Source organism: Glycine soja, chromosome 14 (assembly GCF_004193775.1).
Source record: "Glycine soja cultivar W05 chromosome 14, ASM419377v2, whole genome shotgun sequence".
Classification (NCBI taxonomy): Eukaryota; Viridiplantae; Streptophyta; class Magnoliopsida; order Fabales; family Fabaceae; genus Glycine; species Glycine soja.
The window spans coordinates 34,213,521-34,285,609 of record NC_041015.1 but is presented as its reverse complement, the minus strand read 5'-3'; the positions used below and the strand labels follow the sequence as shown (position 1 = coordinate 34,285,609).

At 35.6% G+C, this 72,089-nt stretch overlaps 3 protein-coding genes across 10 annotated transcripts; 1 reads left to right on the top strand and 2 right to left on the bottom strand.

Moving 5' to 3' along the window:
* Positions 1–2,894: 2,894 nt before the first annotated feature.
* LOC114385004 (ribosome maturation protein SBDS-like) lies at positions 2,895–6,955 on the bottom strand. Of its 6 annotated transcripts, none has more exons than XM_028344916.1 (8): positions 6,844–6,955; positions 6,616–6,739; positions 6,140–6,291; positions 5,263–5,466; positions 5,051–5,180; positions 4,768–4,968; positions 4,474–4,641; positions 2,895–3,626 (listed from the first exon to the last, which is right to left on the bottom strand). In XM_028344916.1, exons 4-8 carry the CDS (start codon positions 5,394–5,396, stop codon positions 3,183–3,185), a joined length of 1,077 nt encoding a protein of 358 aa, XP_028200717.1. In that variant the 5' UTR covers positions 5,397–5,466; positions 6,140–6,291; positions 6,616–6,739; positions 6,844–6,955; the 3' UTR covers positions 2,895–3,182. The 6 variants fall into 6 exon arrangements, with proteins under 6 accessions (XP_028200717.1, XP_028200718.1, XP_028200716.1 ...); XM_028344917.1 differs by having other exon boundaries at positions 6,140–6,254; XM_028344915.1 differs by lacking the exon at positions 6,140–6,291.
* Positions 6,956–32,503: 25,548 nt separating this feature from the next.
* LOC114384732 (small RNA degrading nuclease 5-like) lies at positions 32,504–61,957 on the top strand. 2 transcript variants are annotated; one of them, XM_028344488.1, is made up of 14 exons: positions 32,504–32,655; positions 33,310–33,366; positions 33,443–33,508; positions 35,926–36,059; positions 36,143–36,255; positions 37,284–37,391; positions 37,485–37,555; positions 44,588–44,647; positions 45,818–45,873; positions 59,499–59,559; positions 59,696–59,963; positions 60,137–60,318; positions 60,430–60,725; positions 61,608–61,957. In XM_028344488.1, the coding sequence occupies exons 1-14, from the start codon at positions 32,548–32,550 to the stop codon at positions 61,729–61,731; spliced, it is 1,704 nt and encodes a 567-aa protein (XP_028200289.1). In that variant the 5' UTR covers positions 32,504–32,547; the 3' UTR covers positions 61,732–61,957. The 2 variants fall into 2 exon arrangements, with proteins under 2 accessions (XP_028200289.1, XP_028200290.1); XM_028344489.1 differs by lacking the exons at positions 32,504–32,655; positions 33,310–33,366; positions 33,443–33,508 and adding an exon at positions 35,192–35,210.
* A 690-nt stretch (positions 61,958–62,647) lies between these two features.
* Positions 62,648–66,575, bottom strand: LOC114383238 (scarecrow-like protein 1). Of its 2 annotated transcripts, none has more exons than XM_028342864.1 (3): positions 66,116–66,575; positions 64,835–64,898; positions 62,648–64,744 (listed from the first exon to the last, which is right to left on the bottom strand). In XM_028342864.1, the coding sequence occupies exon 3, from the start codon at positions 64,696–64,698 to the stop codon at positions 62,923–62,925; it is 1,776 nt and encodes a 591-aa protein (XP_028198665.1). In that variant the 5' UTR covers positions 64,699–64,744; positions 64,835–64,898; positions 66,116–66,575; the 3' UTR covers positions 62,648–62,922. The 2 variants fall into 2 exon arrangements, with proteins under 2 accessions (XP_028198665.1, XP_028198666.1); XM_028342865.1 differs by lacking the exon at positions 66,116–66,575 and adding an exon at positions 65,766–66,097.
* Between the last annotated feature and the right edge of the window lie 5,514 nt (positions 66,576–72,089).

The following is a 72,089-nucleotide window of genomic DNA, read 5'->3' as shown; positions in this document are numbered from 1 at the left end:
ATAATAATTTAAATTTCATAAAAAATATAATATTCAGTTTCAAATCATATTTATTTACTGAATAAAAAAATCAAATTTATTTAGAATAAATAAATAAATAATACTAATCTATTAATTTTTTAAATTGTAAAAAAAAGGCCCCCCTACTTCCAATGTGGGTCCACCCTTGACTTAAATAAGAATAAGAATAATAATAATAATAATAATAATAATAATAATAATAATAATAAGATGATGATGAGTTTATAGACTAAAATGAAAAAAATGAGTTAATTTGAGGGATTAAAATGAAATTCAAAAAATTTCAAAGACTTCTTTGAATCTTTTTTAATTTCAAATATTAAAATGATAGCAAGATGCAAATTTAGAGACTAAATTTGCTATTTACGTAGAAACATAAGAACTTTTGGCAACTATGTGGATTAATAACATATTTCTCCTTTAATTATTAAAAAAAAATTAATCATTAGGTGAAAAATTTAACTTATATACATGTAAGAAAAATAAACCAAGTTTTTTTCCACAAAAAAAAAATTAAATCAGGTTCACAAAAGTTAGAAATTGATTCCTTTACAAGGTGTAATTATAAGATGTTGTCGCTGCTAACCTTTTAATGCTTCGGTTTTTTTTTACCTAATTTATAAAATAATATTACGGGAGTAAAAATCTCACTAAATGCAGGTTGCAATTGGCGTTAGTAACACCAAAAATTACAACTTATGATGTGATTAATTTGGCCTTCTATGCTCATTAAAAAAAATGGCTTCTATGAGTTAGATTAGTTTTCTTATACTGTTTGTCTAATTTTGATATTTTGATATAAGGAAAGAAATGTATGAAAACCAAATCAAGCTCACAAGAGGTCGATTTGATTAACGCATTATAAGTTGTAAGTTATCGGTAATATTTCTTAATCTTTTAAGTTTTTTGCTTCTCTAAAATAATATTAAAGAAGCAAAAAATTTTCAAGGTTGGTGGTAATAACATAAGATCCTGTGTAGTGCAGTGGGTAATGTGGGTGGTTTGTAAACTCTGATTCTTTCAATTCAGGGACTAATATAATGTCTTACTAGTTCAGTAACTAAAATTACTATTTACTCATTTCATTTCTACATGTTTCAAAAACTTAATTATTTTTTATTTAGTGACAAATTTTGCTCAACAATAAATTTTACCATTCAAATTTTTAATTTTTATGTATTTTATCACCGCTAACCTATAAAAAAATTAAAAATAAAATAAAATGACGTCCTTTTATTACTAACATGATGACATATACACAAAAAAAAATTGAATAATAAAATTTGCGAAATATTAAAAACTGAATGATAAAATTCATGAAAATAAAACTTAAATGATAAGATTTGCAAAATTATAAAAGTTTCGTGGTATATTTACATTCAAGCCTTTATTTTTCTTACAACTTAAATCATACTCCAATTAAAACTTTGAAACGAAAAGTCAAACTTGCATTAGTGTTCATTACCAAATGGGAACATTATCTGAGACTATAGGAATGAACTTGCAATACTTTTTAGATGGCTTACATGCATAGATATGGGAATGAACTAGGCCAAAAGCTTGCTTTAAAACATAATTACAAAGCACAAGAGTACTATATAGAGATAGAAATGTCCTATAACATACATTAATTTCAAAGACCATTCATAAACTAAACCATCAAATTAACTGGTGCAGGGGAAAGGGAAGCTGTCCCTATATTTAGGTATGTGTCCGGTGGATCAATTCACAAATTGCTTCAGGAATATGGCCCTTTCAAGGAATCTCTTGTGAAATGTTACACCAGACAGATTCTTCATGCTCTAGCTTACTTGCATGCAAGAAATACCGTGCACAGGTCTTAATATGTTACAATGATAATATACATTATTATTTCTAGTTCCAAGTATCTGAGACAAATGTGTCCAATCCTACAGGGATATAAAGGGCTCAAACATACTAGTAGATCCTAATGGTATAATCAAGGTTGCTGATTTTGGCATGGCAAAACATGTTTGTATCTTCTTCCTGAAGCTTCATATTAAATATATTTTCATGAAATCTCACAATTTCAATCACCTATTGGTATCCCTTAATTAACCAGCTATATTACACCTCCAAAATTCAGGTAACATCAAGTACTGTTCATTCTTTCCAACCTCATTGGATGGCACCTGAGGTATTAATTTATTCTGATTCTGAACAATCATTTGCTTCTACAGTGTCAATGATTATCTCCTATATTAGAAGATTTTCATTTGGGTGATTCTGAATACAAGTTGTATTGGCCTTGCTTTTGATGTATGGAACTTGGGGTGTACAATTATTGAAATGGCAACAACAAAGCCACCTTGGAGCAAGTATAAAGGGGTATGTGTATGATAATATGACTTTCATATGCTTGTCTATTTCTTTGTTGAGCCTCATCTCACGTTATGCTTTTCACAGGTTGCTGCAATGTTCAAAATTGCAAACAGCAATGATTACCCACAAATTCCTTCTCATCTTTCAGAGGATGCACAATTTTTTTTGAAACTTTGCTTACAAAGAGACCCTCTTATTCAAGAAGATAGTTGATTATGCATTGATATGTCAATAATGTCCATTAAGCCATGCAAATTTGTAACCATGATGCTTCAAATGGTACTCCATGCTAAGCTCAATTGTGCTGCATACTAATCTACAGATTGAAAACCCTGTTCTAGTTAAAACAACGAAAGTGCAAAAGTATGTGGTGCTTCTATTCCTGAAAATTTTGGAAGTCTCGGATACCATTATTGTTAGACGAACCTAAAAAGCTTTAAGATTAGCCTGTAGGCAATTTCTTAGTGCGCTAAAAATTCAATTCATCACTCATGCCAAATATTAGCAGAGAGCATCAGACCGGTCAACTATGATAAGAAACAGTACAGTAGACAATCTGCTTCATTTCCTTAAACAGCAACCGCTCGATGAAGCAAACCTCCTGCATACAACCATCTTTAGTTGCACTTACTTGGTACATTAAAATACTCAGACAAAGAAAATTGAAATGCATTAGTCTTTGCAATTTGTATTGCACCATACTTAAGGATTTCCATGTGAATAGTTTATACCATAACACAGATTATGCTGACAAAATTGACCCAAGTATACACACAAGACTTCAATAAAGTGATTACACCAACTCACTTATCATCATCTTAAAATGAATAATCCTTCAAATCAGATTTTGAATCACCCAATTCCATGTCTGCCATGCACTCTTCCTCAGTAAGTGGTGGGAGTTGCCTTGTCTTACGCTTGATATTGTGTTTGTGCCATTCACTCTTGTGATGTTCCCTGTACAGCTTAGAGTCATCGAAAGAAACATTACATGTGCTGCACTTGTTTTGCTTTTGTTGTCCCTCGGTAGGCCTACTAGTAGATGAAATTGTTTGCTTTTGAAGTTTCTCATTCAATTGAAGCACAGAATCATAAGGTTCTTTGGGCAAGGCTTCAGGTATATCCTCATAATCATTGTATTGCTCCACTTGGGTATCCCCCTCCACATAAAGAGAGTGTGCAAGAACTTCAAATCTTCCATGCATCTTATTCATAACAAAGTCATGACAATCCTTATATAGACCAGGTTCCAATTCAAAAATCTGCAATCCAAATCCAATCAGAGATTATACTGACATCCCTCAACATATTAGCAGATTCAAGATTAGCCATAAACATATACATATTATATGCAGAAAGGCCAAACCCACACAGTTTTTGGAAAAAAATAATATTTTCAAATGTTAATTGTAAACAGGGATACCTAGCATTTGAAAATGGAGAATCATGGAACAGTCCAAAACTAGAGCTGATTTTTCTTTGGTTAGTACTCTTCTTTGTTTTGCAGATTGAATATGTCTATAACTAACAAGAAATGACAAAGACATGCTAAATATCCATCATAATTAGCTAACAGAAACAACTGAATACAAGTCATGTTATTTGCAGTTTCATCTTACTAATGAACATGGCTCACACTTGAAAACTATAACCACATAAAATGTCAGAGAAAGTTACTGACCAAATCCTATGATTAGATCATCAACACAACTACTTGAAAGTTGACCTTCTTTTGTTAGCTTCTAGAAAGCTTATTTGAGCTTTTAAAGTGGCTTTTGACTTTCTTATAAGCTCTTTTTAGCTTATTTCAACATGCTTTATGCAAAAACTTATAAATTATTTCACTAGGTTTTATAGTCAAATTTATGAATAAGCTATCGTATAATAAATTTCTATTAGAGAAGAGCTTAATTAAGTGGTTTACCCAAACACCCACAGAAGAAATAAATAAGGACCTCTTTAAAACTACCAACCATAGTCATCCTGTGTTTCACTTTAGACATGGTATGGCAAGACTGAGCAATCAGAAAACCAGTACCACTGAATTGAAAATGGAATTGAACCATGAAACTAAACTTGTCTACAACTATAGGAGAAATATTTACTTACAACGGATAACTGAGCAGAAGATCCTTCTTTAGAAATAACAATAGCATTCCATTCATTCAGCTTTCCTAAAAGTTCAGGCACTTGGTCATCAGGAGCAGTAGCACGTATTCTCAACGGACACCGTTTTATAGGGAAGTGCTTCTGAAGTTCTTGAATTAACTCCAGAGCCTGTATTATATATAAATACGAATATAACTTCCATAACTTGTATTGTCATCATAAAAACATCATTGTAACAGTTAAATAAATGAGAAGATTGTAGATGAAATCATTTAGAGAGTGATGGGAAGAGACCTGCTTCTTGGAGGTGCTGTGTGGATCAACAGCAAAATGGATTTCCCGCATGAGGCGTTCAATCATACTGATAGTGTATGGACGCTGAGTCTCGGGATTGTAAGTCTTGTGCATCACGATGGTCGCAATATCCCTGAACTGACTCGATAACAATGATTCCCTCTCTTTCCCAGCTACCTGAAGCTCCCCTTTCTTTAAAATCTACCCCCTCAAACAAACAAACAAAAAATGTTATTGCTGTTGTTATTATTATAAACTTTTTAAGTGAGGCTTCCTTACTCACATCTAAGCAAATCTTGGAGTGGTCATCGGTGCCAAAAGCTGCAATTAAATCCTTGGACTTGGCGAGAACCCCTTTGGAAACATTGGTATAAACAGTGTGGGACTGCAGCACTTCATCCAGGTCCTTTTCCCTGTTGATAGAATTTTAAATGATAATTGGAAATTAGGAGATTGTGCAGTATATATATAACAATAATGAAGAGAGGAGCTTACACGCCAGAACGCCAAGAGAGGACGGTGTTAGGGTAGCAAGCGATTTCGAAGCGCATGCCATGTTTCTTCAGACGCACCACTGCCACATTTGTTAGCCTCTTCTGTCCTATTGGCTGCACTAGCGTCCTAGACATCTCTTCCTTTCTCTTTCACCTCTTTGTTACTTTTTACCTCTTCCTCACACCACACTTGGTTGGGTTGAACCTGAATGAATAAGATAACCATAGTCCACACCATGGACAAGCCATTAAAAAAAAACATCACATGTACACAAAATCAAATAGGGAGAAAGGAGGGATCCAGCTTTACTATTTGTATTGAAATATATACAACTCAATTAAACAATTACAATATTTATGGGTGTCCTTTCAGTCATTGGAACTAATTAAAGCACCAGCAGCATAAAGCATGACCTTCACTAATTTTGCTCGGTTTTCATCCAGCAAGTAAGGAATTGTCTATTTCCTTACTCGTAAGATTTGTCCAAACTAAGGTCATGGCAATCACACAAGTAACTGGTATTCTAACTTTTCATGTATTGACATAACAAAATAAAAGGATAATTCAGCAAAATAATGAAACAATAATATGAAAAATTTAAGAAAATAAAGTCTCATGTACAAGTTGGATTTTTTTAGTGGGTATACATCCTAGTGAAACAAAAAGCCCATAATTTCATTGCATGTGTCACTGTAGTTAACTTTGATGATACATCTCCTACTGGCTTATATTCATGTTCATCTCCTACTATGTTAGAATCTCAATTTGAAATAAATAAATTCATCAAATGATAAATATTAAGGTTATAGAAGCAATACGAACACATGCAATTCTAAAGAATGATAGCATAAGAACATGAAAGATGGGGTTTCCAAACCTGAAGATACAACAAGTAGTGTTAAAATTGAGTTTTTCCTGTTTAGCTGATTGTGGGTACTTTATTTTGTCAACAGTGGAAATTGCAATGTAATTGCAACAGCAAAGTGGTGCGACTTCCTCGAGAAAATAAATCTCAACATGATTAAGAGCCTTAGTTAAAACAATAAACAAAGGGAGGTAAAATTAGCAAACTATATAGATTAATATGTAGGAAAAAGGGAGGCAATGGTACACTATGGTAAGTAGAAGTCCAAACTTTCAATTGAACTTGCCAAGTTGCCAATATAAAATAAAAATTGCACTCTTTAACCAGATCACTAATCAATATAGAATTAATAAGGCTATGTTGAGGAGAGAACAAAAAACGATGTTGAGCAGAGGGGGCACAGATCCAATCAATAAGGATTACCCAAAACAGAACCACAAAAACAAAATAAATAACAAAAAAGACAGATCAGCCTTCAGAGGTCTGACCTTAAAACCTGCTCCGACGGCCCGGTGCTCTAATGCGAGGCGCTGTGGTGGTGAGACGACGACGACATACGGGTGTTCGACGATGCGGTGGAGGGTGGTTGACGACACAAGGTTGTAAAGGTTACTGAATATCCATTATCGTTAAATCATAAAAATAAAAAACTCAACATAAAGCAAGAATTGTGGAGAGAAAAAGGAGATGTAGAATCATAAATTTGTTCAACATACCTCGATAGAAAAATATAATTTTGGGTCATGACAATTGCGGCGCCAAATTTCTCTAGCAGCGTGCCAACAGAGGAAGATGGTTAACGTAAAGGTATGTGACGTGCCTTCAGGGTTTTTGTTTTTAATTTATGTGCTATGGATATTTACGTTATTTCGTATTAAAAAATGCAACAAATGCTCTCTTCTCCTCAAGAAAATAAAAATAGTTAAGGTAAAAAACTTTATTATGTCATAAAGTTTAAAAATCATTTCATATTTATTTTTATAAGAAAATTTATTATGTCATAAAGTTTAAAAAATATTTCATATTTATTTTTTAAGAAACTTTTCGGTATTGTGTTTAAAATCTTTCGATTAAAATAAAATTTAAAAATATAAATGAAAAAATTAAAATTATAAAAGAAATATGAATTGTGAATTTAAATAAATAAGTAAAATATTATTAATTAAAATTTAGCAGAAAAAATAGCATTTTTTCAACAATTGAAAAAAAAATCGGAAATATATTTTAAGAAAAAAAGAAATATTGATGTAAGAAAACTTTTATAATAATGTGGGGTAGGAAATTATAATAGTTAGTTTTAGCTATCTTGTATATCCATGGAATAAGACTTGCAATTATAATTTCAATTTGAAAATTACTATTAAATATTATGTTTGAAATTTTAATATGATTTAGGTTTAGCTTAGTTAGGCAAACAGGATGCATGGGTTGTTGTAAGAAAAATATTTAATATTATGAAAGAAATTTTGTATGAAAAGGCATGAATGATGTGGCAAGTGCCCTTCTTTTCTCCCATGTTTTAATTCCAAAACAAGATCCACAATTTCATTCATGTGTTTCCTTTCCTCTCTTATCCTTCAACGGCAACGAATCATAGTTGTGATCATGCATTTCTATTCCTTGTTAATACATATTGTTTTCCTTCTGTTACCTAAAACTCACGTTGATTATTCTATTTAACAATTAAACCCTTCTTTTAGGATTTCCAAAGTGATAGTTAGTTTTGCAAACTTAACAATTGAAAAGAATTCGCAGTCCAAAATAAACTTTGTTAGAATAGTCAACGTGAACAATGTTTCATCATTTGGTTGGACTTGGACATTTACCATTTATGTCTTTTTGTAACACCTTGCTCTCCATCATTGCTTGTTGCTTTACTTGAATTTGTTCCACAAGGTGCAATCTTGAATCATGATAATAACCAAGTCTATTCTTGCTACTTGGAAGGTATGCATTATTTCCACTAGAAATTTCATAATAAGGAACTTGAGGTCAACAATAGTTAATAACCCAAACCCAACATCTTTAACAATCACAAAAGCAATAAGTGCCATGGCTGAAGTTATTGTTGGTGCCTAGAGCTGTCACAACACCTTTGCATCAAAATGTTATTTTTGAAATCGAATGCCAACAATTGCACAAATAGTTAAGTCACTTCAAACCATAAATACACAAACAATAGTGTTGTATACTTGCAACTTATTGGAACTGGAATTAACAGAGGGCATTGGGTTGCAAAGGAGCTAATCTCAATTGTAGTAGCTTTCACTTCAAAGATGAACTTCTCCCAAGTGATGATGATCTGACAATGGGTTATCGAGGTGCTAAAATTGTGGTTGCAACAACAAATTACAAAGTTGTTCAGAGGTTATGTCGGGAACAAACTAATGACACATTGGGATGGTAGTGGAGGCAATGATGAAAGGTTATAGAGATGATGATATGGTTGAGGTGACTTGCAAATTAAGCAATGGCAGTGAAGATGATAAAAGTGATGAGGTGTGGTGACTATAGTGCAACGTGGAAGGCAATACGACTAACAAGTATGGAGAACCTAAGAATAGCTAGGAATGTGGGAACTTCTAATTCTATTAAGCATTCTTATTTTTAATTTAAAATAAAATAAATTTAAAAACAAATTGCACATGAAAAAACTGGCCAAATTTATGCTTCCTGCATTTCATACAAACAAGTTTCATAAAATATAGCAGCATTGTTGTTGTAAACTCCCTATTACCCATCTTCAATTCTTACAGATTAAAAAAATGTTTTATCTTAACTTGAATCCTTGATTTCATATTTAATTTTTTTTGTTATAAATGCACATTAAAATAATTTTTTACTCTAGTAAATGAGGACTATAATTTCAACACATTAACTAATGGTTTGACTCGTGAAATCATGATTATAATTCAAAAATATTGTTCTACTAGAAGTAGAATTGATTTTACTTGATTTTGAAACATAATTTCTATGTTTGGATTATGCAAAGAATAAGAATGCAAAATTACAATTCCATATTGAATTCTAATTCTTGTTTGATATCTCTAATTTAGGATAGTAACAAACTTGATTGTGTTATATTTAAGTATAGAAATTTGATCAATAAGTGGCAATAGTCAAAAAATTAAAAAAATGGTTGTCGGTGGTGGTGGAGGTGATAATAACAATAATAATGATAATTGTAGCAATGATAATGACAAGCTTTCAAAAATTAAAGAATTGCACTGACCACATGAATAGAAAAATAAAGAGAGGAAGAAAAAAAAGTTGGAAACAAATTAAAGAGAAATAAAGTAGAAAAATGTGATATTTGGATCGGTGTTATAAAAATAAAATTGATGACTGAATTGGTGAGGGTACTAGGTCAATGAGTTAGTGATCGAATAGGTGAATCACTAATTGAATCACATTAACTGGTATTAAATATATGTTTAACTTTATTTTTCTTGTTATAGTTATGAGTGCTTTTTTGCTTAGTGATTGTTTGTGATTACAACATGTAAGAGGTACAAGTACAATGTTGATCCAACAGGTTTGAGATTTTTAATTTTATATTATGTTTGTCATTAGACAATAGAGGTTCCTTGTGCATATGTTGTGTACATGTGCCTAGTTGTGATTTCACTTATTTGTTCTTGGGCCATGTGAATTACAAAACTAGTACCCTGACTTGGTGATGCCATGCTATTTGTCTTTAATGCAAAAATTAAATATACACAATATATTGGATAAACTAATTGAAATTATAAATAGAACATACCTTATTATATTTGTTGAAATATTTCTTTGTATACAATAATCACCTAGTGTAGTGATTTTGGGTCTTTGTGTTGAAGGGTCTAGGGAGAGGCCTCAGGCTCATATCTTGTTTTTCAACCATCACAGAGTACCTATGATTGAAGAATCCCACGAAGATGAACAAAGACAATCCTAATGAGGAAAGTTGTTAAGGAGTTAGTCCTCAGAGATTAGACGACCACACAGAGTGGCACCTAAGGGATGGATCATTAACTTGTTGTTTCTTGGGGGTATGGCGCCAAGTTTATTGTTGTGCTTCCATCGTGTCAACTTGGCAACCCCAATAAATGTGAGCCATAATCGTGTTGGTGAGAACCTTGTCATTGTACCATGACAAGGGGTGTACTCCCAATAGTCATCCAACTTAAATTGTGTATGACCACTGAGTTTTGGAAGTTCTAGTGGCAGCAAGTTAGTAATGTGATAAGTTAAGAATCTGTTAGAAACATGAATAAGATTATGAGTGAGATTGTGAGAGGACCACATTAGAGTCAAATTGGTCACTATAGCACTATTGGGGAAGGTTGAGATGAAAGTGTCCTTTGAATCAGACAAAATTGTTATGACTAAGAATAATGTGATGATGGGAAAGGGATAAAGGAGGTAAGAGTTATTTTGTGACCTTTATAAATGACTTCTCTCAATATACTAAAGTTTATTTGATTAGACATAAAGATGAAGTGTTTAACATGTTTTTGTCTTATAAAGTTGAAGTTGAAAATCTATTAAATAGAAAAATAAAAAGAATTAGATCCGATAAGGGTGGTGAGTACACTTTGCTTAATTACTTATGTGAAAAGGAAGGTATAATCCATGAGGTAACCTCACCATATTCACCTAAGTAAACGGAGTAGCTGAAAGGAAAGATAAAACCCTTAAGGAGATGATGAATGATTTGCTTATAAGTTCCTCTACACCTGATAACCTTTAGGGAGAAGCCCTTTTGACAACTTGCTTTTTATAAAATAGGATCCCACATAGGTAAACAGGAAAATACCTTGAGTTATGGAAATGTTACAAACTAAACCTAAAATATGTGAGAGTGTGGGGGTGCTTGGCCAAAGTAAGGTTGTTTGATCCTAAGAAAAGGAAAATATGACCTAAGACTTCTGATTGTATGTTTCTTGGTTATGCAGAACATAGTACTACCTATAGGTTTCTTGTCCTTAAGAGTAATATGCTTGATTGTAATACCATCATACAAATTAAGAATGCTGATTTCTTTGAGGACATATTAACTTTAAGGTCTAGTGCTACTTCTAGTACCAATACTAATCCCAAGCAACCTGTTGAAACATGTAGTGAACCTATGTGTGATGACTTGAGAAGGAGTAAAAGAAAAAGGGTAGAAAAATCTTTTGGAGATAATATTTATACATATCTTGTTGAGGATGACCCTTTGAGCTTTTTTGAAACAATTAGTTCTTTAGATGCTAACCTTTGGGAATAAGCCATTAAGATTGAAATTGATTCTATCAAGAAGAACAATACATGGATTTTAGTTGACTTATCCAAAGAAGTAAGGCCAATTGGATGTAAGTGGATCTTTAAGAGGAAGTATAACCTTGATGGACCGATAGACAAGTATAAGGCTAGATTGGTAGCTAAAGGGTTTCCCAAAAACCATAAATAAATTACTTTGATACTTTTGTGCTTGTTATCGGGATTTCCTAGATTCGAGTTTTGATTGCTTTAGCTACATCCATAAGTTAGTGATTCATCAGATGGATGTGAAAATAACTTTCCTAAATGGTGATTTAGAGGAAGAGATATATATGACTCAACCTGAAGGATGTCAAGTTCCCAGTCAAGAAAACAAAATGTGTAAACTTTTAAAATCCCTATATGGTTTAAAACAACCACCAAAGCAATGGCATGAAAATTTTAATGAGACTTTGCTTGGTGATGGTTTTTCCTTTAGTGATTTGTGTACACAAAGTTTATGATTGGTGATTGTGTCATTATATACTTGTATGTGGATGACATGTTTATCTTTGGTACATGCATTGATATAGTTTTAAGAACTAAATCTTTCTTGGCATCTACAATTGATATGAAAGGTATGGGTGAAGCAAGTGTAACTTTGGGAATTAAAATCATAAGGAAAAGAGATAGTATACTATTATTCCAAGGCCATTATGTTGAGAAACTTCTTAGGAAGTTTGACTATTATGACTCTAAGTCAATGAGTACCCCTCAATTAAAGAAAAGTACAGGAGAACCAATTGATCAAACTCAATAAGCCCAAATCTTAGGAGCTTACTACATTTAATGAGTTTCTATAGACCTGATATTTCATATGCAATAGGTAGATTGAGTTGATACACTCATAGTCCTAATCAAGACCATTAGGATGCAATTGCAAGACTCCTGAGATATTTGAGAGGTATCATGGATTATGGTGTCGAATATAGTGGATTTCCCATTTTACTAGAAGGGTATAAGGATGCTGATTAGATCTTTGATTTAGATGAGACAAAATTCATTAGTGGTTATGTATTTACACTTGGTGATGGTACGGTTGCATGGAGGTCATCCAAACAAACTATTATCGCTAGACCAACAATGGAGTCAAAGTTTGTTACTCTAGATATGGTTGGTAGTGAGGCTAAGTGGTTAACAAAATTCTTGGATAACATTACTTTGGGAATGAAACCAACACCATCAATGTTTATGCATTATGATTCTCAGCCAGCAATAGCTATGGCTAAAAACAAAACTTACAATGGGAAAAATAGACATATATAATTGAGACATAATGTGGTAAAACAACTACTAAAGAATGAAACTATTTCCATAGATTATGTGAAATCAAAAGGAAACTTAGTAAATCCTCTAACCAAAACACCTAGGGAGAAATATGATATTAGAAACATTGAGGGGAATAGGACTTAAGCTAATTGATAACAAACAATGATGATAACCCAACCTTTGTACTTAGAGATCCTATGAAGAGGGTTCAATAGGGAAAAAAAGTCATTTGTTAGTTCTACTAGCACCAAAATTGATTTAATCAATTTTCATTCTTAGTCTTTTCCTATGGTGTGAGAAAGTGCTAGATGTTGCATTGTTGAGAGGCTAAGCTTTATAGTTAAGTTTTATGTGGTTATGAGAAAGCTTAACAACTTATAAAGCTTTTAATGATTTTCATATTCCTTATGGGTGGTGTATGATTTGCAGTACGCACTTAATGAAATCATTCATATAAGTGTCAAGTATGGTCACTTGTATAAGATCCTGGTGAGATCTCTAGAGCACTCATGAATTCTAGGCACACGCATGGCCTAGTAGGACAACATGATAATGACAAGAATTGTGGGGGTGTATTGTGATTGGTAAACTGCTAGCACATGCCAAGTGTTTCAGGTTCAATAACTTGTTACACCTACTACACTATGTATCATGTCATATCAGTCTAGGCCTAGTTCGATAGCTTTATCCACTAGATTCAATGCATTATATCCATGAGAACCCCAAGAACTTTTTTCTTCTATTCTTAAAATGTTTTATTTAGCCTTTTGTAATATATGGGGGATTGTTGTAGTTTTGGTATTACAAAAGGCAAAGTCCCACATTGCCTAGGATGGCTTTAGCTTGCTTGTTTATATATCAACTTGTGATATGGGCTTTCAAAGTGGCTAACAAGATATGGAAGTCTTGCACACATGAGCTTGCCCCCCCTCCCCCCCCCCCGCACGTGTGATAATAGGTTGTGCAAAGTTTTTATGTTTTCTTTAATTAAACTATTTTGAAATCAAAGCTTATCCAAAAGTCCTTTGTTTTTATGAGACAAATTATGATTTAGCTTGATTATAAAAATCGTGGGATTTTCGATCCTATCATTTTTTTTAAGAAACACACTAGAATGGGGGGGTTGAATAGTTGAAGGCTTTTCTCAAACAGATATCAATAGACGATGGTTTTAGTCCAAGGGTTCAAAATCACTTGGTGTTTAAAAATCAATTCATAGAACTTGGACACAATAATGTAGAAGTAAACTATAGAAATGAACTAATTATATAGAAGCAGTAAAGAAAACACAAAGGTTTTATACTGGTTCACCCCAACTCTTAGGCTATGTCCAGTTCTCCTTCAAAACTTGAAGGGCTCCACTAATCAAAACTTTGATTATAACCTAGTATTCTTTATTCCACTTCTCTCTACAAGAAGTATTCTCTAAGCCACTTTTGGCACTACCCTTAATCTCTCTTTGAGATTAAGAATCAAGTATTTTTTGTCATGAAGCCATTTCTAGCTTTCCCAAACAATAAATGTTTCATAGAATATGTATTCTAATCACTCAAGGATTTTTTAGATAGTAAGTTCAAATACAATGGAAACTTGCTAACTTAGTAGAGCTAGGGTTCACTCAATTCGCTCAAGTTTATTTCGTCCAACTAAGCTAACAGTGTTACAACACTTTGTTTGATTTGACTCAAGATGATTCTCTAGTGATTTAACAACTTCATCATGAACTTCCTCAAGCTTTATATAGACTTCAAAGCTTTGATCCATTGAGAGATCCCAACTAGCTATTATTTAATAACTTGTGCACTTTACATGTTGCATGTTACTGTGCAAAGAAAGTGTTGGGACCACAAACATCTTCTGCATTGTATATTCAGGGAAGTACACCTTGCTAGTGTCTCCTTGTGCTTAGAGATGACTTTTAGTGTATGATTCAAATACAATGCTAATAGCACGAGACAAAAGGAATAAAGAATATCAATACAAGACAATTTAAAAACTTCTTTCTTGTGCGCTATGGCACATATCACTTACTTAACCATGAACATTACTTTTTGGTGATAACTTCTCGATTCTTGAGGATTCAGTAACTGTTCCTTTGCCTTTGGACTATAAGCCAAGTGCTAAAGCACTTGTCTTTTTTTGGACTAGACGTGGAGGTAGTATTGTCTAATGACTGATACTTCAACTATCGTCTAGAGCCTTTCTACTCATGGTTTTTGCCTGTATCTTATAGAGATAGATAAATCTCTAGCTTAAGCATGATAAGTTAACACATAAAATTTATACTTTGTTAACATCAAAACCTTATGGACTTAACTGTTTGATATAGTCCAATGTGACTTGGACACAGCTAGACTTAACAGTTTTCCCATTTTGTTTTAAATATTTTTATTACCATGTCAATTACCTTAATCATGGTTTAATCACCATTTAATTTTCAAATGGTCATATGGTCTCCCTGAGGCCTATATATACTCGTCTTCTAACTGAGTTTTAGACACACCAACATCTCCTCTCTTACTTTTATTTTCTTTTCTATATTTTTGGGTTTGAATTTTCACCCTTGCCAATTCTATAGCCTCAGCATGGCTGAGAAGTTCCTGTTGTATTATAATGAACTTGCATGGGATACTATGAATAACTCTTTTAGGGAAGTGCCAAAACATGCCTCAAGAAGCAATCGTTCAATCGTTCGTGATCTCTAGTGTCATTTCCAACAAATTTACCAACTTAGTAAGCATACATAAACAATACTATTATATAGTGTTAAATATGCTCTTTGTTTTCTACATGGGTTTTGTAATATATATATATATATATATATATATAAACCAATATTATATCTAAACATATCCTTTGTGGGTTCTTTGCATGTGTTTTCATTGTTTGCATCTTCAAATAGGATATTAACGACTTAAACATATAAAGTAGACTTATTTTCAAATAAATTTCCAATCTCATATCTATTTCTTAAAATAATTTTACTTTTATACTATATATAAATTTTTTTTTTCCAGAATGCTTCTTTCATCTAAATCTGGTTGAATCTTAGCTTTATAAATTAATGGTATAGGTTTAGAGGTTAAATCGGTTATGATTAGAAAAATAAGATAAATAAAACAAATAAAGCACTTATATACATGGTTGACTACATGACATTCAAATAAACATGAGAATACTTTACATAGGCTTATATTTTAACTATAAAGATTACATAATGGCTTAGAAAAAATGAATCACGAAACAAATAAAGCAACTTGTGGTTACTAAATATCAAGACTTCCTTAGAAATATAAAACCTAGTGATCCATGAGAATCATATCCATTGCTAATGAGTCATTAAGGTTGTACTTATGAGGAAAACTTTGTCAGGTCTAGACGGTCCACTAACCATTGGACGGCCCATTCCTACCTTGGATTTTCATATCCTACAACTTTAGTAAGTATGCATCCAATCATAACTAGAAAACCAGTTAGTTATATTCTGCATCTAATGCTCTCTTAAAATACTCACGCCCACTTATTGTGAAAACAAGTATTTACACATTGAGTTGTTTTTATTTGTATCCATCAAACAAATAACCATCAAAACCTACAAAATCATGGATGAATCTTTTATATTTAAACAACAACATTAGTAAATGTACAATATATATAAAACAACTAGATTTAAGGGTTGTTTATAAGAAAACTATTACAATCAAAAGATAAGTTCTAACAAATTAATCTGAAAAATAACTGAAATTTGGCACTTATCAAAGACCAAAAACTATTGCACCCTAGATCTTATCTTAAATAAAGCACCACTCATTTTCAACAAGGAGATTATGTTTTTCAGTCAATGTTGTGATTGTACCACATGGACTACTATTAGCCCCAACTAATTTTACTTTTGGCCCCTACCATAGAATGAATATCCCATTTTGTCTCCCATTTCAAAAACTCCACCCCTCCCTCTTCCCCGCCTCGTCCCCTACGTAGCATCCCTATCTTCTTCCCTTCCCCAACTCCACTCCTTTCCAACCCTTCTCCTTCACCTCCCAATCCCACCCAATCCTTCTCCCTCTCCTTCCCCAACTTCTTTGAGGTACCTTTTTTTTTCACAAGTATCCCTTCAATGGAATTGTGATTCCATTGTAGACAAGCTACAATGGATTTACGATTCCATTTATAATTTTTTCTAGGCAAAAATAGGCAACGGAATCATGATTTTGTTACCTATTTATTTTTTGTTTGGAAAACCATAATGGAATTATGATTTCTTTGTGGCTACGAAAAACATCACAACAAAATTTTGTTGTGTGTTTCATCAAAAAACACAATGGGATTGTGTTTTTGTTGTTTTGTTTTCCATAGCCAATTTCATTGTGCATTTCGATGAAACACACAATGAAATCATGATTTCATTGTGAATGTGTTTCATTTTTGTTATTACTTTTAGAGAAAAGTTATTTTTTTTATTTTATTGTCTTAGTTAAATAAATTGTTTATTATGTTGACTTATTTTTTTCGTATGGCTTGCAGGAAGCAAACGTTGTATGTTGTTGAATGTGACCCCTCTGATGAAGGCCTATTGTAGCAAGGAGAAGATGTTGTAGGTAGAAATCATAGAGTAATTACATCAATGCGCTAGTGCCATGATGATGAGCGTCGATAGCAGCAACAGGTAGAGTTGGAGCTAGAGCCAAAGCCACATGTTGGTAGGATCATTGGGCCTTCATTTGGAAGAGGTCCAATAAATTTGTCCCTTCGTTAGTTCTGTAGGACCGTTGTGTTAGGCATGTATGGATTCGTCAAGAGTGACTAGAGCTGAGGTTTGTAAGTCACGGTGGTTTGCAGTATGCATGAGGAGTAGTTGCACCGTGTACTTGTACAACCATCTCTCCTATGCGAACTAGTATAACAACAAGGAGTGTTGGAGGTTATATGACATTACTCGTGGTAAGTAAACTATTTTAGTATTTTAATTATTTTTTTTATTATTGTAACTAATATTTTTATTGATATTTTTTTATAGCCATGGGTATTTACACATCTGCCCATTGTTGGCTACTCAGAGGTGGATGATTGTGCTGTGGATGATCCAGTAGCCACCAAATGGAAGCTGTTGAAAGGTTCTAGGAATGCCCTTCTAGTCAGGGAGAGATTGGATGACCTACAAACAAATGTTGTCGTGTGGTGTCCATATGAGGACCACAAGGCAGTGAGGCCTTTCGCACAACAATCATTTTTCTTTGGCTTCATTAGATGTGGAACTTACGTGAGGCCTTACTGACTGAAAAAGGTGCTAAGGCAATTTGACCATGTGTAGACGGATCCAAGCCAACAACATCCTTGTCCTATGTATAAGCATTGTGATCGGGTGTGGACGAAGTGGCAACAAGATATTATTCCTCTTGGCAATGTTGTGCCACTTGGGGTTCTTGGGCTTGCCAATAACCTATTGTTGGAATTTTAGGGGATTCTTATAAAATGCCAATAACCACCTAGAACACATTACGTTAGATTATCAGGAAGAGTTTTAGGAACACCTGGATTCATAATACTTGATCAACAAACACAGCGGAATCTGAATTCATAGGTAACCTGTGGCTTCATGGTTCTTCCTCAACCAGAACATCTTTATTCCATAATAGGACCTTCGTAACTCTTCATATGGGAAAAAGAGAAACTATATGGGATGGCTCAGTATATTGGGGACCATAGTCTTCTTATAGTGTGTTAACCTAATAGGGTTCTCATTATCCCCTAATGGGCCAACATTGGCATCTACTCATTTAAGTCCATATCATTTTATTTGGTTGTCTAACGGGCTCACTTAATTTGATCACATAAAATAAAACTCACTAATGATAAATAGCTAATATAATTGTCTAATAATATTGACCCACATTAATTATTGTAATAGAAAATTCCAACAATCTCTCACTTGGGCTACATATTGTAACAATTTTATCAAAAATCCTTAAGCGCACATTTGTATGCTATTTACCTTTAGACTTCCACCTTAACAACTTGGTCCATCTCATGCATCAATAATGGAATCATTGTGTCTTTGTCACTACAATAAATGATGCAAGCTCCATTGGAGCTTGTAGGCCTAGGATCTTCTTCATCCATGGATTCCTTTGCTTCTTGGAAGATAAATGGCAGCGGAATGGAGAAGGAAGAGAGAGAGGAGACGCCACTTCAAGGAGAAGATGAGTCTAGAAGAAGCTCACCACCATAGGAGGCCATGGATAAGAGCTTGGAGGAAGAAGGAGATGAATGAAGGGAGAGGGAGAGAAGAGCACAAAATTTTGTGCTCAAAAAGAGCTCTGAAATCTGAAGTTAATATTCAAATGATCAAAGTTGAAAAAAAATGCACACACATGACCTCTATTTATAGCCTAAGTGTCACACAAAATTGGAGGGAAATTCAAATTTCACTTGAATTTGAAATTGAATTTGTGGAGCCAAACTTTGGAGCCAAAATTTCACTAATTATGATTAGTGAATTTTAGTTATGGTTCAGCCCACTAATCCAAGATCAATTCCAAGATTCTCCACTAAGTGTCTTAGGTGTCATGAGGCATGAAAAGCATGAAGGACATGCACAAAGTGTGACTATATGATGTGGCAATGGGGTGTAGTAAGCAAATGCTCACCTCCCCCTCTAAAATTTAATTGGATTGGGCTTCTACCAATTCAATTAAATTTATTTCCAACCACACACATCAAATATCCACTTAGTGCATGTGAAATTACAAAACTACCCCTAATACAAAAACTAGTCTAGATGCCCAAAAATACAATGGCTGAAAAATCCTATATTTCTAGGGTACCCTACCTACAATATGGAGCCCTAAATACAAGGACCAAATATAATGACATCCTAGTCTAATATGTACAAAGATAATTGGACCCAACCTTGGCCCATGGGCTCAGAAATCTACCCTAAGGTTCATGAGAACCCTAGGGCCTTCTTCAGCAGCTCTAGCCCAATCTTCTTGGAGCCTCTTTCTCATGGTTCTAGTGATTGGTCCCTTCCTAGGGAGGATTGCATCATCCCCTTCCCCTTGAAGAGGATTTGACCTCAAATCTATTAGTTCCTCATCCTCAATATCAGCTCCACCAGCAAAAGGAGTTAAATCAGAAATGTTAAAAGTGGTGCTGACTCCATACTCTTCTGGGAGGTCCAACCTATAGGCATTGTTATTGATCCTCTCCAAAACCTGAAAAGGTCCATCCCCTCTAGGTCTAAGCTTGGATTTCCTTTTAGTAGGGAATTTATCCTTCCTAAGATGGAGCCAAACCCAGTCACCCTCATTAAGAACTAGCTTTTTTCTTCCTCTATTGCCTTTAGTTGAATACACCTTTGTTTGGTTCTCTATTTGGTTCTTAACCCTCTCATGCAACTTCTTTACAAATTCTGACCTAGATTCCCCTTCTTTATGTATAAAAGAAGTGTCCAGTGGGAGGGGAATGAGGTCTAACGGTGTTAGGGGATTGAACCCATAGACAACCTCAAAAGGGGACTGCTTGGTGGTTCTATGAACCCCCCTCTTGTAGGCAAATTCTACATGAGGAAGATACTCATCCCAAGACTTATGGTTGCCTTTCAGAAGAGCCCTTAAAAGGATGGATAAAGACCTATTCACTACCTCTGTTTGCTCATCAGTTTGTGGATGACAAGTGGTAGAGAAAAGAAGTTTAGTTCCTAGCTTAGCCCATAAGGTTTTCCAGAAGTGGCTAAGGAACTTAGCATATCTATCTGACACAATGGTCCTAGGCAAACCATGGAGTCTCACAACTTCCTAGAAAAAGAGTTTTGAGATGTGGGAAGCATCATCCACCTTGTGGCATGGTATAAAGTGTGCCATCTTGCTAAACCTATCCATCACCACAAAGATAGAGTCTACACCTCTTTGGGTTCTAGGAAGCCCAAGGACAAAGTCCATACTAATGTCTACCCAAGGTGCAGATGAGATGGGTAAGGGTGTGTATAGCCCATGAGGCATCACCCTAGACTTGGCTTGTAAACAAGCCACACACCTAGTGCAATGCTTATGGACATCTTTCTTCATATGGGGCCAATAAAACTTTTCTTTGAGTAAGACAAGGGTCTTGTCTATCCCAAAGTGGCCCATGAGCCCACCCTCATGGCTCTCTTTCACAAGTAATTTCCTAATGGATCTTTGGGGTATGCAAAGCTTTCCCTCTTTGAACAAATACCCCTCAGCCAAATAGAATCCATCTTGGGCCTTTTTCCCATAACTCTCATAAATGGGAGAGAAATGTTCATCTAAAGCATACAAGTCCCTAATATTATCAAATCCTAAAATTTGAGCTCCTAGGGAGCAAAACAATGTGTGTCTCCTAGAGAGGGCATCAGCTACCACATTTGTTTTTCCCTTTTTTTATTTGATAACATATGGAGATTGCTCTAGGTACTCTACCCATTTTGCATGCCTCTTTTTTAACTTGCTTTGCCCTCTAATGTACTTAAGTGATTGATGATCACTATGAATGACAAATTCCTTGTAAACAAGGTAATGTTCCCAAGTTTGGAGGGCTCTTATTAAGGCATAAAGCTCTTTATCATAGGTGGGGTAGTTGAGGGTGGCACTATGAAGTTTTTCACTAAAATAAGCAATAGGGTGCCCACCTTGTAACAATACAGCTCCAACTCCCTCTCCAGAGGCATCACATTCTAGCTCAAAAGTTTTAGAAAAGTCAGGAAGAGCTAGAACAAGTGCCTTAGTAAGCTTTTCTTTGAGCAAAGCAAAGGCTTGCTCTTGTTTTTCACCCCAGGTAAATGCCACATTCTTCTTCACCAGCTCATTGAGAGGTGATGCAATTGTAGAGAAATTAGGAACGAACCTTCTATAGAAGCTTGCTAACCCATGGAAGCTCCTAATATCTCCCACACTTTTTGGGGTGGGCCATTCTTGGATGGCCTTGATTTTCTCAGGGTCCACTTGGACCCCATTTCTACCAACTACAAAACCTAAGAAAACTATATTATCTACACAAAAGGTACACTTCTCTATATTTGCATAGAGGGTGTTTTTCCTAAGGACTGAAAGAACTTGTCTGAGATGTCCTAAGTGATCATCTAGGCTCCTACTATACACTAAAATATCATCAAAATAAACAACTACAAATCTACCTATGAAATCCCTTAAGACATCATGCATAAGCCTCATAAAGGTGCTTGGTGCATTAGTGAGCCCTAAAGGCATCACTAGCCATTCATACAAACCAAACTTGGTCTTGAAAGCAGTTTTCCACTCATCTCCCTTTTTCATACTGATTTGGTGATAACCACTTTTAAGATCAATTTTTGAGAAGATATTGGCACCATGCAACTCATCAAGCAAATCATCAAGTCTAGGAATGGGGTGCCTATACTTTATCTCCACGTACCATCCATTTTGGGCACCAACAACACTGGCACAACACATGGGCTTAGGCTCTCTTGGACCTAGCCCTTCTCCAACAATTCTTTAACCTGAGACTCTATCTCCTTAGTCTCTTGAGGGTTAGTCCTATAGGCTGGCCTATTAGGAAGGCTTGCTCTTGGGACTAAATCTATTTGGTGTTCTATTCCCCTTAAAAGAGGTAGCCTAGGGGGTATCTCTTTGGGAAATATATCACCAAATTCATGTAAGAGTTCTTGGACCTTTGGGGGTAAGGTCTCAAATGTAGGAATTGTGGCAGTGCTAAGGGATGTTTCCCTTGATAGGAGAAGGTAGAAAGATTGTTTAAGAAGGAGTGCTATTTTAATATCACCTTTTGTTGCAAAATGATTTTCCTTCTTAACAATCTTCTTGGAGGAATCCTTTCCCTCTTTTTCCTTCCCCCTGGCCTTTGAAGACAAGGCCTTACTATCCTTCTTTTTCTTTTGTTTTTCTAATTTTTCTTCCTCATCCCTCTTATCTTTCATAGTTAGTTGATCTTTGGCCACCTGTGAAGGTGTTTGAGGATGCAACACAAATTTAGTGCCAAGATGGGTGAGGGTAATCTCATTAGTTAGGCCATTATAAATGATCTTCCTATCAAATTGCCATGGCCTTCCTAAAAGAATATGTCCTGCCTCCATGGGAACTATATCACAATTAACTTCATCCTTATATGTCCCAATGGAGAAAGGTACCTTCACTTGTTGGTTAACTATCATTTCCCCTTGCTCATTGAGCCATTGAAGTTTATAAGGTTTTGGGTGGGGAATGATAGTGAGGTTCAACTTGGAAACTAATCTTGTGCTACAACAATTGCAACAAGATCCACTATCCACAATGAGAGAACAAGTTTTATCTAAAATTTTGCATCTTGTATGAAAGATGTTCTCTCTTTGGGATTGAGATAGATCACAAGATTGACCTCCAAGGAGCCTTCTAACCATTAAGAGGTCACCTTCTTCATGGGTCTAGACTTCCTCACTAGACTCTTCACCCCTTACTTCATCTTCACTTCCACTAGAGGAAGGGTAAGAAGTAGACTCCTCTTGACTACTATAAATGTCTTGACCCCTCATGATCATGGTTTTCTTTGTGGGGCATTGAGAGGCAATGTGACCTCTCCCAAGACATTTGAAGCATTTAATGTTGCTAGTCCTTTCTTGGGAACTAGTCTTAGGGGTGTATTTCTCTATGGTCTTACCCTTATCTTCCTTGGGTTTTGAAGGTCCAGCCCCTAAAATTCCATGGGCTTGGTCCTTCCTTGGATAAGAGTGAGAGCCATAAGATTTTGAAGAAGGCTTTCTTTTAAGTTGTTGCTCCACTCTTATACAAAGTTGGACTAGCTCATCTAGGTCCCTATATGGAAGGAGTTCAACCTTGTCCCTCACTTCCATATTGAGCCCACTAAGGAACCTAGCTATGCTTGTTCTTTCCTCCTCCCTAAGTCCAGCTCTTAAAAGGAGTAGTTCCATTTGTTGTCTATATTCTTCAACACTCATACTCCCTTGTCTAAGCCTTTGGAGCTTGTCCATAAGCTCCCTTTCATAGTAGGAGGGAATGTGCCTCTTCCTAAGGGCACTCTTAAGATCATTCCAATACTCTACTGGAGGATCCCCATGAATCCTTCGTTCTTTAACAAGGGAAGTCCACCAATAGAGGGCATACCCTTGAAAGCTAAGGGTAGCCAATGGAACTTTTCTCTCTTCGCTAATATGATGGCAAGCAAAGAGTTGTTCAACCTTCATTTCCCAATCTAAGTATGCCTCAACATTATCTTTTCCGTGGAAATATGGGAGGCTAATGTTAACCTCTTGAGGCCTTCTATCCTTTTCTCTTCTTTGGGAGTGATGTTTAGTATGTGAACTATGACGCCCTCTATAATAGTCGCTAAGTTCTTCACTTAAACTCTTGCAAGAGTCATGACTACTATAGGAGGCATGTTTTTCTCTTTTCATTTCTTTCATTATTTTTCTTCTTTCTTCCTCTGTTATTTTCTCTCTTTCATCTTGACTTATTTCTTCCACTCTTTTTTTACCTTTTTTTTTCTCTCTTGTTTTTATTTCCACAACTTAAGGGATCTCAACTCATCTAATATCTTATGCAAGGGGTCCTTAGGAGTAGAACCCTCACCATTAACACTAGATGAAGAATGAAGACTCATGTTGGTTCCTAAGTTATGGTTCTTTCTTGTTGGGGGTTTGAAAACAAAAGTAAAAAGAAACTATGGTTGAAACTAGCCAAAATAAACACTAAAAGAGGTGTGAAAGATAAGGTAAAAACTAATTGGTAAAAGGCAAGCTATCTAGGTGGTTTGACAATGGAGAGTAAAAGAAATAAGCTATGAAAGTAAGCAAGAAATTAAAGTGCAAGAAATGTAAACTAGGCGGATCCTAAGAGTGTTTGGATGACCTCATTTAAGGTTCCCAACAAAACACTCACTATCCTAAGGGAAAATTGCCTAAAATTATTACACACAAATGGAAGTAGGGTGACCTAGCGGAGGCTCCCAACTTACTTCCAATGAAAGACCTTTTTGTTACAAAATTTGAAAGCAAAACAAATTGCCAATTACAAAATTACAAAGAAAAAAAAAGTCCTCAATTGTGGTGGCTATTCTCTCTTTAGTGTTTCACTCAATTTGGAGTGCTTCTTAGTCCAATAGCTCTTAAGGTGGTTGGCCCCTTTCTTCTTGACTCAAATTCTTCAAGATATGGCACCAATCCTCCTTTCCAATTCCCTATATGGCAACTCACAACCAAGGAAACAAAGAGACAAGCAATAACCAAAGACAAAAAAAAAATGAAATGAAAGCTAAACCAATAGAGTTTTAACAAGACAAATTTTCAAGGATTATTCAACAATTAAAGCAATGAAAAGCACAAAAAAGCAAGCTAGGACTCAAAGAGAAACCTAGAATGGCTCTAGAGTAGAGTAGAAAAACTAAAAAAAAAAGACTCAAGAAACCTATAGTTTTGGCACTTGTTTTCACAATAATTTTCAATTTAAATTTCAGAACTAGGATTGGTATAAAATAGGCACCAATTATAGAACAAATTTTGAGCCAAAACAACAAGCACACTTTCCTTTCACTTTTTTTTCCCTGGACACTGATTTGTCTGCCAACTTGTGCGATTTTTCTAATTTTTTCCTTTAATCCAAATCGCTTGGTTCTTTTTTTATAATTTTGGTCCAGATGTCTAGAAAATTCAGTAAAACTTTCAGCTCAAAAAACGTAGTGACCAATTCCCAGTAATTTATACAAGTTCGTATATTCAAGCTGCCAGCACCAGCAATTTCAACCTAGAAATCAAGAGTAGTGTTTATGTTGCTTAAGGCTTGGATAGTTACAATTTGTGTTTGCTTATGCTCAATTATATTGAATAACACAATTCAAGAGAGCTTAAGACTTATTTTGATTCACAAATCCAGCCACAACTCAGCACCACAACTCAACTTCATCATAGGCATCATGTAGGAAACTTAGAAAACAAAAAAAAAAAAGAGTTCAACAACAAGACTACTTCTAGGAATTGATTTAGAACATGTTATGAACTAAATAACATGCATGAATTAGACTCAAAATTCAAAAGATAGGCTAAGAATGACAAGAATACATGAACAAATGTATCTAGAATTCAATCAAGAAAATAAAAATTCAACACAAACTTAGAACATAATGTGACAATTACTATGACTAAACATGACTCTAAGACAACATGGATTAAGTGATTTACACTTAGATTTTTGTGTTTTTTTTTCTAATCAATATTTTGGAAGAAAATTTAGATCTAAGGTTCAGCACAAGAATATTATGAATGAAATTAGAGGGAAATTCAAATTTCACTTGAATTTGAAATTGAATTTGTGGAGCCAAACTTTGGAGCCAAAATTTCACTAATTATGATTAGTGAATTTTAGTTATGGTTCAGCCCACTAATCCAAGATCAATTCCAAGATTCTCCACTAAGTGTGCTTAGGTGTCATGAGGCATGAAAAGCATGAAGGACATGCACAAAGTGTGACTATATGATGTGGCAATGGGGTGTAGTAAGCAAATGCTCACCTCCCCCTCTAAAATTTAATTGGATTGGGCTTCTACCAATTCAATTAAATTTATTTCCAACCACACACATCAAATATCCACTTAGTGCATATGAAATTACAAAACTACCCCTAATACAAAAACTAGTTTAGGTGCCCAAAAATACAAGGGCTGAAAAATCCTATATTTCTAGGGTACCCTACCTACAATATGGAGCCCTAAATACAAGGACCAAATATAATGACATCCTAGTCTAATATGTACAAAGATAATTGGACCCAACCTTGGCCCATGGGCTCAGAAATCTACCCTAAGGTTCATGAGAACCCTAGGGCCTTCTTCAGCAGCTCTAGCCCAATCTTCTTGGAGCCTCTTGCTCATGGTTCTAGTGATTGGTCCCTTCCTAGGGAGGATTGCATCAATAAATGTAACTAGACCCCAATGACTACTACATTAGTACACTCAATGACATAGGTCAATATGGATAAGCAACATGAAAGTTACATGCAATGTGATCTCAGTCATGCCTATTTCCAATTGGTCTAAACTTTATTCTTTATAGAAATCAATCCACACACAACATAAATATTGCAAACAAAATAAGCTTATAATGAAATGATTAACTTCAACTTTATTTCTATAGAAAATTGAAACAACAAAATATTTGTAAACCATAAGATATAGAACATAAGTAAAACTCCCACTCAACTAAGGTACTATTAGGAATTACACCCATATGAGCATTGTGCTCATGAAAAACTTTAAGTCTCATACCTCTAGTAAGTGGATCAGCTAGCATGAAATGAGTCCTTATATGTTCTATACAAATCTATATTTTCTAGATTCTTTATTTAACAACCAAATACTTTATGTCAACAAACTTTTACTTAGTTGAATCCTTAATAAGATCGCTAAGATATTGTCCCAATAAACACTCGATGGCTACTTAATGTTGGCAACAACAGGCAAGCCAGTTATAATAATTTAGCAATCATAAATTCTAGTATGATGTCTCATAGCAAAATATTAACTCCACTAACATGGTTAAATGTAGATCCTTATGTGAAGTGATTGCTATTAAGACATTCTGAAAAAATCAAAGTTAAAATACCCAATGATCTCTAAAGTTCTAGACTTTTGATATGAAAACATGTAGTTTCTTGTTCTCTTCAATTGACGCATAATGCACTTTACTACTTTCTAGTGTTGCATACCAAGATTACTCATATTTCACCTTAGAACTCCCACAAAAATTATTTCAGGACAATAAAAAAAAACTTAAGCATTGTCTAAATTAGAAATGTGTTCATTTGTTGATCAACCATTACGAATCCAAGTATTCCTAAAACTCTTCTTGATAATCTAACTAATGTGTTCTTGGTGGTTATTGGTATTTTATAACGATCCCCTAAAATTCCAACACTTAGGACTATCTATCTTCCTTGGTTTTACAAAGTTTCTCACCCTCTGTCATTCTATCAAAAGGACAATCACCACATGGTCCTGTACATTTACCACACGTCAGAGTACAACCACAACCTGGGCAACCACTATTAGGCCTTGTACCAGGTGGAGACCTCTCTTGCCAGGTAATCCAAATTGAATTTTGTTGATTTTTTCCTGCATTGTCACTGAAAAAATAATTACTAATTGTAATGTAATTGCTATTGCGGGATTGATTTTGGATAGCGTCAGAAGCTATGCAAAGCTTTCTTGTTGGACCTCAAAGCTATGCCAAGGGGAATGAGTCACCATCACCTCATGCAATACACTTTGGAATTGTTGTAGGAGGGCTTAGCAGTTGGGTGCAACTTAGATGCAGAGAGACCTAGGAAAAGGACTGGTAGGGATAGGGGTAGAGGCCATTGACTTTTGTTGTATTGTTGTATTATTAGTATATTTTGATGTATTATGCATAATTATTGTTGTTTTGACATTTTTTTAGTTTATGTTGTGGTTAAATTACTTTTTTTTGGCGTTCAACAATTGTTTAAACAACACGGACCTAGTAACAAGAACTATTTCTTCAATTGATTTATAAAATAAATGTCAACATGAACAACTAAAGAAACACTGATAATACAAACTTTTCTTAAAAAAAGTCCAGTTTACAATTTTTATAAAGTAAAAACAAACATAACTGTATAAATTCACGCATCAGAGCAATGATCTCATCAATAAATCTGGGTTTCCTTAGTTTGCACAATATGGCAAGGACTTCATCTAGAGATCGACCAAAAGTTGCATTCAATTCAATCAGACCTTTGCTACTAAGTTCCAAAAAGATGAAAAATATTTTTCCCACATCATCGTCGCATTTAAGCTCCATACACTCATATTCAATACAACCATCACCTATATAAATAGGTTGGTGGTAAAAAAGGTCAAGTAAAATTTTGTTATCTTCGATGACGTCTGCAATTGTTTTTCTTAAAGCATCAAGCGACATATCCTCACTTATTTTGACGACTTTAGAACCATTTTGACTTGGAACTCTAAAAAATCCTCTTAGATTTCTGGGAATGAAAACATGAATTCTAATTAGAGTTTTGAGGATCCTGGAAATAAAGATTCTAACTAGGGCAAGAAAAGCAATTAGAATTCTAGATCTGGAGATTCTAATCAAAACACCATTTAGAGAAGCAATAGTAACTGGAACACATCAAATGTTTCAAGCGACGATGGTGTAAATGAAGGTTCACATGAAAATTCTATTGGAGTAGGTGGTGGGAACTGGAGAAGTTGTCACCAAGGTATAGGTGGCTCAGACTATTGGATCAAGTGGCCTCGGAATAATTAAGAAGAGGGGGTTGAATTAATTATGAACATGTCTTGACTAATTTAAAATTTATCCTTCTTAATGTTACTAGATTCAATTAGGCTTTACTACTAAGTTTTGAGAAAGTAAAGAACAGAAACAATAACTTAGACAAAAGTAAAGCAGAAATAAAAAGTACACAGCGGAAAAGTAAAGAGTGTAGGGAAGAAGAAGACAAACACAAGATTTATACTGGTTCGGCCACAACCCGTGCCTACATCCAGTCCCCAAGCAACCATCGGTTCTTGAGATTTCCAATAACCTTGTAAAATCCTTTACAAGCAAAGATCCACAAGGGATGTACCCTCCCTTGTTCTCTTTGGACAACCAAGTCGATGTACGCTCCACTTGAACTGATCCACAAGTGATGTATCCTCTCTTGTTCTCAGTATCACAACCCAAGTAGATGTATGCTCTACTTGTACCACAAAGGATGTACGCTCCAATGTGTTAAGACAAAGAATTCTTAGGCAATTAGTCCCTTAAATCTTTGTAAGGGGAAACAAAAGATATCTCAGGTGGTTAGTCCTTTGAAATCTTTTGTTTAAAGGGAAAGGGAAAAAGATATCTCAGTCGGTTAGTCCTTTGAAATCTTTTGTCAAGAGGGAGAAGGGAAGAAACAAAAGAATTCTCAGGCGGTTAGTCCTCTGAATCTTTTGGCAAGAGAGAAGGAATGAAGAAAAAGAATAGTACAAGTTTTTGGTCAATGAACTTTTCTTGAAAGAGAAAGTATTGAACAAAAACTTTTAGAAAGATGAAGAGAAATGAATGAAAGAAATCTGTTATGCATGAAAGGAATCAGTTTTTGAAATTCATGCCATGGTCACATATTTATAATCATTTGATGACTCAAGTTAAAGTTTGTGACTCTTGGCAATTTCTTTAAAACTAGTCACTTTAAAAGTTGTGACTCTTTTGAAAAACTAGTCACTTTAAAAGTTGTGACTCTTTTTGAAAACTAGTCACTTAAAGGTTGTGACTTTTGAAAAATTCTTTCATAGTGTAATCGATTACACATCAACAGATGTGACTCTTCATGTTTAAATTTAAAAATCAAAACGTTTAGAAACACTGATAATCGATTACAAGTATTGTGTAATCGATTACACAAGTTTGAAATGATTTGAAAAAGTTTTATCACAAGTTGTGACTCTTGAAATTTGAAATCTAACGTTTTAAAACATTTGTAATCGATTACATGATTATGGTAATCAATTACAGCTTTGTAAATCAATTTTGAAAGAATGTTGGCTACTGATAATCGATTACTGCCTTCTGGTAATCGATTACTAGAGAGTAAAATTCTTTGGTAAAAGATTTTTCTTTTTGAAAAATTCTTGCGCTATTCAATGTTTTGAAAAACTCTTAATACTTATCTTGATTGAGTTTTCTCTTGATTCTTAAATCTTGAGTCTTGATTCTTTACTTGAATCTTGATCTTGATTATTCTTGAATCTTGATCTTGATTCTTGAAACTCGTTTGACTCTTGATTCTTTAGCATCATCAAAATAATCTTGGAAGACATTGCTTCCACACGAACAAATGTGGCTTTAGAGGTAGAGGAGAATGCAATGGCTTTGGTTGAACAATATAGACAATTTAGACTGTGTCTATATTTAATAGGGTTGGTATGCATGCTAGAAAAAAACAGTGTCCAATCAATATGTCTCGAGAAAAACAGTGTCCAATCAATATGTCTCTAGAAAAGCAATGTTTAGTCAATACGCCTTAAGAAAAACTATGTTCAGTCAATACATCTAAGGAAAAACATTGTTCAGTCAATAAATGCAATTTTGCAGTGTTCAATCAATAAAAATGCAAAATTCCTTTTTTTATTCAATTTTTAAAATACAATGCAACATAATTGAAATTCCATTGTTAATGTTTTTTTATCATAACGAAATCTTGATTTCTTTGTGATAAGGGATAGAATCATGATTTCTTTGGGATAAGAGGGGTGCCAAAGAAAATAATGATGAAATCTTGATTCCATTGTGATAAAATAAGTTAAAGAATATAATTGAGATTCCATTGTGATAAGGGGGTGCAAAAAAAAAAACAATAGAATTTTAATTCATTGTTGTGTCTAGGGGGAAAATTATACAAAAGAATCATGATTCTATTATATATTTTATTGCATAATATACGATGGAATCACAATTCTATTGTGACAAGGGGGGCGAATTTAGTTGTGTAACGAAATCATGATTTCGTGGAAAAGGCATTCTCAGAATAAAAAAGCTATCAGCCCCTTGGTAGGGGCCAATAACAATTCCAATGGGGTCAAGAACAACCCCCTTGTACCACTCTGAAGGTTGCACTCTCAAGCTTTTGTTTTAGGGTGAGCCCCATGATTTTTAGAAAGGTTGAAAAGGAATTGAATCCTACACTCTCATGTGTATTCTGCACCCTCCATTTATGTCTGAAAATACCAAACTATCCTTCCCCAACCCTAAAACTTTCCTATGTGTGGAACTACTCATGACAATAGCTTCTTCACCCGCGACAACAACTTCTCCCACGACTTCACCTTCTTCACGATAGCCTCACAACCTCCTCCTAATGAGTCATGCAGTCGTAAAGCGTCCTCCTGCCTTCTTCCTTCCTTTGTGTGTCACCATTGAAGGTAAGAATGCGATCTAGATCATGATGTTTTGTCTTCCAGAATGATAATTCTAAAATGGTTTTTTTTCAACCATTTTTCTGGAAAAATGATTCTAGAAGCTATATAGTAGCATTATGGAATGACTATTCTAGAATATAGATTGAATTTTGAAATAGGCTTTCTAAAATACATAAAATGTTTATTTTTTAATTTTCAACCATTATTTTTACTATTATGGAACAAGCATTCGAAAAACTATTTTTTACGATCATGGAACACCTATTCTAGAAGCTATTTTTTACTGTAATGGAACACCTATTTTATTTTTTATTTTCAACCACTATTTTTACTATTATGGAATATGCATTCTAAAAACTATTTTTTACTATTATGTAACACTTATTCTGGAAGGTAAAAGCTATTTTTATTGTTATGGAACACCTATTCTTGAAGCTATTTTTTACTGTTATGGAATGCTTATTCTGGAATCTATTTTTTATTGTTATGAAACACTTATTTCGAAAGATAAAACTATTTTTTACTATTATGAAACACCTATTTTGGAAGCTATTTTTTACTATTATGGAACACCTATTCTAGAAGGCGAAAACTATTTATTACTGTTATACAACACCTATTCTAGATGTTACTTTTTATTGTTATGAAACACTTATTTCAAAAGGCAAAAAATGATTTTTACTCTTATGGAATAAATATTTCAAAAGCTATTTTTTACTATTATGAACCACAAATTTTAGAAAGGTATAATATGAAAAGGGTAGTTTAGGAGTTTTAAAATTTGGGAGGTGCAGAATTCAATATGGGAGATGCAGGATTCAAATCGCTGACCCGTCCCGCACAACCCAGTCCACTATTTACCCAATTCCACAAAAATAAAAAATAAAATTTGTGCTGTGTCGTTTCCGAACAAAGTGTCCCAAGTAGTAGCCGCTGAGAGAATGGGTTCCTTGGAAGCCGAAAATAAAACTCTCCGTGGCGCCGAAGAAGAAGAGGATTCTACTTCTACCAAGAAACGCGGCAAGTTCTACGACATTTATGGACCCGAAGTATATTTTCGTATCTTTATTTCCGTATTCAATGCCTGCGTTATTCATTTTATTTTAATTTTTATTCAGAGGAAGATTTTGCTTTCTATGTTTCTGTTCCGCTTTTGGACATTAAGTTTGGACTTTTGTTTTTGATTAAAATGTGGTTTTAATGATGATGAGGTGCCTGTGGCTTTGGGATGGGATACCTGATTTTGAAGTTGTAGTTTGAGTTAGAGCAAAACCATTGGTTTGATTAACTTTTTCACATTGTCTTCTTAGCCGATTCGGGATTGTTTGTGCGATCCAATTGGGGTGAAATGGTTTGAGAGTTTCCAATTTCTAGTTTCCCCCTTTCGTGGGTTTAGGAACTGAATGTTTCATATTTATTCAATGTTTTCATTGATAGATCTTTTAAGTCTATGTTGTTTGTTATGCACGGATAAGTTATAGTCCCATGAAATGCTGAAGTAATACATTGTTATTTGTTAATAACCACACATATATGCACACCAGCGCAGATTAGCACTAATTGGTCACATGGTCTTGTAAATGCCGTCCTAAATTACCATCTACAATAAGTTTTCCTGGTTATGCTTGTGTTTGTTTGTTAATGGGGTTTTGTTTTGTTGGGCATAATTAACCGAAATTGATTAATCTGTTGTGCTTTTGCAGGGCAAGGCGGATGTTGTTTTCAACTCACCAGAAGATAATTCAACTCTCAATCTTAGTGTAGGCTTTTACCACCATTGTTTGACTTGAAATTTGAATCAAAGTAGTTATGAATGGGATTTGTATTGTGAAGCAGGATGTTCAAGGACTTGTAACTTGGGTGCTCGGTGAAGGATTTATGCCGTCATGGGTTTTTATTAAGGTACAGATCATCTTTTATGTCCAAAAATATATTTGCAACAGAAAATATGATAAAATAAATTTTATTTCTAGTTGTTTAGCATGTGTATTCCAAACTGCTTTCGTGGTAGTGGGAACCACGTCAACTGTTTCATGTATCATGTTCATGGGAGTCTTCACCCAATCTAAACAGATTGGGTGGGGGTATTGTAATTGTTTTGTCACTGGAATCACACGAGTCCTGATTCAGTTGTGATTCCGGTGATATCATCACAGATGAATACTGGGAATGCAAGGCAAATAGCCACTGTGGAGTGACAAACCAAGTCTCTGATGGCTGGATGTCACCAAAATCTTGTTGATAGAGAGGTCTGGAACTCAGACGTGCTATACTCACTGTTCAGATGGACCCAGACACAGTGAATTGGTGATCAACACTTGGCGGCACCTGGTCACGCCAACAGTGGCAAGCCTCTGGTGGTTGGGCAGTTTTGCATTGGGGGTGAGGCCCTAGCAGAATGGTGTACCAGATATTTTACCAACTTCCATAGGCAGTTTGTGAAGGGAGGTCCACCGTGGCAGTGCCATAAGGTGCAATGGCGTGTTTATATGGTGTACTTGGCCTTCAGCCATGTTCTGCCATCCGCCATTGATAACACTGGGCAAGGGTGGTGGGAGGTGAACAATGGCAAAGGCAGGGTTTTAAATAGTGTACATTGCTGCAATAGCAGCATAGGGCAGCAGTCATAACGGATCAAATAGTTGGCTGATAGTGGCCTTATTGGATGGGATGTGTTGATTTCAAAAAAAGCCCTCTGAACAGAGATGTTGGGCTTTTTTGGGAGGGCTGTTTTTGGGATTTCAATTTCCAAAAATTACATCTACTGCTGTAATAGTAGTGAAAATGATAAAGAAGACTTGGATTTAGATTGTGATGATTGATGATTCTCATCTAGGAAACTTGTGTTTGACGTTATTTTGGTATTTACGTGTATGTTTTGCTTAAGACAACTATGACTTTTTTGTCAATTATGAATGTCATGAATTTTGAGTAATTTTTATGATTTTGAGTTTTTAAAATTCATATGTATATAATATAGTATACATTGTATAAATAATTTTGTTTAGAATAGCTGTTATCTCGCTATCAGCTATCTCACTAGCGTGTTTGAGGGCAGCTGCTACGTGTCATTATCCGAGATTTGAACACTGGGCAAAGGAGAGAGAAAGCAAACAGATGAATGAAAACAAAAAAAAGTGATTTTTCTTGCTATGATTTAAATACCATTATGAGAGAAATTTTCAGGGAAAAAAAATCCAATTATTGTGATAAAAAAGGAAATAAAAATTTATTCTATTTCCTTACTTATTTCTACCGTTCTATATGTGAAATGAAAAATATATTTTGTTATTTTAATAATTGATCTTACAATTCATGATACTTTTGATTCACTATTCAGCTTTCTGATTTGGAATTTGGTACTTCATATATTCAGTCTCTATGTTTTGCCATGTCTGTCACCCCAATGACCAAACCCTTTTAATTGATGTATCTTAATTTACTCATTCAGTATAATATGCTTTGCTATATAGGACAATCCTTTTATTGGAGGTGTTTTGTGACACATTCTTAGGTCTTTGATCCATTATTGTTATACAAGAGAGAAAGAGATACTTGGAGGTTGCAGATGATCTTATTGCTTCTATAAGTGCATTACTGGAAGGTGTGTTTGATTTTAGGGATGGCTAATGGGTGTTGATTCAAAGTTGGTTAGGGTCAAAGCATTTGCTTGAAAGGCTTAGTTTGATTCCTGTTGCCAATAATCTTCTTTGGTATACATGATCTGTAAATACCACTAATAAGCACCTACTAAAGGTGGTGGCATGACTTGACCATGTAATGGGGTACTCCCTCCCCCTACTTACTAGATGATAGTAGTAATGATGGATATAGACAGTGAACATTCTAAACAGCAGACTTTCTCTGTTTCACTAGTAGTGATCTGAGTTTTCATATATTTATTTTTAATTATTCTGCTACATTTTGCAGTAAAATGTTCCATATCTTCATCCTATTCTCAATATTACTTGAATTATGGACCATGCAATATAGTGGTTCTGCTTAATATAATTTGCTGGGGGCATTTAACAGGCTTTGATTTTGTCTCACATGACTAGTTTTTGTTAGTTTAACAAAAAGACAAGTTTCTCAATCTTTTATGCTTCTTAAGCTAGAATGTCATTAAACTTGGAAATTGATGTTAGACTACCCTAAAAAGCTTTAAGATTAAATACATGTTGGCCAATTCTGTACATCCAAATAATGAGTTGATCACTCTTGTCAATTTAAAATAGCAAGACCTTCCATTTGTACCCTATACAGCATCTCACATTTTATTTTGCCACAATCTCTAATGCAGCACTCTCTTGATTTTTCAGAATAAACCTCTTATTCCCAAAGTGGTTATGCTCTATGTGCCAGGCCTGGACGCAGCTTTGTTCTTGTCGCAGTCTAAAATGCTTCCCAGATTAAAAATTTTCTGTGGCAAACCAAGGGCAGTCCTAGCTCTTAGGTCTGTGGAAAATGTATTTACTTGTTCTTTCCTTCAAAATGTCATTCCTTTGCACTTAAATTTTTCCTTTTTTTCCTGGCTAGCTGTGTATCAGATGGTATGCAGACGATAGATGCACTCCTAACATGCAAGATGAAAAGGAAAAGGGACGAGAATAGTTCAATTATGAGGAAATCTGCTCTGACATCTCAACAAGGTTTTCATTATTCAAACTAATACATGCAAATCTCTTTTGGTAGGGAAAGTAGGTCTTGAATTTGAGGTTCTTTAGATAAGTTAATGGTAAAAAAGTTCCTAGTGGCACTATCTTAAATGTTGTCAATAATGCTATTTGGACTGCCATGCTGTTTTTATACTCTCCCCAGTCAAAGTACAAGAGTACAATAACTATGGCTGGAAGCCTGGAAGTCCTCATATAGTTGATATCAGTCCCTGTATTTTGCCTTCTGATTAATTCTAAAAAAGTGTTGTATCACAGCAAACAAGAAATAACATTAATCTGGAATCCTTTCTGCTAAATTATTGTGTATAGTTGATGCATGTTGGCTGACTGAGTTGAAAAGTAAGCTATTAAATTTTGTAGGAATGGCTTGTCTTTTGGTTTGTATATCTGTAATATTTAGGGGGTGGGGAAGAGATCAAATTTCTCACTATACTTGACATAACCTTGGCAATGATGGTTCATGATATTTCCTCATTAATACTTTGTAATATTTGTGTGTATATGTTTACATGATTGTTAATGATCTAGAATGGAATACTAGTTAAGTCTGTAAGGAAAATAGGCTCCATGGCAGTGGGATTTGTTCTGACTTCTGATATACATAGTTTAATATTCATTTGTCATTATTTTGAAATTACATTGATTGCTTAGACCAGTGATATATGTTTTGTAACTTTCCTCATGGTTCACTCTTAGTTGTGATGTATGTTCGTGAGATTTCACTTCTATGCTTAATTGATAACCCTTTAGCATTTTCTCTTAATTTTGAATGCATTTTAAGATCCCTACAGTTTAAATAAAAATAAGTCTTGAATCTGAGAATTCAAATACAAGTGAAGGCTAGTGTGCTGCTTTTACCACATGGAGCTACTTCATTTGAGTTGTTCTCTTGCTAGCCACAAACATGATTGCATCGCTATCATTCCATTGCAATTATATAACCTGTAACCTATATAATTTAGTCACTTTATGCAATGCTGAAGAAGGTTGTTGTGATACAGACAGTCTATCGTTTAAGGAGCTTACAAAAGACATACCTTTCCCTGTTACATACTATACACTAACAGAGAAAGAGTTGGAAGAGAATGGATATTCTGTTAATAAGCCAGGTGATTTTTACCATGCTACTACCAATTATATATGTTAATTTGTATAAACATTTGCTTACTGGGCAAGTTTTTTATTTGGCCGGTTTACTACAGGTTTTCTTTCTACTTTGCCCGCACCTTCGGGATCTCCTTTTTATGATATGTTGGCACTTGATTGTGAGATGGTAAGTCTATCAATACCAGTTTGGTGTAAAATGCTGTTTTTATCATTTAGAAATGAAGTTCTAAATGATGATAAACTTATCAGATTTTTGTTAGTCCAAGGAAGCAAGTTTCTCTGTTTATGGAAATATGTTCATATTGTGTTACTCCCTATACTTGTAGAATATTTGTTTACTAGAGTGAGATTAAACTTGTTTAAAATGGTGATTCATGAGTCACAAATCACAATGTCAGAGGGTTCTCATGTAGAATTTTCTTTCAAATTCCTAATCTACTAGAGAGTGATATCAGTTTTTAAATAATGAAGCTTAAAAGTTTATACAAACTTTTCAAATTTGGACATCTTTATATCCCCGACATTTCATTTCATTTTTTTTTAATTATCTTGAACTCATTTATCTCAATGCATTGCATCGTTAATTGGGATTTTTTTTTTGCTCAGCAAAAATAGATAATTATATTATATGCAGAGTACTGGGGTACTGAGAATACAAACGATAGAGATATACACAGCTGGTACCACATACTTTCCTAGAGGTTCATATTAGGGACCAGCTGGACCCAAGCCTAGGATTACACCTGTGGTGCATCTACTACAGCGAATCCTAGCATGTACCCTCCTTTCCTATTTACCCAAAGGCATCTCCCTGCTGAGAGGACCACTGGTTGTAGTGCACTGTAAAGTCTTTCTCCATAACCTTAAGCCATGACCATAATAGGAGAAGTGCATCATCCAACACTTTACTTGTGTTGAAAGGCTGGCTCTCAAATACTGTTTTATTTCTATGTTGCCATATGGTCCATGTGAGGGCTACCCACCAGCATTTCCATCTTGTAGCCTTAATACGACCAACATTCCCATTGGTATGTTGCATAAAGTGTTCCTTCGGGTTCTGTGGGAAAGCAGCCTCTTTTTTCACCCATGACAGTGATTCCCACCAAAGGGGGAGTATTTTGCTGCAGTGGAAAAAGAGGTGTGTTGCATTCTCCTCCATATTGTTGCACAATGGACACATCAAGTCAGTTATCCCCACTTGTCTCCTCCTCAAGTTGACCTTTGTTGGTAGCCTGTCTCTAATGAGCCTCCATGCAAACGTCGCTGCTTTAGGTGGTATCCTAAGTTTCCATAATTCCACGAAAGGCCCATTATCTATGTCCCCCCTTGTTGCTTCTGACAGTATGTCGTATGCTGATTTTGTCGAATATTTTCCACTCAGGTCAGCCCTCCAGACCCATGAGTCTGCTCCATGCTGCTGTATTGTTAGCATTGCAGTTTCCTGTATGAACTCTGCAGCCGTTGTAGCTTCATTATCAAACAGGTTTCTTCTCCAACTGAAATTCCATTCCCATCCTTCATCATTATGATTCCCCATGAGGCTAATTGTTTGCTGTTGTTGATTAGAGATCTGGTACAGATTAGCATATTTTACCATTAGTTGTCTGTCCTCAATTGTCCATGTGACTTCCCAAAATTTAATCTTGTCTCCACAACCCACCCTCCATTGTATGTGCCCTTTGAGTGCTGCTGTCTGTTGTTGTTGATTAAGCAACTTAAGATCCTTCCACCAGTGTGAGTAATAGCTGCTTCTTCTTTGGTTATCTAAATGTCTCCACCCACCATACTTTGAGATTAGTATTCTGGTCCACACCTCTCCATCATGTTGAAAAATTTCCCATCTCCACTTTCCAAGTAGTGCTGTATTGAACATCCTCAGGTCTTTTATGCCTAATCCTCCTTTGTCTTTTGGAAGACATAATGTTTCCCAATTGACCCACGCGATCTTTTTTTGCTCCGAACCTCCTCCCCAAAGGAATCTGCGCTGAATACTGACTAGCTTCTCTATTATTTTATTGGGAACCCTGAAAAATGAAAAGAAATAGATTGGAAGCGCTGTTAGGACTGCTTTTATAAGAGTGACTCTCCCTCCCAAAGAAATGTGTCTCTGTTTTCATTTAGCTAGTTTTGTCTCACACTTCCTAATAATAGGATCCCAGATCTCCCTACGGTTTGGGTTTACCCCAATTGGAATGCCAAGGTAGGAGAAAGGCATAGGCAACATGCTACAATTTAGGAAATCAGCAGCCTCCTTGCACCATTGTTCAGACTTGCAGATTGCCCCAAACTTGCTTTTTGCAAAGTTGATTTTGAATCCTGAAGCTAGTTCAAAACACCTGAGACTTGTTTTTACAGCCTTCACATTCTCCATAGTAGCCTCCCCAAAGAAGATGGTATCGTCCGCATATTGCAGGATACTAACAGGCTCCTTATTTTTCCCCACTAGGAAGCTGCTAAAGCGTTTTTTGTCTACAGCCTCCCTCATCAAGCCAGTTAGGCCTTCTGCAGCAATATTAAATAGCAGGGGAGCTAGTGGGTCCCCTTGCCTAAGGCCTCTTTGTGGATAGAATTCGTTAGTAGGGCTTCCATTAATCAAAATAGACAGCGATGCTGAATGAAGACATCCCAAAACCCATTGTATCCATTTTGGGCAAAAGCCCAGCCTCCCCATCATGTATGTTAGGAAATTCCATGAGACGGAGTCGTAGGCCTTTTCATAATCCACCTTAAACACCAGGCAAGGTTTTTTGCACCTTTTTGCCTCCTCCACCACCTCATTAGCAACCAGTACAGCATGCAGCAGGTGCCTTTCTTTTATGAAAGCCATTTGTCTCTCATCAATGATGTTTGGCAGCACCTTTTTCAGTCTATTTGCAAGGATCTTGGCCACTATCTTATAGATACATCCTATTAATGAAATAGGCCTATACTCGTTGAGAGATTGTGGATCTTTGATCTTGGGGATTAAGGCAATGAAAGATACATTATAGCCCTTTGGAAAATGACCATTGACATGGAATTCGTCAAGGAAACGGCTGATATCAGGTTTTAGCAGCTCCCAGGAGTGCTTGATAAACTTAAAATTTAGACCATCCGGTCCAGGGCTTTTGTCACTACCACAATCCCAAACAGTTGCCTTTATTTCATCCTCCTGGAACCTATCCACCAGCATCTGATTTTGCTGCTGCCCTATCCCACGAAATCTGGCCCCATTCATTGCAGGTCTTTCATAGTTCGATTCACTAAACCTGAGTTGGAAAAAGTTGCGAACTTCCTCTTTCACAATGATTGGTTCTTCAACCTATAACCCTTCAATCCACACACCTTTTACTGCATTATGTCTGTGGTTATAGTTCATGATCTTGTGAAAGTATCTTGGATTGCAGTCCCCCTCCTTAATCCATTTTGTTCTAGCCATTTTTCTTAGCAAGGATTCATGTGCTTGAGCAGCAGTCCACAAGTCCTCCTGTATCTTTTTATGAGATGACAGCTCATGGGGGGTCAGTTGTCTGCCACTGCTGCCAGCTTCTAGATTGTTTAGCTCTTTCTGAAGTTGTTGCACCCTCTTAGATGTATCTCCAAATTGCTCTTTGTTCCATTGCTTCAGCCTTTCCTTAAGCTTCTTGATTTTTTCTTTCAGCGAATAGCCCCCCATCCCCTTGGCTGTGTGCTCAACCAGCTCCCCTTGACTATATTTTGGAATGTCTTATCCTTCAACCAACAGTCTAGAACCCTGAACGGTTTGTGTCCCCAATCAACATTTTTTGCTCTGAGTAGGATAGGGCAATGATCCGAGAAATTTCTATCCAAGATGTACTGTGTACTTCCTGGCCATTTTGACACCCAATCGTCAGAAACAAGGAACCTGTCTAGCTTACTTTTTGCAGTCCCATTCGGTCAGATCCATGTGAATTTTCTGCCAACACTTGGCACTTCTTCAACTTCTAATTTTGATATCCACTCGTTGAACTCTGAAATACTGTGATGATCCCCCTCTCTTTGTGACATGGTCAGCCTCTCAGCCGGGTGTCTAATGCTGTTAAAGTCCCCCAAAATACACCAGGTTCCATCTGTTTGAAGTTGCTTAAGCTGCCTGATAGATGCCCATAGTGCTCTCCTGACGACAGCCTCACATGGTGCATATACATTCACAATAAATATTTTCTGCATCTCTTGAGTCCACACACCCTCTAATAGAATAAAACCCCTGCCTGTGAATCTCCTCTCTACCTTAAACATACTGTCATTCCAAACACACAACAGTCCACCAGCTGAATTTATGGCAGGGTATATTTCCCAACTCAATGCTGTGTCTCCCCACAAAGCTTGACATACTGCTCTGTCTATCTTTTCTTTCTTGGTTTCTTGTATACACAGCAAGTCAACATGATGCTGTGATACTAATCTTCTGATTGCTGGCCACTTCACCCCTCTCCCCAGCCCTCTGATGTTGTAGGATAGAATATTCATGGTGGGGTGGTTCTCTTTCCCAATACTGCTGCCTCCTTCCTGTCTCTGAGCTCCATTGACTTAATTTTGTCAATGATATTTGGTTCCTCTGCCCCGCATGTCATTCCCAGGTCTTTTACCATTTCCCATTGAGCAATTGCCTCTTCTAACAAGTTATTATTGCTATTATTCCTGGTTTGTATTGAGTTCCTTTTTTCAGGCTGTGAGTCAAGGTCCTCTGGGCCTGAGTCCGATGGGAGCTGTTGGCTTGTGCCTCTATTATTTGATGTTTGCAGTTCCATTTGTATCTGTTGTTGCTTGGTCAAAGTTGTCATGTCTTCAGATACATTTGTGTGACTGCTTGTTTGGGCCCCTTTCTTTCTGCACCCCTTACCCCTTGAATACACCTTTCATGCACTTCCTGTTTCCTGTTGGTGCTGATGATTGTTAGCACTACAGCCCTGTGGTTCTGCTTCTATTACATCACTAGTGAGGCCTATGTTGTTTTCAGGCCCAATAGATACCGTAGCTGGAGCAAGTGGGGTTTTGAAATAAAGGTGCCGTGTCTCAGGGGGGCATTTAATGCCTTCCTCATTTTGGGCATTTGCACAAGCCCTTTTGTTTTCCTGTAATATGCCTTCCGTGCTCCCCTTTCTCCCCCTCCTGCTGACATCACTTTCTAGTTTGGTATCAGCCTTGTCCGTATCTTGCTGGTTGCATGTTTCCTTTTCACTGCTACATGCAGGTAGTTCCGACAGAGGGTCTGGTGCGACCCCTGTTTGGTTGCGTTTTGTGCCATTTTTCATTGGATCCTCGAGGGTTGGGCCATATGGGTCTTTGCCCAGTGGACCATTGATTCCTATGCATCCGCTAGAGACCCTGTCAGACCGAGGGTCAAAACAGCCACCGGTATGTTCTTCGGCGGTTAACCTCGTCGAGAGGTCGCTCAGTCGCGAGATCGGTGTGTCGAGGCCGCTATCGTCAGACGATATTTCATTTGATGGGCTGAGCGTGTGTCGGCGACGTCGCTCGTACAGGCCTTCTTCCGTGGAGGTCTCCTCCACCATGTAGACTACGGACGACACACCATGGATGTCAACAGTTACTGAATGGTGTATTGTCGGGCTCCACGGGGTTCTAATAAGGACCCTAGCCCTGTTGAGCCGCCGAAGTTCTTCTACTTCATCGTCAACGTCCACCAAATCACCCACTGTTGCCACAATCTTCCGGATATATCTAATGTCCCATGCGGCGATCGGTATGCCCCAACAGTGCATCCATACCAGCCTGTTTCCCGGTCTCGTCTCTGGCTTCCATCTCTCCAGGGAATAAAACAACGATGTACCCTTGTCTATTTCTTCAGTGTTTAACTCTTCTGCCTTTGCGTCTGGAAGACCAAGGAGAATGACCTTGTTATCTCCTAGGTATATAGGCCTCATGTCGGACCCTAAAATCCACACTATTTCGTCTTCAAGCCTTTCGAATATCTCTAGTTTCTTCAACCTTCCCACCCATGCGTCCTTGTACCATTTGTCCTCCTCCTTCGGGATGTCTAGTTGAACCGAGGAATGTGATCCTCCTTGTCTGACTTGAGCTGTGGCTGTGTTCTTGCGTTGCCCTGCATTCCTTGAGTGTGTCGCCAATATCTCCGCGTATGTCCTTGTGGGTGCCGTGATATGGGATGTTGTAGTTGGTATTGCCTTCGTCCCTTCATTCTTCTTTTGGCTGATCCCCTGCCTTCTGTGGTTGATTTTGCCTTTTTCCAGCTTTCCTCTCGCATACTTTGGTATGTTTACATGCAGCTTCAATCCCCCGATGATGGTATTATCAAGTTGTCTTTCGAGTCTACTCACATCAGACACTCCTTTAAATCTCACGAACCCATACCTCCTTCCTCCTTTGTTCCTCTGTTTAGATATGAATATCTCCCTCACATCCCCCCATTTTTTGAAATGGGTCCAGAGCTCCGCCTCTTGTACATCCTCTGGGAACCTCGTGAAGTAGAATGAGGTTATGTCCGCTCTGTTCCGCCAGTTTGAATATGGATGATTGGCATGTTGTCGTTGCCTAACTCCCCCGTAGCTTTGTCTAGGATCCTTTCTCTCAGTGGATTCTACTCTCAGATTACCTCTCCCTCTCTTCCTCACCGTAGTCCATTCCCTTTCTCTCTCACTCCCTCTCTCTGTCACTCTCTCTCTGATTCTTTCACTCTGATCTTTCTCTCTCCCTCTTTCTCTCTCTTCTTTCTCTCTCATACTGAATGTTGGAAGGTACCTAATTGATATCGTTAATTGGGATTGACCATTGATGCACCAAATTTCACTTAGACAATAATACTACTGGATTCATTTCATATTCATGAAATTTAAATGGAGATAACTTGTTGAATTTGGTGGGAAGTGAGAAATAGAGAGATGGAGAGAGAGATAGGTATTGGTTAGGTGAAATTGATTGATTATACAACTTGGGTTATGCAGAATGTTCAGATTCTTACTAGACTAGATGGGGACTATTTCCAATGCAAAGAGTAAATGGGTTCTACTTCCTAAATACTAATTCCAATGAAAACTAAATGCATTTAACATTGCTGAAAATTATATTGACTGAGGTTTTATTGGAATACATAGGCAAAGTTGTAAGTAACTTCATTCTATATTGAGACAAATTAAAGTAGTTATGGCATTCTTTTTACGGATATCCTGTACATATGTAATTTGATCAATGTTCATTTTTTTTCTCATTTGCTTAGTGCATAACAAGTGAAGGTTTTGAGCTGTCAAGAATTACTTTAGTGGATGTCAAAGGACAGGTATTTACTGAATTTATTTTCTGAACTAGTTTGTAAAGTGAATGCATTTACTACTGATTTTAAGAGGAATGGTCGTTAGTTTTAAAAGTTCAATAAATAGTTATCAATATTTTAATTCTTTATATCTTGTGTTTGTTTCTATGTATCTATTTCCATTTGGCATGTCTTTCCTTCCTGAAGCTTGTTGAACTTGTAAGCATAGTTATCAATCTCATCCTAAGGTGTTTAGCGACCAGTCCCAAAAATGCTATAGTGTGATAGTGCATGGCAGAATGACCACTCTTTCGAAGTTTATAAATACAAATTAACTTATTTAACTACTCTCACACACATATATGCTCAGAAATAAAAAAATATTTACCTAAAAATGTTAATGAATAATATTCAAAATGGTAGTTTGGTCTAAAAATAATAGAACGCATGAGGATACCCTGCCTGCCTGCCACTCTGAACACGACATGGAAAGAAAGTAAGAAAAGAGAAAACACAACACAGATGCTGAAAAAAAATGGGATTGGCCTGAAATGGGGCCAAAGTGCTGGGTCAGTGGCCTGATATGGAAGTCAGCCTTAGCCAAGTTTCTTGGTCTCAACTCTCAAATACCAGCCAAGTGTCAAAGAAAGGTGTGCTATTCTCAAATCAGATGTCAAACATCGGGAAATGACAAAAATACCCAAAAAGGCTTGGATGTCTCACAAAATAAAATGGATAAATAGGGGATTTTTCCCTGTGAAAGAATAACATCTGTAAGGTCTGTGATTTTCCATGGTAGCAGCCGCGATTTGCGTGCACGACTCCGCTCCTTCAAAAGACTTTGTGACAGTTAATAAATAGCTTCCCAAGGCTGCTCCTTTGCAATAGTGTGCTATTGATAACTGGGAAGTTGTTTCATGAGAACCTTTTTTCACGAAACTCTATTATGATTCCCATCATTGCTTATTCATCGATTTATTGTCTTTTGGCCATTATGTTGCATCGTAGCATTTTTCTGCAGAAGATTTAATGCTATTGCAGAGAGATTCTGTTTTGGTTGTTTTTTTATTATGTCTCATTTTTAATCTTTAAGAAATTGAAGTAGCCATTTTATATATTGAGACTTGGCCAACTCTTTAAAATTGGTAACATTTACTTGCACAGTGATGGCTTCTTTTCTAATATTTATCTTTTCAGGTTTTGATAGATAAGTTGGTTAAACCATCAAATGCCATCACTGATTACAACACAAGGTAAGCTGTTTTTGGAGTATCAGTCAATGTCCCTAAATAAGTTCGTTATTTAATATTAGAAATTAAAAAAGTCATTGCTAAATAGATTTTAGCATCTTCTATGTTAGTTACTCATAAGTCATATGTTGATAAAACTAATCAACACCTATATTATCAAAATTTGAGTCCTTATTCTTGAATGTGAGGACATGTTAGCGTATTTTTCCATGTAACACATCATGGCTTCACCATTATTCAGCACTTATTATTATATTTTAAAAAATTCTTAAATTATTAATTGTTTTCAAATTTTCCTTTTGCATTAAGAAAGTTTCCTCTCAAATCTCAGCTTTAATTCCGTTTAAATTTACATTTTTATTCTAAAATTTCCTTTTTGATTTTAAATCTCAAATACTTATACTCTCAAATTAATTATTTTCATTGTTTTTAATAAATTGCTTTTCTCCTAGATCCAAACTATTTCTTTTTTATTTTAATTATATATATTTCTTATTATTTGAATTTTGTTTTTACACCATAGAGCCATACTTGTTGCTTCTAATCTCCCCCTCGAAGGGAACAACGAGTAATCTATATAATGTGTGAATTATATATTATGCGTAAATTTTATCTTTTTCTTTTTTCCCTTCTGGTGGGGGTAGTTCGGTGCTAAGACTTTCACGGTCTTGACTCATTGTAAAATCTTCTCATAAGGGTTATTAATTGCTCAGTTGCAAAGATATATGTACGGCTTGGTGTTTTGATTTCCATCTAATAAAGGGTTGGAATTTTGTATGAAAATGCTTAGATTAAAAGGATTCCGTTAGGTAACCCTAATGGGCTGGTTCTGTTCTGTTAAATATATATGTGTAGTTTTGTGGATTGTTGTTTAATTATTCAGCTTTATTCAGAGGACAGCAGTGTTAGGTCAATGTAATCAGCTGTCTCTCTCCTCCTTTTTGTATCCTATATATATGTTATTTGAAAGTAATAAAGCAAGTTGTCTGTGAGCAGTGTTGTTAAATGGCGGTTATGGCGGTGCCATGGCGGCCGCCATAGCCATGGTGGTCATGGCGGATATGGTGGCGAGGCGGAAAATGACAGATTTTTTTTGTTTTTTGTCCGTGGTAGGAGTTGGGCTGACCCGACCCAACCCTACCCGGTAATTCATTCAAAAGCTTAGCCCTCCCCTCCCACGCACCTGTTAATCAAAACGCAGCCCTCCAACCAAAAGCAAACCAGCCGCACCCTCCCTAGCACCCAGCGTCCATACCGCGACCCACCCGCACCCAGCTGCACCCAGCCGCGACACCCTCTGCAGACTGCACCTTGAACGCAGCCAACGTCGGCAGGAACGGTGGCACAACAACTGGAAGGAACGGTGGCGGAACCACCGGTAGGAATAGCGGCGCGAGCACCGGTAGGAACAGCGGCGCGAGCACAGGCCAGGAACGGCGACCAGCACCCCCACGAAGGCAAACAACATCGCGGGTGAAGTGGTGCCCTTCAGCTTTTATTTTATTTTAAATTTTATTTTTGCTGTTTGACACCCCTTTTTTCTGTCTGCAGCTTTTTTTTTCCTTTTGCTATTTGATACCCTCTTTTTACTTTTGACAGTTCTATTTTTTCCTTTTGGTAATTGATTATTGTATGAACTCATGAAACATTTTTAGTTTATTTGAATGCAATCCATTGTTTTTTTCAATTTCAATGACTTTATATATATGTATTTTTTTTTCTGTCCGTCATGACATCCGCCATTTTCCACTACGCCATCCGCCATATTTTTATGACAGATTTTTGGCTTTTCACCATGAACCGCCATCTGTCATTAACAACATTATTTGTGAGTAACAATTTCTCTCACACATTCAAACTTCAACTTGGTATCAGAGCGGGTAACCGTTTTGATCACCGTCCGTCGCTGTCCCGGCCGCCATTTTTCTCGGCAAACCCAGGGTTGAGTGTGCCTCGAGGAGCGCGACTCACCCCTGCAAGTCGCGTGGCCAGATTCCCAGCCACATGCCGCCACGCGCCACCACCAGCTCGTGCCATTTCGGCGCGTGAAGACCACGCACCGCTCGCCAGCCATCGGAAGCTCGCTGGACCAGTCTCAAACGCTGTGTCATGTTCTTCTAGGCACATTTCAGCTCCTGTTTCAGTGTTTGCTCGTCAACTCGTGCATCCTCTTCTTCTACTCAATTGGGGTTTCTTTCTTTTGGTCAAAAATGACTTCTTCTGGTCCTGTTTTCTCCTTCTCTGGGACTCCTACCATCACTACTGCAAAACTCAACTGAAAACACTATTTGTCTTGGTCTGCTTCAGTGGAGTTGTGGTTTCTTGGCCAAGGGTACCATGACCACTTGGAAAAGGGAGTTGGTGATGTCCCAAACGACAAGAAATCTGAGTGGGAAAAACTTGATTTTCAACTTTGTGCTGTGCTATGGCAATAGGTTGAGCCAAATGTTTTGGAAATTCTTAGATCATTCAAAACATGTTGCTCTTTTTGGAAAAAGGCCCAAGAGATTTTTGCCAATGATATTCAAAGCCTGTTTGATGCAACCATGAAAGTTACAGCTCTCAAGCAAACCAGCCATGACATGATTGCACACATAGGTAAAGCTCGAGCCGCAGTGGAAGAGCTGAAAAGGTTTCTTGTGGTTGATTCGTTGGAGGAAGTGAATAAAAAGCTGAACAAGTTTTACATGGTTCTTATCTTGAGGAGCCTACACTCAGATTTTGATCATGTGCGTGATCAAGTTCTTGCTGGAGACCAAGTTCCGTCAATGGACTCTCATCACTAGACTTCTTCGTGTGCCTCATGTATTGAAAGATGAAAATCTAGCTGATGTTGTGGAAACATCAACCATGATTGCACCTCGTGGGAGAGGAGGAGGCCGGAACAATAGAGGAGGCCGCAGTGGAAGAGGTGGATGTCCTCAATGCACCTATTGCAAGAGTATGGGTCACACTCAAGAAAATTGTTACTCTTTGCATGGTTTTCCTGACAAAGTAGCACAGGTGTCTAAGTCAGAGAAATCAGAGTCTAGATTCTCTAATGAGGAGTACCAAGAGTATTTGAAGCTCATATATGAGAAATCCAGCAACCAAGCACAATCTTCCTCCGTACCATGTTTTTCAACAGCATGTATCTCTCAATCTATTGAAAGTCCTAGTCCTTGGATACTTGATTCAAGTGCCTCTGATCATATCTATGGTAACAAGTCTTCTTTTTCATCCATTTCTTTCCCAAAAATTCCTCACCTTGTTACTGTAGCTAATGGTTCCAAAGTTGCATCTCAAGGAAGTGGTCAAGTCTCTTTATCTCCCTCATTAAAGTTGAATTTGTTTTATTTATTCCTCAATGTCCCTATAATCTAATCTCATTAAGTCAGTTGACTCGTTCATTAAATTGCTCAGTAACTTTTATTGCTAATTCTTGTTATTGAGGAACATGGCACAGGTCAACTGATTGGAGAAGGACGTGAATCACGAGGACTTTACTACTTAGAATCTAGCTTTCCTGTGTCTTGTTTTGCAACTTAAAAACCCAAACTTTTGCATGATCGTTTGGGTTACCCAAGTTTACCAAAACTGAAAATGATGGTTCCTAGTCTTAAGAATCTTCGAGTCTTAGAATGTGAGTCTTGTCAACTAGGAAAACATGTTAGGTCATCATTTTCTCAAACTGTACAAAGATGTAACTCGACTTTTTCTGCCATTCATTTTGATATTTGGGGACCAAGTCGTGTTACATCTTTTGGTTTTCGATATTTTGTAACCTTTATTGATGAATTCTCCAGATGTACTTGGGTTTATTTAATGAAAGACAGATCTGAACTTTTGCCTATATTCATGTCTTTCTTTAATGAGATTGAGAATCAATTTGGAAAAACTATTAAGATTTTCAGAAGTGATAATGCTAAAGAGTATTTCTCTCATGATCTATCCTCTTTTTTATCTTCAAAAGGTATTCTACATCAGTTCACATGTCCTCATACACCACAACAAAATGGTACAGCAGAAAAGAAGAATCGTCATCTTCTTGAAACTGCACGTTCCCTAATGTTAAACTCCAATGTTCCTACACACCATTGGGGAGATGCAGTGCTTACTGCTTGTTTCGTAATTAACAGGATGTCTTTTTCTTCCCTTGGAAACCAAATACCTCACTCAATTATCTTTCCTCATGATCCATTATTTCATGTTTCTCCTAAAGTGTTTGGTTGTACTTGTTTTATCCATGATCTCTCTCTTGGTTTAGACAAACTTTCTGCTAAGGCCATCAAATTTGTCTTTTTGGGTTATTCTTGTCTTTAAAAGGGTTACAAGTGCTACTCTCCAACCACTAGACGATACTATATGTCTGCGGATGTAACCTTCTTTGAAAACACATCCTTCTTCTCACCTTCCATAGACCATCCTTCTTCTCTCCAGCAAGTACTTCCAATTCCTTCTCCTTGTCCACTAGGTAACTCCGATCAAAATACTATATGTCTGCGGATATAACCTTCTTTGAAGACACATCCTTCTTCTCACCTTCCATAGACCATCCTTCTTCTCTCCCGCAAGTACTTCCAATTCCTTCTCCTTGTCCACTAGGTAACTCCGATCAAAATATTAGTGAAGTCCCATCTTCTCCACCAAATTCAACTGAAGTTGCTCCTCCACCTCTTATTACATATCAACGCAGGACACAACAAGTTGGTTCTATAGTGCCTGAATTTTCTCCTCGTGATCCTCATCCTCCTCCAACCAATCCTCAAACTATGGATCCTTCTTCTTTCACTTCTCATCACTCTGATTCAGATTGGCCCATTGTCATCAGGAAAGGTACTCGGTCTACTCGTAATCCTTATCCTATTTATAACTTCTTGAGTTATCATCGTTTGTCTCCTTCATATTCTTCCTTTGTTTTCTCGTTATCTTCGCTCACTGTTCCTTCTAATATTCATGAGGCACTTAATCATCCTGGATGGTGATAGGCTATGATTGATGAAATGCAGGCTCTTGAAAATAATGGTACTTGGGAACTTGTTCCTCTTCCTCCTGGCAAGAAAATTGTGGGGTTGTAGATGGGTTTATACTGTTAAAGTTGGGCCCAATGGTGAAGTTGATCGGCTTAAGGCTCAATTAGTAGCTAAAGGCTACACTCAGATATTTGGCCTTGATTATTGTGATATTTTTTCTCCTGTAGCTAAAATCACCACCGTTTGTCTGTTTCTTGCTATGGCTGTCATGCGTCATTGGCTCCTCCATCAGCTTGACATTAAAAATGCCTTCCTTCATAGTGACCTTGAGGAGGAAATTTATATGGAGCAACCTCCTAGGTTTGTTGCTTTGGGGGAGTATGGTCTTGTGTGTAAGCTACATCGATCTCTCTATGGGTTGAAGCAATCTCCTTGAGCTTGGTTTGGTAAATTTAGTCATATTGTTCAACTTTTTGGGCTGAAACGAAGTGAAGCCGATCATTCTGTTTTTTACTGTCATACATCCCCTGGAAAGTGTGTTTATCTAATGGTCTATGTTGATGATATAGTGATTACAGGGAATGATGCTTCTAAGATTGTCCAGCTAAAAGAGCACTTATTTAGCCATTTCCAGACCAAAGGCCTGGGATATCTGAAGTATTTCCTTGGTATTGAGGTGGCTCAATCAGGAGATGGTGTTGTGATCTCTCAAAGGAAGTATGCTCATGACAGATCAAAGTGAAGTTTATCCTGACCCCGAGAGATATAGGAGACTTGTGGGAAAACTCATTTATCTCACAATTACAAGACTTAATATTTCCTTTGTTGTTGGAGTGGTTAGCCAATTTATGCAAAATCCTCTTGTTGATCATTGGAATGCTGTTATGCGTATTCTTAGATATGTAAAGAGAGCTCCTGGACAAGGATTGTTGTATGAAGACAAGGGTAACACACAAGTATCTGGGTATTGTGATGCAGATTGGGCTGGTTGTCCCATGGATAGGAGATCTACATCAGGATATCGTGTCTTCATTAGAGGGAACATTGTTTCGTGGAAAAGCAAGAAACAAACTGTTATTGCTCGATCCAGTGCAGATGCTGAATGTCGATCTATGACTATGGTTACATATGAACTTATGTGGATTAAGCAATTTCTCCAAGAATTGAGATTCTGTGAAGTGGTGCAAATGAAGTTATACTGTGATAATCAGGCTGCTCTTCACATTGCTCCAAACCCAGTCTTCCATGAGAGGACTAAGCACATAGAGATTGATTGTCATTTCATTCGGGAGAAACTATTGTCTAAGGAGATTGTCATTGAGTTCATTAATTCTAATGATCAGTTAACAAATATTTTAACTAAGTCCTTAAGAGGATCTAGGATTCAGTCTATATGTTCCAAGCTTGGTGCATATGATTTATATGCTCCAGCTTGAGGGGGAGTGTTAAATATATGTGTAGTTTTGTGTATTGTTGTTTAATTATTCAGCTTTATTGAGAGGACAACAATGTTAGGTCAATGTAATCAGCTGTCTCTCTCCTCCTTTTTGTATCCTATATATATTTATTTGAAAGTAATAAAGCAAGTTGTCTGTGAGTAACAATTTCTCTCACACATTCAAACTTCAACTTGTTCATTTTAAGAGTTATACTTAGTCATTCTTAGTTAAATTTCTAACAGAATGTGGTAGAGATAGGCTATAGATCGGGAGAGAAGATTAGAGACATTCTTTATAGTAAGAGATTGGTCTTGGACCCTCAAAATACTAAGAACATACCAGAATTTTGTTGTTTTTAGTGTTAGAAAACCCTAAATAGATTGAGAGACTATTGGATGATGTTCTTCAGTCTTGGGAGTTGGGATACTATTATCTATTGGTAATGAAAGCAAACAAGTCAAAAACCAGAAAATAAGTTGAAATATAAAAAAGAAAAACAAAGTTGAAATTGTTCTTTATGACCTATTTTTCTTTTTTCCTTGGATTTGAAACAAAATTGTCTGCATCAAGTTATTAGAGTATGTGATTGTATAACTGTGAAAACAGTTTTGTATTATGTTTGTAAGGTCTGTTAGCTTTTGCTAACAGCACCTCACTAGTATTAGCAGCCAGTTTCTGTTATTGTTAGTTCAGAGGTTTAGAGGTCTATATATACCTCTATTGTAACTAACTCTAACTAACTTTTTAGATTGCAATAATATCAGTTTCCTTTCTCTCTAATTTTCTCTCTTTCTCTCACTTTCTTGAATATGGTATCTAGAGCCAATTTTTCGTAGTTATTGTACCTTCACAAGTTCCAGATCCGTGCAACCATGGCTTCCGTTCCTTCGAACTTTGTCTCTCAATTGTTCCCAAACTCCATTGCCAAGAAGCTTGATGATTCAAACTATCTCCACTGGCGGTAACATGTAGAACTGGTTATCAAGTCGCACAAATTACAGTGTTTTGTCATGTTGATGAATATTTGCAAAAAATCAAAGGTTATGTTGATGAGCTTGCTGGTGTTGGAGTTCTTGTTTTTCATGAGGAATATGTTGATGCAATTCTTGAAGGGATCCTGTCCGATTATGCACCGGTAATCTTTGTAATTGAGAGCAAGAAGCGTACTCTGTCTATCGCCGAGATTGAGGCCTTACTCTACGGTCATGAAACTAGTCTTGCTCACTACAATAAAGAAGCTCAGGTGCTAAGTTCTCTGTCTTTGAACTACACTCAATGCTATTTGCATAAAAATCCCTACTAATTTGGTGATCCTGGTGGTTCTCAAGGATTGTATGGCCTGGCAATGGTCATGGCGATTTTTCTGATCGAGGTGCCGAACACAGTGATGGTGCCTCCGGTAGAGGCCGTGGTGGTGGCCGTTTTGCCAACTTTTAGTGTCAAAATGGTCTCAAGTACGGACGCACTGCAAATGTTTGCCACTTTCAGTTTGACATGATTTTTCAGCCTCATGAATCACTCACCTTCTTTGATCCTGCCACACTTCAACCAATTCCCTACTCCTCTGGTTTTGCCAGAGCTTCCAATACCTGGATTATTCCCAATTCCAATTAAAAAGCTGTTGTTCCAACATCCAATCAACCTAGTGCTATACTTACCAATTCCTCCTCTCATGGGAATGATTCTGCTAGCTCCACTTGGATTCCAAACTCAGGAGCTAGCTTCCATGTGACTAGTGAATCACAAAATATCAAGCAGTTCACTCATTTTGATGGACTTGATCAAATTGTCATAGGCAATGGTGAAGGTTTGAGTATCTCTGGTGTTGATTCTTCTTCCTTTGTGTCCCCTAATGTTTCTCACATAACATTTAAACTTCATAAATTATTACATGTCCCTTACTTGAAGCTGTGACTTTTGTGAGGAAGAACAATTCTCTCACTAGCTTACTTTATTACATTCAAATAACACATATATATACACCAAAAAAGGAGAGAGACAGCTTCACAAGACAAGACACATTGCTGTCTTCTACAACAAGTTAAGCAGGAAATTAAGAAAGATAAAAACAGAAAATCTATCAAGAGATACACATAATTATAACACCCTTCAATATCAAAAAATTTGTTAAGTGTGAGTCAGTTTGCTAAAGATAACTCTGTTTTCTTTGAATTTCACCCTCACTTGTGTCTTGTAAAATCTCAAGAGACTAATAAAGTCCTTCTTCAAGGGGTTGTTGGTGCTGATGGTCTTTACTCCTTTCAGAATCTCAAGCTTCAAGACAACTCTCCCCTACTGTTGTCTACTTCAACTTCAATTTCAGATAATGGCTTGCCTAGTATAGCTGCTACTGTTAATAAAAATTCTAGTGTAGTCTCCAATTCTGTCGTTTCCTCTCCTAGTCCTGCTAGTCTTTGGCATGCTAGATTAGGTCATCCTTATAGTCATGTAATGAAGCTAGTCTTCAATCATTGTAACATTTCCCCATCAAGTAAATTTTTTTGAGATTTTTGTTCTTCCTGCTGTATGGGAAAATCTCATAAATTACCATCTCACACTTCTATTTCTGTTTACTCTCCTTTGGAGCTTATCTTTATAGATTTGTGGGGACCTTCTCATTTAACTTCCTATGCTGGTTATAAATGCTATGTATCCTTTATTGATGCCTTTTTCATAGGGGTGGAAATGAGCCGAGCAGCTTGTCGAGGGCCTTTGGCTTGGCCTATATAAGGCTCGGCTCGGCTCGGCTCGGCTCGGCTTGTTTACTATAAAGGTCAAGCTCAAGCTTTTTAAAAACCCTTTTTAGATAAAAAGACCAAGCTCAAACTATATAAAAAAAGCTTGTTAAGCTTGACAAGTCGGCTTGTTTAATTAACAATAATAATAATAATAATAATAATAATAACTTTATTTTATCAAATCTTATCTTATCAAGATTTTATTCCATCTAGATTTTATTTTATCCAGATTTTATTCCATCTAAATTTTATTTCGTCCAGATTTTATTTCATCCAATCTTATCTTGTCCAGATTTTATTTTATTTCGTTTATGGGTTTGGACTTAAAATAGATTTGTGAGCTTTGGGACTGAGGACCTATATAACAACACCAAGGTTTTAGTTTAGGGAGTTTTTTTCGGAGAGGAGAATAATTCTAGGATTTTAGAATTTCAGTTTTTATTATTGTTCATGCACATTGTTTATGTAGAATAAAATTCGTTTTCTGCAATTTCATTTCGGCTTCAATCTACAGTTTCGTTTCTACTGATTAATGGAAGGCTAAGTCTTTAGCATTGTTTTCTCTTGAGGATCAAACACATCTCTCTTTGAGGTTTTGTTATTACTATTGAATGCTGATCAGTTTTTCTTCTTCACCAATTACTTTGTATTTGTTGCTATTAATTCATGCATGCTTAGTGCTTGATTAATTGTCTCTGCGCTTAATTTACGTTCATGCTTAATGATCAGTTTCGTTCATGATTAATTGGTGTATGTGTTGTTTAATCACATAATGACAGTCTTATGTTAATTTTCGCTTAGTAATTTAATTTAGGGTTGGATTGAGTGGTTGAACTGATTAAGGATAAATTCTCGTAACCTAGGATAAGAGACTTGTTTGTGAATCAAGGGAAAACATGTTTTAATTTTGTTATTTTCTAATTCAAATTTGCTTGCTGTTTAATTTACAAAAACAAACAACCCCCAATTCGTTACTGTTTTATTATTATGTGTTATGAACGTTTGGTTGACCATTGCTTGTTGGGAGACGACCTAGGATCACTTCCTAGATACTGCATTTTTAATGTTTATTTGATTCGGGTACGGCCTTGATCAATAGTATATAAGATATGGCTTGAGTAGACTAAGATGAAATTATTGTAGATATATTTTTTTAAAAAATATTTAATATAATTATATATTCAAAAATTGGATTAAAAATCGTTAATTTAACTAATAATAATTTTTGTTTGACTATATTAGTGCAAATCATCTCTAATCCATACATTTTTTAATATTATGCTCTTTTTATTTTCTTTTGATATACTTTGTACTTTAACGACTTGAATTCAATATGATTTTGTTTATCAATTATTTTTGAATTTGTACATTGCTTATACGAAATTTTATAAGTTTCTTTTTTTAGTTAGTATTTCACTAGATTTTAAAATAATTAATTAATCAAAGACGTCTTTAAGCAAGTTTTTAAATAGGCTCGTGGGCCAAGCCAGACTTTTATGTAAACCGAGCCGAGCCTTAAAAAAAACCTATGACAGGCAATGAGCCAAACTCAAGCCTTACGTATTCAACTCAAGCCGAGCTCAAACCTAGTAAAGCTTGGCTTGACTTGGTTCATTTTCACCCCTACTTTTCCAGATACACTTGGATATCTCCTATCAAATCTAAGGCTGAAACTCTTTATGTTTTTCAAGCTTTTAAATCAATGGTTGAACTGCAACTTAATACTAAAATCAAAAGTGTTCAATCTGATTGGGGGGTGAATTCAGACCTTTCTCTGCTCTCCTAACATCCTATGGCATCTTTCATAGACTTATCTGTCCCCACACTCATCATCAAAATGGTGTGGTTGAAAGAAAACATAGACATATAATTGATTTAGGCCTTACATTATTGCATCATGCCTTTTTACCCTTACAGTTTTGGGATTATGCCTTTATTACTACTGTCTATCTAATTAATAGACTTCCCACTGCTTCTCTCAATTTTGCCATTCCCTTTGTTACTCTTTTCAACAAGGATCCTAACTTTCAATTCCTTAAAACCTTTGGCTGTGTCTGTTTTCCCTTGCTGAGACCTTATCATACTCAAACTCAATTTTCGATCTCAAGAATGTCTATTTTTGGGATGTTCCTCCTCTCACAAAGGCTATAAATGTTTGTCTTCATCTATTAAAGTCTATATTTCCAAAGATGTTCTGTTTAATGAGTTGAGGTTCCCTTATTCTGACCTGTTTCCCTCCTCTTCTACCTCCATCAAGTGTCTTGATTCCTATTTCAGTCTTAATCCTAACCTATCTCCACCTTCTGTAGTTCCTATGGCTCAATCTTCTCAGCTATCTCCTTCTCATTCTCCTTCTGCACCTCTTGTCCCCCCTATTTTTTCCCTATTCCTATTCATTCACCTACTACATCTCTTCTTGTGTCTCATCCATCCACTCCTTCTGAGTCTACATCTAATCATCCTCAAACATTAGAGTCCATAACCCTTGGTGCACCCTCTTCTGAGTCTGTTTCAGCACCTAATTCTACACCAGTTAATACTCATCCTATGCAAACAAGGTCCAAGTATAGAATTCACAATCCTAGACTACATCCTTGTTTATTTCTTACCCATTTTGAACCCAAAACTGTGAAACAGGCCCTGGAAAATGCAGATTGGCTTGCTGCCATGCAACAAGAATATGATGCTTTGTTGAAAAACAAAACTTGGGACTTAGTTCCCTTACCTTCTAATAGACAAGCTATTGGGTGTAAGTGGGTTTTCAGAGTAAAGGAAAATGCTGATGGTTCCATCAACAAGTTCGAAGCAAGGTTGGTAGCCAAGGGATTTCATCAAATTCATGGCTTTGACTTTCATAGACCTTTTCGACTGTGGTTAAGCCTGTCACCATTCGTATTGTTCTCACTCTTGCATTGTCACATGGGTGGAAATTATTTCAGCTTGATGTGAATAATGTTTTTCTAAATGGGCTTCTTGAAGAAGAATCTATGTTTATGACACAACCTCCAGGTTTTGAAGTTGCAGATAAGTCCCTAGTTTGCAAGCTCAATAAAGCTCTCTATGGCTTAAAACATGCTCCAAGGTAATGGTTTGATAGGTTGAAATCTACCCTTCTTCAGTTTGGCTTTGTGGGGAGCAAATGTGACAATTCCCTTTTCATCTTCAGGCAACAGGTGCATATTGTCTATCTTTTAGTCTATGTGGATGATATCATCATCACGGCCAGTTCTACTTCTCATTCAGTAGCTCACAACCAAACTATGCATTGCTTTCTCTCTCAAGCAACTTGGTCATTTGGATTATTTTTTGGGCCTAGAGATCAAGTATCTACCTAATAACTCTATACTGATGACCCAGTGAATATATTTGTGATTTACTCCACAAAACTCACATGACTGAAGCTCATTTCATTTCTTCCCCCATGGTCCCTAATTGCAAACTATCTCGACATGGTGCTGATATTTTTCATGATTCAATTCTATACAGATTAGTAGTTGGTCCCTTAAAATATGCTACTCTTACTAGACCTGAAATCAGCTTTGCTGTCAATAAAGTTTGTCAATTTATGGCTGCACCTCTAGACTCTCATTGGCCAGTAATGAAAAGAATCTTAAGGTATCTCAAGGGTACTTTGTTTCATGGACTACTTCTTCAGCCTGCTCTTATTACAAAACCATTGGTTCCTCGCGTGTTCTGCGATGCTGACTGGGCATCTGATGTGGATGACAGGCATTCCACCTCAGGGGCTGCCATCTTTCTTGGCCCAAACTTAATATCTTGGTGGTCTCGCAAAAAAAAGGTCATGGCCAGGTCCAACACTGAAGCTGAGTATTGTAGTTTAGCTCAAACTTCCACTGAGTTAACATGGATTCAAGCTCTTCTAACTGAGTTGCAAGTTCCCTTCACTACTCCTGTTCTTTTTTGTCATAATCAGAGTGCAGTATCCATTGCTCACAATCTTCTGTTTCACAATCGTATAAAACACATGGAAATTGATGTCTTCTTCGTAAGAGAAAAAATTCTGGCTAAGTAGCTTTCAATTGTGCATATCCCAGCTCTAGATCAGTGGGCTGATGCACTGACCAAGCCCCTTTCTTCATCAAGATTTGAAGTTCTCAGGGGCAAACTCAATGTGGAGTGTTTCTTCTGAAAACTCTTCCCCTTGAGTTTGAGGGTGGGTATTAGAGTGTGTGATTGTATAACTGGGAAACAGTTTTGTAGTATGTTTGTAAGGGCTGTTTGCTTTTGCTAACAGCACCCCTCTAGTGTTAGACAATTGGTAGTATGTTTGTAAGTGCTGTTAGCTTTTGCTAACAGCACCTCACTAGTATTGGGCAGTTAGTTTCTGTTATTGTTAGTTCAGAGGTTCAGAGGTCTATATATACCTCTATTGTAACTAACTCTAACTTTTCAGATTGCAATAATATCAGTTTCTTTTCTCTCTAATTTTTTCTCTCTCTCTCACTTTGTCGAATACAAGTAATATTTGTGCTTTGTAGATATAGTGGAATAACGTCAGAGATGTTAGATGGCGTGACGACAAGTCTGAGAGACATTCAGGTTCTGTTACTTGAGTTTCTTGATTTGTTCTTTGTCTTATTTCAGTTAATAGGCTGAAACTTCTGGTACCGTGCTGAACCATTTAGTTGAAACTATTTGTTTTGCTGATTTAATTGCAGTTTCTTCCCATTTACAGGAAGAGTTCCTAAAGTTGGTTCACAAGGAGACTATCCTTGTTGGGCATTCTCTGGAAAACGATTTGTTAGCATTGAAGATATCTCATGACTTGGTCATTGACACAGCAGTGTTATACAAACACCCCCGAGGATCAACTCATAAAAATGCTCTACGGTTTCTTACTAAGAGATTTCTTTCAAGGGAGATACAACAGTCAGGGAATGGACATGACAGCATTGAAGATGCTAGAGCTACCATGGAATTGGCACTATTGAAGATCAGAAATGGCAAGTAGTTCTTCAATCTTCATGCATTAATGCTGCAATCTTTATATTGGAAGTTCTCAATGCATTCTAGTTTACATACATATGCAGTTTTATCTTTCTGCCTTATCCCTTTATATTTACTTGGTTTGCCATATAGTTAGCATAACTGCTGTGATGTGACACTCTTGAAGCAGGGCCTAATTTTGGTTCCCCTCCATCCTTTACCCGGAAAAAGCTCCTTTCTATTCTGAGTGAGTCTGGCAAAACCTCCTCACTGATTGATGATATATCTGTAGTAAAACGGTATGCCTCAGAGTCCTCTCATGCAATTCCAGTGACCTCTGATGATGTAGCACTTGCAAAGGCCAACAAGGAGGTAGATGCCTTAGCCAGCAATATTTGCAAGTTTTTCCCTTTCTGACTGACATTTTATAACTACTTTATGGTCTTGTTTCATGCCTAATTGTTTATTTTTTTTTTTCTTCAGGTGAAGAATGGAAAGGTACATTTTATCTGGACTCAGTTTTCGGAGCTACACTCATACTTGAAGAAACAAGCTGAAGATTCTGAGAGGTTGAATAGAAGACTTGCAGAGATGTTGGCATTACAAACATGTCAGAATAATTTTACAAAAGGGAAAGACTTCAAGTTGAAAGCATCTGCTGAACTGAAGGAAATTCTGGCTCGCATGGATGCTAGAATTCATAATCTGTATTTGTCATTACCCACAAATGCCATGATGATAATTTGCACTGGTCACGGAGACACTGCTATTGTCCGCAGGTAATATGCATGCCTTTTTTAAATCCAAGTATTCTATCTTTCTATTTGTTTTAATTGCTGTACACTTTTCACCTTACAATAACGTAGGAACAAACTAATGTTTGACCCTTGAACGATGTATATTTAACATGAGTCTTCATATATATACTTTCCTCAACAGGGTATATACAGTTTCTGTTTGTATATATCTAGAAGTTCAACAAACCCTAGTTAAATTTGAGGGCCAGACTTGCTCATGCAATTTATTGGTTTCACCTGTGGATGATGGACCATGGATCACATCACATTGGATTCACTGATTTACATGCATGATTTTGATTGCACTGTGCAGTAAGTGAGTTGCTATCAAACTGCATGGCTGGTCCTATATTATCAAATGTTGATTAAAAAACTATGTATATGATACTTGTCCCAGAAAAACTGCATTTTAGCATCTTTAATGGAAGCCCCTGAATTGACTTGGGGATTATGACTCTCTAGCTCATTTAAAACCGATTGGACCAGACCTTATATAATGGCGTCCTTTGCCCTAGGCAACCCTAGTTTTTCATAATCACTTGATGATATGAGACCAAGTTACACCATTTATTAGGTCTCCATGTATGCTATTCACAAGTCCATGGAAGCTAACCCATTCATTAGTCCAATGCCAATGTGATCCTTGCTGACGGACATTACTGATTGAAACATTGAAGCTAAGCCACAAGTCCATTATGCATATGAGGATTCAATTAATTTTGTCAATTTAGGCAGGCTCGAAGCATGAACAAAGCTGGGGGTTGCACTATTTTAACATACCTTTATTTTTGGTGAATTAACCTTTGTTTATTTTGCATGTTATGTCTTGTTTTTTATTTAACTTGTTTTCCCTCCTTTTTGAAGGCTGAGAAAAATGCTTGCGGAGCAGAATGAAAGTAATATATGTCGTGAAAAGATTGTGGAAATATTGGAAGAGGTTCAGGCCCGAGCTGAAGTAGCCTTGTGTTTTGTAGGTGTAAAACATTGAGTATAATAATTGTTACAAAATGAACTGATGTTAATTTTGTTAGCATGTAGTGAGTACCCACAATTTGATCGTGAACGTTATAAATGTAAATATTGTGGTAGAGGTCAGTAGTTATACATGTGTGCCATAGCTTTTGGTGGTGGGGAGGGGTATGAAAGTGCCCCAAATGTATGATTCTGCTTGTTTAAAATTATTGATTTAACTATTACGTATTTTTGCCCTAATATACTTTCTTAGACACGGTATTTTTCATTGTTAATTCTGAAGTTTAAGAACACCTCTTAATAAGCAGTTAATAAATTTGACTATAAGCTATTTTAACTAGTTGATTAAATTTTTTTATTAAATAAAAAATAATTCATAAAATTAACTTTTAACATTATAATAAACTAAGAATAATTTATTTTCGTTATTTTTATGTAATTTATTAATGTAAGTTAGAAAGAATTCATAAATTATATTTATAAATTTAAATTAACTGTTTAGTTTAAGGCAGGAAATTTGAATAATCTTCTGTTCAGATATAAATAAATTTGAACTTCAGTGCAACAAAGAGTGGGACCTACAACGTGAAATAGTTGGAATATGACAAATAGCATCCAAAAAGGGAAATAAAAGCACATTAAATTACGTATAAACATTGTTACAATCAATTAATCATAAACATAGAACAATGTTTTTTTGCACAACAAACTTAGAGCAACGGTAACTAGATATCTAAATTGATTTATTTATTTCATAAAAAGATTAGTGTAGATATCTAAAGTTATTTATTTATTTCATAAAAAGATGAGAAGAAATAGCTTGTTACAATTAAATACTATAAACGCACTTATCATCTTCAATTATCAAAGCCTTATAACTGCCTTAAAGCCACATCCTAACCAAAATGAACCACACGGCTGAACCATTAATGTGAACAAGAAGCAAAAGTGAAACGCAAAATTATGCGAACAAGAAATGATGTCATTACAAGCCTAAGCAATGATAGCTGTCTGATGTTGTCAGATGCTCCATTGACTTTCATCCACGTTAAACACATGAAAGTTTGTATTAGCATAAGTTGCACGTTAGTATACATCTGAGTCTGAACCAAGCGTAAACATAACAGATACAGACTAAACAAGCAAACAAATACTATACTACATCAACACTACAATGAGTCTCATGCAACAAAAGAATTTGTATTGGTCACTTCCATGCTGAAGCAACAATTAAGTTTTTGTCTTCCCACCCAAAATGAAGACCCCCCATTTCCTCCTTTATCTTGAACTTGTCACAGTATTGCTTAATAATGAGATTCCTAATTGCTTCTCTCACATTTGTGCTCATTGGAGATGGAGTGAAGCCAGCCATCGACAACCTCGCCCTCCATTTTCCGGCGACTTCATACCGTTCTATTCTTTCCTCGCCCTCACATGCAACAATGTTGACAATGTCCTTTGCCAGGCATTGCCTTTCGACATTCATCCTGTCCTGGCTCTCCCTTGGGAGAGTTGCATCAAGTGTGTCAAACACAGCAGAGTAGTAATTGTAGGTTTCAATGAATCTTGGGAGAAAAGGGGAGGTGTTGGTGTTCATGTCCTGCTCCACAACTGTCACAATTTTTGGATTCAAGCTCTTAACCATGCGAAGAAGTTGGTCTCTCTCGTTCACGGTCGATACAGTTTCATCGCGCATGTGGTGAAGCTGGAATGCAAAGTTCACCACAAGTGCTTCCCCTGGACGACAGTTGAGCATTGATGGTGAGACAATTGACGTCCTTGACGCCACAGCTCGAAACTCAAATGGCAATCTGAGTTCCTCTGCCAGCTTTTCAAGTCTTTGTCCTATGATGTTTATGCCACCGATGGAACGCTGCACAGACTCAGGATCGTCCACCGCAGTTAATCTCACACGAGGTGGCCTACCTGGCATTGAAGCAAGTGTTTGTATTAGAGTTATGTATTGAGTTCCTTGGCTGATGTCAAAGTCTATTATGTGAACCTTCTTTTCATCTCTAACAACCTCAGCTATCGCGCCATTTGCAGCGATGTATCCAAATTTAAAACATGGGCAGACCTCAAATAGTATCTGCATTGCTGCTAAGCGATCGTTAGAAGGAGGTTCCTTGCATCTCAATGCTTGATAGATGCATTTTCCGGATGTAGCGACACGAGCTGCAAGTCCTTCCACCATGTAAGCCGCAATTCTTTGAGAAGGATCACCCTGAATTGAGACCATTTGCCGGAGCTTGTTTATCATAGATGTGGCTTCCTCTTCATTTCCTTCTGAAAGTACTCTAGCACAATCATAAAGCAGTTGCTTAGGGGTTTGGGGCGAGTTTTGTGATGTGTCTTTGGTTGTGCTGCTGATGCTGGTAAGATTGGAAGAATCTGAGGATGAGGACTCCTTTGGTGAGTCATGGAGCAACATATCTTGAAGCGGATTGGCCCACTCGACCATGTCTGGATCAATCTCCATGCTTTGAACAGTCTCAAACATGCCTTCCTCCTCCTCTTCTTCATCAGAAAGCAAAGCCCTCTCCAATTCTTGAAGTTTTAATCTCATTTCACCATCGAAGTCAAGGCCATCCGGACTCCCGTTTTCCACGAAATCTGATCCAGAATTGGACTGATAGGCATCGCGATGCCTTGTAGACCAGATAGAAGTGTCAAATGGGTTATTAACAATCACAGAAGCTCCTGAACTAGCTCTTAGCAGGTAAGAAGAAGCACCATCAGGGTGAACTGAGTTTCCTGATATGCTGGAACTAGACGGTTCTATCAGTTCTTCTGTTGGTGAATCCCGGAAGTACTTTGCATAACTCTCACAGGAGTGTGACTTTGTCATATACATGTTTCTGTGCTTATCTGGTGCAAAATTGTGGGAGGACAAATCTGGTGTAACATCCGTTCCCTTTAGTGTGTAGAGCTTGGCATTTCCATATGATGTATCAGCCAACTCTGCAGATATAACCAATGACATAGTTCTCCTTTTACTCACTTAGCTCAAACAAACTTTCTGTATGTACCTAAATCATCAAAAAGATTAATAAGGAACTTGCTATAAAATTTGCAATCATTTAAAAAACTACCAGGCTTTTTTCCCTCCCCTTTCCTACCTTGAGAAATAGTAAAATAAGTGCTCTCTGATGAAATCTTGTTGAACCTTCGAAGACACCTTTGCTGAGAACCAACGGAGAAGACAGAAACATTAGAAGACATTTTCAGTTAGAATAAATAACCAATCTATATAAAATACACTTAAAAAGTTTATTACTTTACATACTGTGAGTCTCACGAATAAACAGCTTGAGAATTAGTTCAATCCGCAAAAAGTTTTATCTAAAAATTGAAATAAACCTACGCAATTGTATACTTAGTCATAAACAGAAACTTCTGCATCCTCAGAACACCACTATCTATGATTTTGATTTTTGAATGTATTCAAGAAGTAACAGTGATCTCACTTAGCCAAAAGAGAGAATCAAAATTACCCTTGTTAACACAATTTAGTAATTAGCTTTGTCGAAACATGAATTTACATGGCAGATAAAGTTCAACCCAGCGTGCATAGCAAAAAACATCGTTGTTAATATAGTAGCCTCATTCAAAGTATTTGGAAGAGGAAAATAAATATTAAAGACTATTCTTTACAGTTTACACCCATATGCGCAACATGGTGACATGCCTGCAGAAATTAGCTGGATTATGATCCAATCAACATATCCAAACACATTCTTGAAATCAAATGAAAATACCAAGGAAACAAAAACTTTTGTATTGATCTAAGATTCTCCAGACCTTAATTTTAAAACATTTCTGCCACTAAAAAATGAGGAACTCCTATGAAATTGACAAAATTTTTGCCTTTTCAAATATGATATGTTCGCTCTAGCCGGAAAGAAAAAAGAAATAAATCTCCTGCTTTGGACACAAATTTTTATGTTAAAGCATAAGAGACTCATGCAACAATTAGTCAACCACGGTTTCAATTCATCTTGATTACATAGATAAAATTGATGACCATAAATAAAACTTTTCGGACAGTACCTCTATCACTATGACGAAACAGCTTTATTTTAAGACAACAAAACTCCCTCCCTTCCAAAATTAAACTTTGCTGCAAATGCAGAAACAGAAAAGGATAACCAAAAAATACCCTTTTGGAGAACCAACCCATGATAGAAAAAATGAAAGAAACAAATCCTTCAATAAAACACTAAATTCAGAAACTAGAGAATAAAGACCATCTTCCCCTAGTCTCTTTAACTTCAATTCACAATTATTCACAAGAATTGTAACAGATGGCATCTCTTATTAAAAGGAGCATCCAAGTTACAAAAAATAAACCATATAATCAAGATTCTAGAGGTAGAAATTAAACAAGAGACAAAGGGTACCTGATGCAACCTCAGACAGATAAGGATGATGCTCCTAGAGACACACAGAAGGAAACTAAGCTAAGGCTTTTGACCAAGTGGTAGAGCGTTTGATTAAAGCAAACCAAAGGGCAAGACAATCTCTTGATGTCTCCTTAATATATTAAATGAAATTTGTTTCCTTAGGAAGGTCAGATTGGTGGAATAGCAACAAATCAGATAAACAAAAAAATAAATGAACAATAAGGTACTTGGGAATTGATATGCACAACCATTAAAATCTAATAAATATAGATGTGGCAAGGGAAGAAAAAGATATCAAACAAGACTTTTAAGTTTAAAGCTTCCAAAGAATTAAGATTGGAGGTAAGTTAGGAGGAACTAAGCAACCCGAATAAAAAAATACGAATTCATGAACTTATGGTGTTATAGTGTAAAGAAACCAATTTATTTGTTTATTTTATCTTATTATTATAAAATTGCAATCATGAAGACAATCTGAGCTTCTGGAAACTAGTGAAGGGGTAAGCGAGTGGAAAATCAAACCCACCTAGAATTAACGAAACTACTTGGAATTCACTGCAACTTGTCTATCTCAGACTAAAGACATTGGCCACACGAAACTATGATGGGACAGTGACACAAGTACCCCTCATGGACGGTGATAACTGCGAATAATGTACACGTTGGATTCACATATATCAGCAGCATTATAGGGACAATTTGTCTTTTCACTTTACTCTCCCCTGTTAACTTCAACCTCTAATGTGAAAACTAAGGTTTATCAACAAAAACATATTTATATTAAATTATTATTGATTGAAAGGGTTGAATATTTCTATTTGGGCCCGGAAAGACAATGAGAAATCCACATCATCTTTCAAAATAATTTTGTTATGATAGCATTATGAAAGTTCGAGTAAACGTTCGAGTAAAATTATCGATAAAATGTGTAAAATAACTTTATAATAAATTATTTTTTTATATGTTTCTCGTGTAATTTAACTAACATAAAACTTTCTAAGATTTTGGAGTATTTATTTCACATTATATTATTTTAGAAATAGACGCGTTACACCAATGACTATTAATTATGTTTTAGATGAATGAAATATTTAAATATGTCTGTTTTATTTGATAAAGGCTTAAAAATAAGAAATGGTCCCTTAACTTATTTTTAAAAATTCTAAAACAGTCTCCTTATTTAATTTATGACCAATTGGTCCTTTTTTAAAACTATTTATTTTTAATTTTTGGACACAATTTTAAATATTTTTTAGATTAATTTAAGATGTGAAATTTATTTTATTAGATTCATCTATATAAAAATTATGAAAGTCAATTAATGTTGGACTAAAAAGAGACATAAACAATGTAAAAAATACATGAAAAATGAGTATCATGAATAATGAAAACCTAAAAATCTAATGTCAGATTTTTTTCTTTTTACATATGAAATTATTTTTTCATATGATTTTCACTAAATTTATGATCTTTTCTGTTTTAAACATTAGTTAATTTCTATAGTTTTCAGGTAAATATAATAAGATAAATTTCATATATTAAAAATATTAAATAAAAAGGTTTGAAATCGTGTTTGAAAATATAAAAAATGATCAATTTTTGTAAGGGACTAATTTGTTATGAACTAAATAAGTAAATGGACTATTTTAGAACTTATAAAAATAAGAGGACCAATTTAGAATAAAAAAATAAGATAAGTTACTATTCTTATATTTTAGCCATTTGATAAATTAGTAAAAAATATTGTTTTAATATTAAACTTAATTATATAAAATAATGAAAATATTAATTAAAAGTATAAATTCCAAATCCAATAAAAATTAATAAAACAATTCAAAATTTGATTATAAAAATATAAAAATATCTAATTATATTTATTATCATACCTAAGTATGGATTTGAGTGTGGGTTTAAAACTAATAATTTTACAGATCATTATATACACTCAGATCCATGACAATTGCATCAATAAAAATCATATTTTCTATTTGTACGTTCTATAAATATTTATTGAGTCTATATCTTGCTTGTTGTGGTTATTGAGTCTAGATCTAATTTGTGGATTTTATAGGTACATTACGTGTATATTTGTTAAATTTGAGTCCAATATCATTTACACTAATTACTTCAGTTCTAACAAGTTAACCGTGTACGTGTGTCAAAATATATTGTATTCATATATTAAATTATTTTGATTAATTAATAATTATAAAGACCTTGAACCCTAGACCCTTATCAATTTACAAGAATGAAAGGCTGAAGTTTTTACTAGTCGTTTTCCGAATAAAAAAATAAATCCATAATTATTTGCTCAGTCTTTTCTCATCAAAATCTTGGAACGCGCTAGAAACAAGCACAAGTGGGGCTGGCCAACATAGCATTGTAGCAAGCAAGCGAGACACTTGTTTGTTTATCTCAATATTTATGTGAAAAAATTGAGTGTATATTTACGTATTCATTGCAAATAGATGTTGCTTGTAAAATGAAGTTTCCAAAAGCATTACTATTATTTCTTTTGCGGTGGATCATTAAATTTAATTTTAGAATTCATGGACAACAAGTTGAATTAAAAATCAAACATGCTCTCAATGGTGGCTTGTGACGTAGAATCTTTCATCATATTATAACCCCATGACGTGTGTTTCTTTCCTTTCTTTTTCTATTTGAACTTTGTATGTTTACTTTCGAAGGTGTGCAATATGGAAATAAAATTTAACTATGTTACCAACACGTTCGATTTTTTTTCTTTTTTTTAATCTTTGCATAAAAAATAATATTCATTCAAAAGATTTCCTTTATTTTATTTTGAAGAGTAAAATAAATTAATCAACCCATCTATGGGGAATCAACTTTTAATACCAAAAATTCTAAAAGTGGAAATAGAAAAATAGTTATCCTTTTTGACCAAGTCATAGTTGTGTAAGCCTACTTTTTTCCTAGTTCAAACCTTACTTTCTACCAACACCATTGTTGGTGGGCAACGTTGGACAATTTTCTTTCCCTTTTCTGCTACCGCGTGAGATCTTGAACGAGCATGCGACCGGAAAAAGACATAAAAACCCTCACCCCCTCACATTATTCTTAAGTAAAATGATCACACAACGTTTCAACCACGATGAAAGTAACATGTCAGAACATGTTTAGATATTAGCTGAAAAATTAATTTTAAGGTAAAAATAATTTTACAAAAGGATTAAAATTATTATTTTTGTTTTTATTTGTTAGATTTATATTGAAACATGCATCACAATAATTTTAACCACAAATTAAACATGTACTTATTTGATAACCAAATTACCTTCTTGTTTTCATATGCAACAATTACCCTGCTAACTTTATTTGAATGTACATCTAGTGGGAGAGGGGGCAAGCAAATGTATATATCCAATGGTTTATGACTTGTAGTGTGAAATGAATCAAACATGTCTTCGATCACGAATGTCTTGTTTATAGAAATTGTAAACATCCAAGATATTAACATCCACACAAGTTATGTTTATTAGCAAATAAGTCTTTATCGTTTCCCCTTCGTCTTATCCAAACGGACCAAAACAAGAGAGTTGGAATTCTAAGACAGGAAAATAATTGGCATATTGAATTTTAAAACAAATTAAAGTACTTACACTCGTCGCTCTTTCTTGTTTATAAGCTATATATCTAATGTTTGAGCTGTACGTACCTATTCGTCCACTTTTGTATCATTAGTATAATCGCACTTTGATTGTATCAAACATATTTTCATGATATCAACTAGGAGGTGCTTAGACAAGTACAATGAATATTATCATAAACTTGATGACTAAGTGCCTATCAATATTTTGAAAACCAAAAATTGGTAAGCCGAGGTTTTAAAGTCATAATAAACTAATTGGGTATATTCAACAAAAAAATAAAAATATACTTGCACACCCAAAATGTCAAATTACACCTAATAAAAAAGAAAAAAAATATAAAAATATTATAGGTAATAATAGGGGTGTGTTCATTCATTTTAAACTTTTAATCTTTCCTGAAATGATTCTATCCTCAATTTTTTAATCTTAACAATACACAAGATGTACTAAATAGCTTGAATTCAATATCAATACTCAATTATTTAACTTGTATAAGTGTAATGTGTTATCTTCACTAGTTATTATTGTGACCAATAGTCTAAGAATAATATTATTCAATTTTTTAATTTAAAAATACATATTATGCATTTTATATAAATAATAATAATTTAATATTAAACAACATGTTGGCGGACTGAGTTAACAAGTTTATAAAAATCAAAATTCCTGACCCAACTTAAAATCAACAACTTTAAATGGACTGACTCAAATTTGATTTAAACACACAAAATATTCAATCCAAACTCTTTGTAATGTTTTGAGTCAATTTGGATTTATGGATTATTCATATCTATAAACACCCATAATATAATGTGATATAGGAAGAGAAAGATAAAGAAAATTGTAAATGTTAATCAGCCATTTGAAAATGTTAGATATCCAGCTATAATTGATAAAAAAAATTGGGTTAGGTCTTGCCGTCTAGCGGAATGGTTTAATATCTTGTAATGTGATAAATGACAATTTGAATTTTTGTTGAAAGATATGCTTATAGTTAATGTTCGACCATATTTTATTTAAGATTATCATCACTGAAAGAAATACTAGTGAAAAATCAAAATACACGAGGCCATAGATCAAAATTGGCTTTGTCTTTGTTAAACATTTTATAAATATTATATTAATATAAAATATTGTATTTAAGATTATGTTTGACTTAAGTTTTTGTGTGTTTAAAATTCATTTTAAAGTTAAAAATTAAAATAATAATTTTAAAAGTAAAGTAGAAAATTATTTTAACGTTGTTGTTGTTTTAGCTTAATTAAAAGAGAGAGCGAGACAAGAGAAACAATATCTCCCACCCAAATTAGAACAAGTACTTAAGACAAGTATTTGACTCTTAGAAATAAATTTTTAAGTATTTATAAAAAAAGTTGAATGAGAGAACTTTAAAAAAAATGAAAAATATAAATTAATTTTTACTTATAAAATTGTTTAATTTACTTTTATATATGTTTACGAAGAGGTTTATTCTATTTCCGATTGACTTACAGTTGTTGTTGTTGTTTTTTTTTTTTTTTTTTTGAGTTTGTATACATGACAGTATTAGCTAGTGTGTTGGGGTTAGGGACATTGAAATCTCTTTGGTCTTTATATATTTGGCACATCTTTTCCATTTCACAAAACGAAAGGTGACCACAGACTATGGGACACGGTTTTTCGCAAAAAGAATAAAAACAACCTATCAAATCCTATAGTCTTCATCATTGAAGATTTGCGTTACCTACCCAAAGAATTGAAATACTCATTCAGACTAATATTTAAATCAAAGTCATTGAGATTAAGAAAGAAATCACATGGAAATTAGGTTGCATCTCGGCATTTACAAGTAATAACGTGGTATTTTGCAAGGGGTGGAATCAAACTTGTTATCCAACAGTTTTTCAAAATATTGAAAATGTTTTTATGGGTAGTTTTGATTATAAATAATAGATTAATTTTTCAATTTTTATAGTGTCTTTTTTTTTTTTTTAAAACTGCACTCTCCTAGTGTAACTTGTTTCCGTTAGCATCCTTTTGTGAGTGTTTGTTGTTGGTGTGGTGTACGTGCGTTGTTTACGAATATACGGTAAAGTTTAGTGATTTTTTCATCGCCGAAAAAGAAGAGGTACATATTAAAAAAAATTCAAAACATGCAGATTGTCAGTCCGTATGTTTTGAATTTCTTTAGAATTTTTTTTACACATTTAATTTATTTACAAAATTTGATGATTAAACAAATTTGATATTTAACTTAATGTTGTATTTAGAAGTTTATTACAGTAATTAATAGTTAAACAAATTTGATATTTAATCGAATAATGTATTTGGATGTTTATTAAGGTGATTAAACATTAAACAAATATGATATTTAATTG

Coding starts and splice junctions, on each gene's coding strand:
- LOC114385004 (XM_028344916.1), bottom strand. CDS start 5,396: ATGTCTAGGACGCTAGTGCAGCCAATAGGACAGAAGAGGCTAACAAAT. Junction 5,181..5,262: donor CTCTCTTGGCGTTCTGGCGT/GTAAGCTCCTCT, acceptor TTCTATCAACAG/GGAAAAGGACCTGGATGAAG. Junction 3,627..4,473: donor CTTCTGCTCAGTTATCCGTT/GTAAGTAAATAT, acceptor TTTGGATTGCAG/ATTTTTGAATTGGAACCTGG.
- LOC114384732 (XM_028344488.1), top strand. CDS start 32,548: ATGGGTTCCTTGGAAGCCGAAAATAAAACTCTCCGTGGCGCCGAAGAA. Junction 36,060..36,142: donor AGGGCAGTCCTAGCTCTTAG/GTCTGTGGAAAA, acceptor TTTCCTGGCTAG/CTGTGTATCAGATGGTATGC. Junction 36,256..37,283: donor TGCTCTGACATCTCAACAAG/GTTTTCATTATT, acceptor GTTGTGATACAG/ACAGTCTATCGTTTAAGGAG.
- LOC114383238 (XM_028342864.1), bottom strand. CDS start 64,698: ATGTCATTGGTTATATCTGCAGAGTTGGCTGATACATCATATGGAAAT.